General features: G+C 36.7%; 3 protein-coding genes across 3 annotated transcripts; 2 read left to right on the forward strand and 1 right to left on the reverse strand.

The window, feature by feature from the left end:
- The first annotated feature begins 19,946 nt into the window (after positions 1-19,946).
- Positions 19,947-21,844, forward strand: LOC130934631 (uncharacterized). The gene is made up of 3 exons (XM_057864182.1): positions 19,947-20,453; positions 20,502-20,606; positions 20,786-21,844. The coding sequence occupies exons 1-3, from the start codon at positions 19,947-19,949 to the stop codon at positions 21,842-21,844; spliced, it is 1,671 nt and encodes a 556-aa protein (XP_057720165.1).
- A 2,249-nt stretch (positions 21,845-24,093) lies between these two features.
- Positions 24,094-25,238, reverse strand: LOC130934632 (protein MAIN-LIKE 1-like). The gene is made up of 3 exons (XM_057864183.1): positions 24,517-25,238; positions 24,312-24,399; positions 24,094-24,219 (listed from the first exon to the last, which is right to left on the reverse strand). Exons 1-3 carry the CDS (start codon positions 25,236-25,238, stop codon positions 24,094-24,096), a joined length of 936 nt encoding a protein of 311 aa, XP_057720166.1.
- Positions 25,239-38,322: 13,084 nt separating this feature from the next.
- LOC130932828 (probable glutathione S-transferase) lies at positions 38,323-41,093 on the forward strand. The gene is made up of 2 exons (XM_057862258.1): positions 38,323-38,743; positions 40,393-41,093. Exons 1-2 carry the CDS (start codon positions 38,375-38,377, stop codon positions 40,741-40,743), a joined length of 720 nt encoding a protein of 239 aa, XP_057718241.1. The 5' UTR covers positions 38,323-38,374; the 3' UTR covers positions 40,744-41,093.
- The last annotated feature ends 30,996 nt before the right edge of the window (positions 41,094-72,089 follow it).

A 72,089-nucleotide genomic window follows, 5' to 3' on the forward strand; every position in this document is an offset into this window, starting at 1 on the left:
ATTTTTCTCTTATTTGACAGTGATTACAACCAATTTTGAGATTTTTATGAAAATTACTGTTGAATAGATATATACTTATCTATATATGGACTTTGAAGATTTCTTATACAGTTTAACAACTATTTACTCCTAATACCTCGACTGTACTTTTACTGGTTTGCGGAACTGCACTTTCTTTAAATACAAATTGACTTTCTAGTAATTTTACTACGGTTCCAATGCACATCTTCATTTGATTATGTATTTGGGTATTTTTCAAAACTCCAAAAAGAAAGAATTTTTTGCTTTCAATCAGGTTGAGTTTCGTTTGGTAAACTTCACTTAATTTATTTTGATTTGAGTTTGGTTTAGCCTACTACATTGTTTATGTCATTGTGGTTCTTTTGAAAATGATGGACTCACAGCTTTCTTCCTATGAACGGACTCATTCTCTCTTAAGCTTTCCATCTCCATGAATGTCATGCTTGACCTTATTTTTAAATGATCTCTTACATCTTGTGAGCATTACTATTGATCTTGGTTTTTCCAATCTTGTGAATCTTATTCTTATGTGAGTTAGTCTGATTCGTTTCAAAATAGTGCATCGTTTATCCTCTCATTGTCTTTACAAGAGTTTTTAGTCAAAGATTTATCCTTGAGAAATTACTAATGATTGAGTTGTCTTTTCCTATGACTTTTGTATTCTTTTGGATCAATTGAAAGCTTGTTTGATGACTCGTGCCTAGTGGATCTTGTTTTAACTATCTTGATTTATGATCCTTTCTCGTATGACTTGACTCCTTTTCAAGTACGTCCTAATCTTCTTGAATATTATTGTGAGATGGTGATTTCAAGTATACATTTGGAGTGTTATTTTGAATTCTATAAAGCAGATTGAATTCTCTGTGAAGAAGTTCCAATTCGAACTTATTTTTCAGTTGTTTGCTTATAATTGAAACCATTGTTTAATTTTTGACAAAATTGTTTTGAAGTTGACATGCGCTATTTTAAATGAGGGTTTGAAAAGTTTCCTTGTTTAATGGAAACCTGTTCGTTTGTGACGCACCACTTGTTTCCTTACCAGATTGTAAGAAAATTTTCACCTCGGAATTTCTTTTCTAAAGAGAATTTAACTTCCTCTTTCTTCCTTGCTATAAATGTTGTACACGCTTGTTTGAATATGGGCTTTGGGAACTTTTGAACAAGCAATTGATTTTTCTCCGAGTTTTATGAATTACTTTTGGTTAGGTTTGTGCATCTAACTATCTTTCTAAAATATTTGAGGAAATGTTTGAGCTTTTGGCCAAACCTGTGTACAGTTTGTTTTTAACATTCTACATGATCTGTTTCAACATGAAGTTGTAATACAACAAAGCCACGTTTATGCTTTTGTTATTCTCTTGAAGAATGTTTATTACTTGACTTTCTTTTAGGCTGCGAAATGATTTTTTTGCAAGTTTTCGATTCTTTTATGAACAATGTATTCGGAAGTATTTCAATTATGCTCTTGAGTTCTGTGAGCTTTGCCTTGGGTTTGAGATATTCTCTCCTGTAAACCTCATACTTCTTCGACTCAGCTTGAATTTGTTTCAAACCAATGCGATGATTTTCTTCCTATGGATCCTATTGAATTTCTTTGATCAAAGGGTTATCTTTGAAGTTGTCAATTGAATTATATCTAGCAAACTTCAGTGCTTGAGCATCCTTGTTTATCTGAAATTGGATACATTCTCTCAGATCTATGAGTACTATCCTTGACATTTGACTCTCCTTTCTAAATCTTGTATCCGTCTGAGTAGACTCGAGAATTGTTTTGATATCACATGTGACTTGTAGACATAATAACGCGATGCGTTAGTTCTTTAAAACGTGATATGTGTATATGGGAGGTGAAGCGGTAGGTGTAAAACGTTATGAGTTACGGGTGTTTTGTTTCTTGCGAACGGGTTTGCGGTTGTTAGGCTTATGATTAGCTATGAGGTTGTAAAATGATTGGTGGAGTTGGGAAATTGAAGTTCTGAAGTGGGAACGAGAATTGTCAGCGAATGTTATGCCGCTGTTTAAGTACCAACATGCTTTGCGGCCTTTTTTCCACCTTGCTTTGTGAACGCCTATCTTGATTTGCACCTTATTTTGGCACCTCAAGTCTTTGTAAAGCCTTGAGATCATATGACCTTGTGCATTGAGCCTATCTTGTAACGTTTGCCTTGCAATCTCACTCCTACCTTTGTATCTTTATGTATACGACCACCCAAGTATTTGAAAACCGTATATATGTTTATATTTTGAGATATTTTTGCTTCTTCCTTAAATGTGTTCAAGGGTGAACTGTTATGAAATTTCTTTCATTTTGTATCAATTTTCGAGGACGAAAATTTTTATAAGGTGGGTAGAATGTAAGACCCAAAACCTTTAAAAAGTCTTTTTATGAGCAAGTCTCAAATCATATAGTTATTTATAGCCTTAATTTCAGAAATTATTTTATTAAAGATAATTAAGGCAAGTTTTGATTTATTGAATTTGAGATGAGTTATGATTATTATCCAATTTTATAATTTTTGGATTATTTTCTATATTTAAATCACAGAGTTGGTGGTTGTGAAATAATAAAGATTTTTATATGATTTTGGACTAAATAAATAATATTTTAGAATATTAATACTACTGTTTTGAGAAAATAAAGGATTTAATTATATTATTTCTAATTATTTGATTTGGACATTTTATTGAAAATAATTTATAAAAATGAGGAGCAAATAGTATTTTCTATATACAATTAGTGTTGGATTTAATTTGAGTTTCAATTACTATATTATCCCTATTTTTAAGTGAAATTACTAAAATGCCCCCAACCTTAATTTTTGAAAATGAAACCCTAACCCTGAAAACCCTAACCCGACCCGTTTCGCCCACAACCCAGCAGCTGCACAGCCCAACCCCTTTCCTCACTGCCTTCACTACGCAGCCACAACACACACACGGTTTCCTTCCTCTCTTTCCATGAAAAGAGGATAAACAGAAGCAGAAAAAAAATAAGATTGAGGGAGAGGGAAGAAGGGTTCGCCGGCGGGGAGGGGGAAGGGTGTTCACCGCACCGCCAATCATCCTCACCACACTTCACCACGAGCTGCGTTCCATAGCCGCCCGTCGAATCCTCCTTGTGCCATGCTCCACGCCATCCGTCGCACTACCGACGCGTCGAGGAGGAAGGCCAAGACAGAGCGCACGCGCGGTGTAGATGAAGGTGCTACTATCGCCGCCGTTGTTCGCACCTCCTGCCACTGCCGCCAGCTGTGCCTCACGTAGTCACCCATGGAGCCACAAGCTACGCCGGTACCTTCGTGCCTCGCCGCCCTTGCCGTCACGGAGGAGAGAGCACAGAGGAGAGAGATTGCGCGATTGTGAGAGAGGGAGATCGACGGAGGGAAGGTTCTGTTTGTGCGGCCGAGCCTCCCTGCCTCAGATCACCGTCTAGCCGTCACACCAACGCCTCCGTCAGAATGGCTGTCACAACTACCACCATCTGAGCTCGCCGTTGCTGGTGATGGTAAGCTAAACCGCAGTCGAAAGAGGGGTCAGACCGACGCAGGTGCCGCTGCTGGAGAAGGGAGTTGTGCCTCTGTGTTTCTCGCCGCCGGAAATGGTTTTGTGGCTTCCGGGATCACCGTCGGAGCTCCGGGCTGAGCTTCTGCCACTTGAGACCCTGCTGCCGTCGCCGAAAAAGTTTGCCGGTAAGGGTTTTAATTGTGGTTTCTGTCCTTTTTGAATTTCGAGAATACTACAGTCACTGCATGTTGGTTTCAGTTGTCATGATCGGAATTTGTCGCTGCTGCCGCTTGAGGTGGCTGCCGGGTTGCCGCCGAACCAGCCCAGAGACCACCGCTGTTTCGGTTCAGCCGTCCTTTCTTAGTTTCGGTAAGTAGTTATGTTTCGAAAGGCCTCGCGTTAGTATTCGATTGTGTTGGTTAATGAATATGAGTTTTGATAACATGAGGTCGAGCCTTGATTATTATATGTTGCGATTAGTGTTGCTATGGTGATTGCGAAAGTGGCTGGGAGCTGAGGTCTTGGTTGCCGTCAGTTCGGTTTGAGGCGAAAAGGACTTGATGAGGCATTTGGGTTATGGATTTGCTTTTTAAGGTAGGGGCGCTTTCTGAAAAACTATATTTGGTATATTGGAATTATTACATATGGATACTAATGTGAGAAAATATGTATTTGGTGATTGTATCGGCCTTATGTATGGTTTGATTTATTGGTGCACGAAATTGCAATAACACTTTTGCAATCCCGCACAACTAACCAGCAAGTGCACTGGGTCGTCCAAGTAATACCTTGCGTGAGCAAGGGTCGATCCCACGGAGATTGTCGGCTTGAAGCAAGCTATGGTTATCTTGTAAATCTTAGTCAGGATATCAGAAATTATCAGGATTGATTGTAAAAAGCAAAAGAACATGAATTGGTTACTTGTTTTTCAGTAATGGAGAATAGGTTGAGGCTTTGGAGATGCTCCATCTTCTGAATCTCTGCTTTCCTACTGTCTTCTTCATCAAACACGCAAGGCTCCTTCCATGGCAAGCTGTATGTAGGGTTTCACCGTTGTCAGTGGCTACCTCCCATCCTCTCAGTGAAAATGTTCCTATGCTCTGTCACAGCATGGCTAATCATCTGTCGGTTCTCGGTCAGGCCGGAATAGAATCCATTGATTCTTTTGCGTCTGTCACTAACGCCCCGCCTGCTAGGAGTTTGAAGCACGTCACAGTCATTCAGTCATTGAATCCTACTCAGAATACCACAGACAAGGTTTAGACCTTCCGGATTCTCTTGAATGTCGCCATCAGTTCTAGCTTATACCACGAAGATTCTGGTTAAGGAATCCAAGAGATATCTACTCAATCTAAAGTAGAACAGAGGTGGTTGTCAGGCACATATTCATAGTTGAGAATGATGATGAGTGTCACGGATCATCACATTCATCCGGGTTAAGAGCAAGTGATATCTTAGAATGGAAGCAAGCATGATTGAATAAGAAACAGTAGTAATTGCATTAATCCATCAAGATACAGCAGAGCTCCTCACCCCCAACCATGGGGTTTAGAGACTCATGCCGTGGAAAGTATACAATGAAAACGTGTAAAGTGTCATGAGGTACAGATACAATGTCAAAAGATCCTATTAATAGTAAACTAGTATCCTAAGGTTTACAGAAATGAGTAAATGACAGAAAAATCCACTTCCGGGCCCACTTGGTGTGTGCTTGGGCTGAGCAATGAAGCATTTTCGTGTAGAGACCTTTTCTGGAGTTAAACACCAGCTTTCATGCCAGTTTGGGCGTTTAACTCCAAGTTTTATGCCAGTTCCAGCGTTAAACGCTGGAATTTCTGAGGCTGATTTGCCACGCCGGTTTGGGCCATCAAATCTTGGGCAAAGTATGGACTATCATATATTGCTGGAAAGCCCAGAATGTCTACTTTCCAATGCCGTTGAGAGCGCGCCAATTGGGCTTCTGTAGCTCCGGAAAATCCACTTCGAGTGCAGGGAGGTCAGAATCCAACAGCATCTGCAGTCCTTTTCAGTCTCTGAATCAGATTTTTGCTCAGAACCTTCAATTTCAGTCAGAAAATACCTGAAATCACAGAAAAACACACAAACTCATAGTAAAGTCCAGAAAAGTGAATTTTAACTAAAAACTACTAAAACTATACTAAAAACTAACTAAAAGATACTAAAAACATACTAAAAACAATGCCAAAAAGCGTACAAATTATCCGCTCATCACAACACCAAACTTAAATTGTTGCTTGTCCCCAAGCAACTGAAAATCAAAATAGGGTAAAAAGAAGAGAATATACTATAGACTCCAAAATATCAAAGAAACATAGCTCCAATTAGATGAGCGGGACTAGTAGCTTTTTGCCTCCGAACAGTTTTGGCATCTCACTCTATCCTTTGAAGTTCAGAATGATTGGCATCTATGAGAACTCAGAACTCAGATAGTGTTATTGATTCTCCTTAGTTAAGTATAATGATTCTTGAACATAGCTAGTGTATGAGTCTTGGCTGTGGCCCAAAGCACTCTGTCTTCCAGTATTACTACCGGATACATACATGCCACAGACACATAATTGGGTGAACCTTTTTAGATTGTGACTCAGCTTTGCTAGAGTCCCCAATTAGAGGTGTCCAAGGTTCTTAAGCACACTCTTTTTTACCTTGGTTCACAACTTTATTTCTTTCTCTTTTTTTTCTTTTTCTTCTCTTTTTTTTTCGGAATTTTTTTTTTTTGCTTTTTTTGCTTTTTCTTGCTTCAAGAATCAATTTGATGATTTTTCAGATCCTCAATAACAGTTCTCTTTCTCCTCATTCTTTCAAGAGCCAACAATTTTAACATTCTCACAACAACAAATTCAAAAGACATATGCACTGTTCAAGCATTCATTCAGAAAACAAAAAGTATTGTCACCACATCAAACTAATTCAACTAGTTTCAGAGATAAATTCGAAATCCTGTACTTCTTGTTCTTTTGTGATTAAAGCATTTTTCATCTAAGAAAGGTGATGGATTCATAGGACATTCATAACTTTAAGGCAGAATCTTTAAATTTTATTAATTATGAATTAAGACAAAGACTCAAAAATAAATATAAGATTAGACTAGAAAATAAAAAAAACAAAAAAAAATAGGCTCCTAATGATAGAGGTTTTCACAGAGTTAGGACTCAACAACCTTGATTTTGAGAAGTGGATGCTCCCTCAGCTTGAGAGGAGAGCTTTTGGCGTTTCATCTCTTGGAGTTCACGCCCCTGCTTCTCTTGTTCCTTCAGCAATTTGCAGAGCATGCAGTTCTGATTCTGCTGTTCTTCCTTAAGTTGCTCCATAGTCTCTTGCAACTTGGTGATAGATGCTTCTAGGCTAGCCCAGTAGCCAATTTCAGGAAATTCAGGGAGGAACTCCTGCGCCCTCCTTTTGATAGAGTTGTCTTACACTTGTCCTTCCATTGACTTCTTGGTGATTGGATGTTCAATGGGTATGAATTCATCTACTCCCATCTTCACCCCAGCCTCTTTACAGAGCAAGGAGATCAAGCTTGGGTAAGCCAGTTTGGCTTCAGTGGAATTTTTATTTGCAATTGTGTAGATCTCACAAGCAATCACATGATGAACCTCCACTTCTTTTCCAAGCATAATGCAATGAATCATCACTGCTCTCTTGATGGTGACTTCAGAACGGTTGCTAGTGGGCAATATGGAACGCCCAATAAAGTCTAGCCAACCTCTTGCAATTGGTTTGAGGTCTCCCCTCTTGAGTTGGTTTGGGACACCCTTTGAATTGGTTATCCACTTAGTTCCAGGGAGGCATATGTCCTCTAGAACTTGATCCAACCCTTTGTCTGCTCTCACCATTCTCCTATTAAAGGAGTCAGGATCATCTTGCAGTTGAGGCAACTTGAAGATTTCTCTTATTTTGTCCAGATGGAAGTACATAACTTTCCCTCTGACCATGGTTCTGTAGGTATGGTAAGCGGTTCCAGTCATTCTCTGCTTATCTGTCAGCCACAGATTTGAGTAGAATTCCTGAACCATGTTCCTTCCAACCTTTGTCTCAGGATTGGTTAGAACTTCCCATCCTCTGTTTCGAATTTGCTCTTGGATCCCCGGATATTCATCTTCTTTCAGATCAAATTTTACTTCCGGGATCACTGACCTCAGACCCATTATTTTGTGATAATGGTCTTCATGTTCTTTGGTTAAGAACTTCTCTTGATTCCAAAGATTCTTTGGATTATTCTCTTTCTTTCCTCTTAAATTGGTTTGTTTTCCCTTAGGAGCCATGATCTTGATGAATCTTGGCTTAGTGATCATGGAAAAGCACACCAAACTTAGAGGTTTGCTTGTCCTCAAGCAAAAGAAAGGAAAGAAGAGAGGGGGAGGAAGAGGAAATTCGAATGGTGTGGTGGAAAGAGGGAGCCAAACGTGTATTTATAAGGTGGGGAGGGGAGTTTTCGAAAAAAGAGAGAAATTTGAAAGGAGATTTGAGAAGATATGGAAAGAAGTTGAGAAAAGGGTGAAAATTTTTTTGAACAAAATTTGGGAATGATTTGAGAGATTTGAAGAGTGATCTTAGATTTTTGAAAATTTGAAAGTGAATGATGAGAGTTTGAAATGTATTTTTGTAGAAAAATATGGGTAAGAAAAGGAAAGTTTGAAAAAATCTGATTTGAAAACAAAATTGTGGTCCCCCCACCTTTCTGGCGTTAAACGCCCAGAATGGCACCCATTCTGGCGTTTAACGCCCAATTGATGCCCCTTTTGGGGGTTTAACGCCCAGCCAGGTGCCCTGGCTGGCGTTAAACGCCAGAAATCCTTTATCACTGGGCGTTTTTCTGAACGCCCAGGATGCTGCACACCTGGCGTTAAACGCCCAGAATGGTGCCCATTCTGGCGTTTAACGCCCAAAATGGCACCATTCCTGGCGTTAAACGCCCAGAATGATACCCATTCTGGCGTTTAACGCCCAAAATGCCCCTTACTGGCGTTTTTTTGCCAGTAAGCTCTTTTTCTCTGCTTTTTGAGCTGAATCCTTCTGTAACTCTGTGAATTCCTTCATTTTTGATACTTGCCTCTGTAAGAACTAATCATATAACCTCCTAATGACTGGGTTGCCTCCCAGCAAGCGCTTCTTTACTGTCTTTAGCTGGACTTTTACTGAGAATCACTCAAGTCTCAGTTTTGAGCATTCCTGCTCAAAATTGCTTTCAAGATAATGCTTGATTCTCTGTCCATTAACAATGAACTTTTTGTCAGAATCAATATCCCGAAGCTCAACATATCCATATGGTGACACTCCTGTGATCACATACGGACCCCTCCACCGGGATTTGAGTTTTCCTGGAAACAATTTGAGCCTAGAGTTGAAGAGCAGAACTTTTTGTCCTGGCTCAAAGACTCTGGTTGACATCTTCTTGTCATGCCACTTCTTTGCCTTTTCCTTATAAATTTTTGCATTTTCAAAGGCATTGAGTCGGAACTCCTCTAGCTCATTTAACTGGAGCAATCTTTTTTCACCAGCTAACTGAGCATCCATGTTTAGGAATCTGGTTGCCCAGTAGGCTTTATGTTCCAGTTCCACAGGCAAATGACAGGCATTCCCATACACCAGTTGGTATGGAGAGGTTCCTATAGGAGTCTTGAATGCTGTTCTGTATGCCCACAGAGCATCATCCAAGCTCTTTGCCCAATCCTTTCTTCGGGCTATCACAGTCCGTTCTAGGATTCTTTTTAGCTCTCTGTTAGAGACTTCAGCTTGCCCATTTGTCTGTGGATGATACGGAGTCGCCACTTTATGGCTAATTCCATATCTAACCATAGCAGAGTATAGCTGTCTGTTGCAGAAATGAGAGCCCCCATCACTGATTAGTACTCTGGGAACACCAAATCTGCTGAAGATGTGTTTCTGGAGGAATTTTAGCACGGTCTTGGTATCATTAGTGGGTGTAGCGATTGCTTATACCCACTTAGATACATAGTCCACCGCCACCAGAATGTAAGTGTTTGAGTATGATGGTGGGAATGGCCCCATGAAGTCAATTCCCCATACATCAAACAATTCTATCTCTAATATCCCTTGTTGAGGCATGGCATATCCGTGAGGCAGGTTACCAGCTCTTTGGCAACTGTCACAGTTACGCACAAACTCTCGGGAATCTTTATAGAGAGTAGGCCAGTAGAAGCCACACTGGAGGACTTTAGTGGCTGTTCGCTCACTTCCAAAATGTCCTCCATACTGTGATCCATGGCAATGCCATAGGATCCTTTGTGCTTCTTCTCTGGGTATACATCTGCGGATCACTCCGTCAGCACATCTCTTAAAGAGATATGGTTCATCCCAGAGGTAATACTTGGCATCTGAAATTAATTTCTTTCTTTGCACACTGCTGTACTCCTTGGGTATGAACCTCACAGCTTTATAATTTGCAATATCTGCAAACCATGGAGCTTCCTGAATGGCAAAGAGTTGCTCATCTGGGAAAGTCTCAGAGATCTCAGTAGAAGGGAGGGACGCCCCAACTACTGGTTCTATTCGGGATAGATGATCAGCTACTTGGTTCTCTGTCCCTTTTCTGTCTCTTATTTCTATATCAAACTCTTGCAGAAGCAACACCCATCTGATAAGCCTGGGTTTTGAATCCTGCTTTGTGAGTAAGTATTTAAGAGCAGCATGGTCAGTGTACACAATCACTTTGGATCCCACTAGGTAAGATCTAAACTTGTCAATGGCATAAACCACTGCAAGTAATTCTTTTTCTGTGGTTGTGTAATTCTTCTGTGCATCATTTAGAACACGGCTAGCATAATAAATGACGTGCAGAAGTTTATTATGCCTCTGTCCCAACACTGCACCAATGGCATGATCACTGGCATCACACATTAATTCAAATGGTAATGCCCAATCTGGTGCAGAGATGACTGGTGCTGTGACCAGTTTAGCTTTCAGGGTCTCAAATGCCTGCAGACACTGTGTGTCAAACATAAATGGTGTGTCAGCAGCTAGCAGGTTACTCAGAGGTTTTGCAATTTTCGAAAAATCCTTGATAAACCTTCTGTAAAATCCTGCATGCCCCAGAAAGCTTCTGATTGCCTTAACATTGGCAGGTGGTGGTAATTTTTCAATTACTTCTACCTTTGCCTTATCCACCTCTATTCCCCTGCTTGAAATTTTATGCCCAAGGACAATTCCCTCAGTCACCATAAAGTGACATTTCTCCCAGTTTAAAACTAGGTTAGTCTCTTGGCATCTTTTCAGGACAAGTGCTAGGTGGTTAAGACAGGAGCTGAATGAGTCTCCATATACTGAGAAGTCATCCATGAAGACTTCCAGAAATTTCTCTACCATATCTGAGAAGATAGAGAGCATGCACCTCTGAAAGGTTGCAGGTGCATTGCACAGACCAAAAGGCATCCTTCTGTAGGCAAACACGCCAGAAGGGCAAGTAAATGCTGTTTTCTCTTGGTCCTGAGGATCTACTGCAATTTGGTTGTAGCCTGAATAGCCATCCAAAAAGTAGTAGTAATCATGACCAGCTAGTCTTTCTAGCATTTGGTCTATGAATGGTAAAGGAAAATGATCCTTTCTGGTGGCTGTATTGAGCCTTCTGTAGTCAATACACATGCGCCACCCTGTGACTGTTCTTGTAGGAACCAGTTCATTTTTTTCATTATGAATCACTGTCATGCCTCCCTTTTTGGGGATAACTTGGACAGGGCTCACCCAGGGGCTATCAGAAATAGGATAAATAATCCCAGCCTCTAGTAATTTAGTGACCTCTTTCTGCACTACCTCCTTCATGGCTGGATTTAGCCTCCTTTGTGGTTGGACCACTGGTTTGGCATTATCCTCCAACAGGATCTTGTGCATGCATCTAGCTGGGCTAATGCCCTTGAGATCACTTATGGACCACCCAAGAGCTGTCTTGTGTGTCCTTAGCACTTGAATCAGTGCTTCCTCTTCCTGTGGATTCAAAGCAGAGCTTATAATCACTGGAAAAGTGTCACCCTCTCCCAGAAATGTGTACTTCAGGGATGGTGGTAGAGGTTTGAGTTCAGATTTGGGAGGTTTATCCTCCTCCTGAGGAATTTTCGAAAATTCCTTTGCTTCCTCTAGTTCTTCTTGATCAGGTTGAGCATCTTTGAAGATGTCCTCAAGCTCTGATTCTAGGCTTTCAGCCATATTGATCTCTTCTACCAGAGAGTCAATAATGTCAAAGCCCATGCAGTCATTTGGTGTGTCTGGATGCTGCATAGCTTTTACAGCATTCAACTTGAACTCATCCTCATTGACTCTCAGGGTTACTTCTCCTCTTTGTACATCAATGAGAGTTCGTCCAGTTGCTAGGAAAGGTCTTCCTAGAATGAGAGTTGCATTTTTGTGCTCCTCCATTTCCAGCACCACAAAGTCAGTTGGAAAGGCAAATGGCCCAACCTTGACAATCATGTCCTCTATTATGCCTGATGGGTGTTTAATGGAGCCATCAGCAAGTTAGAGGCATATCCTGGTTGGTTTGACTTCTCCAGCCAACCCAAGCTTTCTGATAGTAGATGCAGGTATTAGATTGATGCTTGCTCCAAGATCACATAGGGCTGTCTTGGTGCAAGCGCCCTCTAATGTGCATGGTATCATAAAGCTTCCAGGATCTTGAAGCTTTTCTGGTAAGCTTTTCAGAATGACTGCACTGCATTCTTCAGTGAGAAGCACTTTTTCAGTTTCTCTCCAATCCTTCTTATGACTTAAGATCTCTTTCATGAACTTAGCATAAGAAGGTATTTGCTCAAGTGCCTCTGCAAACGGAATCTTTATTTCAAGAGTCCTTAGATAGTCTGCAAAGTGGGCAAATTGCTTATCCTGTTCCACTTTACGGAGTTTCTGAGGATAAGGCATCTTGGCTTGATATTCTTCAACCTTAGATGCTGCAGGTTTATTCCTTACAGAAGTGGTTGAAGAAACCTTGTTAGAGGGATTACTGTCAGCACTCTCAGGTGTCTGATCCTCCCTTGGCGTCTGAACGCCAGGATTGGGTGGAAAATGGGCGTTTAACGCCAACTTTTCCCCCTTTTCTGGCGTTTGAACGCCAGAACTGGGCAAGGAATGGGCGTTTAACGCCAGATTTCCTTCCCTTTCTGGCGTTTGAACGCCAATAACCTTCCTCTCTGGGCTCTTACTGTCCTCAAAGGGATTTTGAACAGTGGTTTGGTTATCCTCTGTCAATTGTTCCTTGTTTGGCTTTCTGCTCTTTTGAACAGAGGTATTCAGTGTCTTCCAACTCCTCAGTTGAACTGCTTGACATTACTCTGTTATCTGTTTAGATATTTGCTGTTTTGCTTGATTTAACTGTAATTCTATGTTCTTGTTAGCAACCTTAGTATCATGGAGCATTTCTTTAAATTCTGCTAACTGTTCTGTCATCAGGAGCAATTGTTGATTAAGCTCATTCATCTGTTCTTGAGGATTATGATCAGTGACTACTGTCATAACTTCCTCTTTTGGAGAGAACTCATTGCTAGAGTACAAATATTGGTTTCTAGCAACAGTGTCTATAAGCTCTTGAGCTTCTTCAATTGTCTTCCTCATGTGTATAGATCCACCAGCTGAGTGGTCTAAAGACATCTGAGCTTTTTCTGTAAGCCCATAGTAGAAGATGTCTAACTGTACCCACTCTGAAAACATTTCAGAGGGGCATTTTCTAAGCATACCTCTATACCTCTCCCAGGCATTGTAAAGGGATTCATTATCCTCTTGTTTAAAGCCTTGGATGTCCAGCCTTAGCTGTGTCATCCTCTTTGGAGGGTAAAAATGATTCAGGAATTTGTCTGACAACTATTTCCATGTCTTTATGCTTGCTGTAGGTTGGTTATTCAACCACCTTTTAGCTTGATCTTTTACAGCAAATGGAAACAGTAATAGTCTGTAGACATCCTGATCTACCTCTTTATCATGTACTGTGTCAGCAATTTGTAAGAACTGTGCCAGAAACTCAGTAGGTTCTTCCTGTGGAAGACCGGAATACTGGCAATTTTGCTGTACTATGATAATGAGTTGAGGATTTAGCTCAAAGCTGCTTGCTTTGATGGGAGGTGTACAGATGCTACTCCCATATGCAGCTGTAATGGGGTTAGCATATGACCCCAGAGTCCTTTTGGACTGATCAATCCCTCTTAGGTCCATAATGGACAAAAGGGAAATGATAATGATTGCAAATAGATAAATTTTGTTTTTTTTTTTTTGAGTTAAACGAAAATAATAAAATAAAACAAAAGAAAATTAAAATAAAAATTCGAAAATCAAAAAGAAAATAAGATCAAAGCAAATTGAGAACTGAATCAAATAGTTAATTAAAAAGATTTTGAAAATAGCAATTAGAAAGATGTGATTGAAAAAATTTTATGAAAAAGATTTGATTTTTGAAAAGAGGAAAGAGAAAAACACAAAAAGACACCAAACTTAAAATTTTTAGAAAATCAAACACTAATTTTCGAAAATTTTAAAGGAAAAACACAAAGAGGACACCAAACTTAGAATTTTTATGAATCAAAAAGGGACTAAGAACATGCAAAATCGAAAATTAAAAGAAAAACAAAGGCATGCAATTGACACCAAACTTAAAATATGAAACTAGACTCAACTAAAAGACTCTAAACCAATAAAAAAAAAAACAAAACGGTCCTAATCTAAGCAACAAGATAAGCCGTCAGTTGTCCAAACTCGAACAATCCCCGGCAACGGCGCCAAAAACTTGGTGCACGAAATTGCAATAACACTTTTGCAATCCCGCACAACTAACCAGCAAGTGCACTGGGTCGTCCAAGTAATACCTTGCGTGAGCAAGGGTCGATCCCACGGAGATTGTCGGCTTGAAGCAAGCTATGGTTATCTTGTAAATCTTAGTCAGGATATCAGAAATTATCAGGATTGATTGTAAAAAGCAAAAGAACATGAATTGGTTACTTGTTTTTCAGTAATGGAGAATAGGTTGAGGCTTTGGAGATGCTCCATCTTCTAAATCTCTGCTTTCCTACTGTCTTCTTCATCAAACACGCAAGGCTCCTTCCATGGCAAGCTGTATGTAGGGTTTCACCGTTGTCAGTGGCTACCTCCCATCCTCTCAGTGAAAATGTTCCTATGCTCTGTCACAGCATGGCTAATCATCTGTCGGTTCTCGGTCAGGCCAGAATAGAATCCATTGATTCTTTTGCATCTGTCACTAACGCCCCGCCTGCTAGGAGTTTGAAGCACGTCACAGTCATTCAGTCATTGAATCCTACTCAGAATACCACAGACAAAGTTTAGACCTTCCGGATTCTCTTGAATGCCGCCATCAGTTCTAGCTTATACCACGAAGATTCTGGTTAAGGAATCCAAGAGATATCTACTCAATCTAAAGTAGAACAGAGGTGGTTGTCAGGCACATATTCATAGTTGAGAATGATGATGAGTGTCACGGATCATCACATTCATCCGGGTTAAGAGCAAGTGATATCTTAGAATGGAAGCAAGCATGATTGAATAAGAAACAGTAGTAATTGCATTAATCCATCAAGATACAGCAGAGCTCCTCACCCCCAACCATGGGGTTTAGAGACTCATGCCATGGAAAGTATACAATGAAAACGTGTAAAGTGTCATGAGGTACAGATACAATGTCAAAAGATCCTATTAATAGTAAACTAGTATCCTAAGGTTTACAGAAATGAGTAAATGACAGAAAAATCCACTTCCGGGCCCACTTGGTGTGTGCTTGGGCTGAGCAATGAAGCATTTTCATGTAGAGACCTTTTCTGGAGTTAAACACCAGCTTTCATGCCAGTTTGGGCGTTTAACTCCAAGTTTTATGCCAGTTCCAGCGTTAAACGCTGGAATTTCTGAGGCTGATTTGCCACGCCGGTTTGGGCCGTCAAATCTTGGGCAAAGTATGGACTATCATATATTGCTGGAAAGCCCAGAATGTCTACTTTCCAATGCCGTTGAGAGCACGCCAATTGGGCTTCTGTAGCTCCGGAAAATCCACTTCGAGTGCAGGGAGGTCAGAATCCAACAGCATCTGCAGTCCTTTTCAGTCTCTGAATCAGATTTTTGCTCAGAACCTTCAATTTCAGTCAGAAAATACCTGAAATCACAGAAAAACACACAAACTCATAGTAAAGTCCAGAAAAGTGAATTTTAACTAAAAACTACTAAAACTATACTAAAAACTAACTAAAAGATACTAAAAACATACTAAAAACAATGCCAAAAAGCGTACAAATTATCCGCTCATCATTTATCTCGATTGATTATGAACATTTGTTGGTTGGTTTGCTGTGTGGTTTGTGAAATGAAATGCTTTTGAAGTTGATTCTTTTAAAGCTTTGATATCGAGTTTAATCCGTTGGGAATTGATTTGAGTTGAGTTAATTTTCTTGAGAATATGAAAAATAGAATACACTCTTGAATTCAGCCTGGTTTGCTTTAAATTATCTGGTTTGATGAATGATTGTTGCTGAACCGTTTCTTTAAAGCTTTAGAAATCAGTTTATTCGACTGATAATGATTTGATTTTGAAACGGTTTTCTTGAAATATGGAATTGAGATGATTGTTGGATTTTGGCTTGCCTTGAACTGATTTTGGATTTTGAGCTGTTGAAAAGGATTGTGGAAGGGTTTTGTTGGGACCCGAACCGGGTGGAAAAGTCCAAGTTTTAGAGGAGATGCTGCCGAAATTTCTATAAAATCCGAGTCTTTATCGAAATGTTGTTTGGAAAAATGATGAGTTAAAGACTTCTACTCTTTTATTTGAATTATCAAGAAAAGGATGAATCATGCTTTTGAAATGAATTCTTAAAGAGAAAATTGTGATTTAGTCTTGCTTCTTAAGAAAGGCATTGTATCTCTTTCAAGAGAAAGTTATTTAGATGAAACTTATGTTTTAAGGCTGTTTTAAATGTGACAAGGGCAATGCCTTCAAATTTGACTTAAGGGTTTTAATTAGAGGAGTTTCAATGATTTTGAAAGAACTTGAATGTCTCTTGACATGTTTCATTTTGAAATGTTTTGAGAAAAGTTTTAAGTACTCTTTGAATTCTTAATTCTTGCAAGACTAAAACAATTTTGAACAATTGAAACGTTCTAGAATTTATCATGGGGGTTGAAGTTGGTTTTGCCTAAGTAAAGGAAACGGATTTGAAAGAAGTGAATGATTACGTGACTCGGTTTGGCTTAGATCCTATTTTATTACTCAAATCGAAAAGCCAAGGTTTTAATGATTTTAAATGAATTTGGCGAAATTAGTTATGTTATTCTCCCCTAAAGACTTGGGACTCTGTCGAGAAACTTTGTTATAAAAATCCCAATTGTGGGATGGATGATTTTGAATGTTCCCAAAATGAATCTTTAATTTTCCATGGTTTTGGAAGTTTTGAAAAGAGGATGTCGAGAGCGGCTTTGTTTTAAAAAGGAAACTCACTTTGAGTAAATTTGGCTTATGAGCCTGAGATGATTTGAGTAATGAGATTTCTAAAGCCAAGGCTGAAAAGAGTTAAAACTTGATTTCAAAGTGAAATGATTTGAGAAAAAGTGATTTATGGCTTAAATGCCGATTTTATGAATTTGATGATGTTGGATGGTGGAAGTGTTGTTTTGTTATGGGCCTAAATGGCTGTGTATGATTATGAATATTGTCTAGTTCTGGATTGAACCGTGAGCCGGAATGGCTGTGTATGATTATGAATATTGGCTAGTTCTGGATTGAACCGTGAGCCGGAATGGTTGTGTATGATATGAATATTGGCTGGTTCTGGACTGAACCGTGAGCCGGATGGCTGAGATGGATGTTGATCCATGAATGAGAATGAATGCATGTATATGCTGAATTATTGATAATTGTGTTTTGCACTTCCACTATCAAAGGCACGAGTTCCCTGGGAGAAAGCAGTGGCTAGCCACCGCGTGCTCCAGGTGGAGACTCGAGACTCTGCTGACCCTATGTCGTAAGTGTGGCCGGGCACTGTGAAAGTCCCGGATGAGCTCGCCCCCGTAAATATTCCCCAGTGAAGGTGATGGATATGGATCATGATTATGATCAAGTTTATGATGAGTATAACTCGAGTTGGGGATGCACGACAGAGGGACAGTCCAATGGTTAGCTACCAGGACTTGTCGGGTTGGCTCTATAACCGACAGATGATATCATCAGCCACTAGGACAGGCATGCATCATATGCATCTATGTGACATTGTTTGGGTGTGCATATTGTACGTGGTTTGCCTTTGTGATTAACTGCTAATTGTTCTACTTGCTGTAACTGTTTGTTTGTGCTTGAACTTCCTATCTGTGTTTGCATCTGGGACTCTGTTGGATTGTGGTGATTAGTTGATGGTTGGATTGTTTGGACCTAGGGCCATGGTTGAAATGAGATGGACCGATGATTGGTTTCGGTTTTGTGTTTTTGGTTTGGAAAAGTATGAAATGCTAATTTGGTTCAGCATGGTTAAACCTTTTTAAATGGCTTTGAGTTTTTGAGAATTGAACGGTTCCTCTTTCAGAAAATATTTCCGACATTACTTTTATTGTAAACTGTTGTTTTTGAAAAGAGGCATAAGACGGTTATTTATCACTGGTACGGTTCATCTTCATGTATCCTATTACAGTAATTTCCAAAAACCCTCTACTGAGAACCCTTTCGAGGATGATGTTCTCATCCTCCCTACATCTTTCCCCTTTCAGGATATGGGCACAGAAGTCACGAAGAGTTTATTTAATTATTGTTGTGATGCTCTGTATTGTTTTGGTTATATTTTATTGTACCCTCGCCTTTATTTTGATATATTCTGTAAGAGGGATAGGAATTGTATTGGTTAATGCTTGTAATATTATATATGTATATATGGATGTACTCTTTATGAATTTTTTTTAAGTTGTATGGTATCTATGGATGTACGTTATCAAACAAAAGTAATTTTGGGAGCGGTATTACGGTTTAAAGTTTTTAAACAGGCTCATATTTTAGTAATAAATAGTATAAGTGTCGTCGTAATGTCCGAGCTATCAGAGTCGCGCAGCCGGAAGCGTGAGCTTTGGTAGTTAGGGTGTTACATAGTGTCTATCATGAATAAACTCACCTGTTATGTACTTGGGAGGAACAATTGCTCTTGACTCGAATTTCTCCACATAGTTGTTCAATGCTCTCGGAGACGGCAGCCACCTTGCCATGTAATGGAATGAAGCAATTAGTTTGGCGGATGCAGAACTTTCACCCTCAACCCTAGCACTTTTGGCGTTTTTAGTTCTGGCCATTTTGGGGATATTGGTTCGGTAGGTTTTGTAGGAATTTGGATGAGGATTAATAATATGTATGTAGTTTGGAGTGGATGTTGGTGAGATTAGAGAAGAAGAAGAGAGAAGTTTTTTGGATTTAGAAAGAGAAGAGAGGTTAGCAGAGATGGTGTTATTATGTTTAAAAAGGGGAGGGAGGCTGAATACGCATGATTACCAGGATTAATATATAGCGTATTTCAAATTTCAATCGATTGGATTATTATACCAATCGATTGGATGCAGATAAAAACTTATTTACGTCACATTTCAATCGATTGAATTCTCATGCCAATCGATTGAATTGGAATATGCCATTAATCACGTACAAACTTCAAAACATAACCAATCGATTGAATTCTCATAACCAATCGATTGAATTAATTAAACGCAGATTGTTTTGATGAGTTCAATCGATTGAGTAATATGACCAATCGATTGATTTTTGGGCAAACCATACTGCCTTGCAACTTTCAATCAATTGTTTTGTGATAACCTGAAGTCCAATCGATTAATTTATGGAAAACTTGAAATTCAATCGATTGTTTTGTTAATCCAATCGATTGATTTTCTAAGAAACACGATTTCACAACCCTCGACGGATGTAACGGATCAAAGATAAACTTTTAATCGATTAGGATTGCCAAAAAATTATTACGATCAATAGAAGATCTAATTCGTTATTGTTTTTGTTTTTGATTGTTAATAAACATAATAGATGAATGATAAAATAAAAAGGGCAAAAAACCATAATAAGCCAAGCCTCACTCGAAATTACGGATATCAGCCAAACTCAAAGTGGTTTCAGGAATGTGCCAAAGCCTATATTAATATAAATCGAAGCAGAGTGGTTCAAACTGCATAAGCAAGTAATTCGAACCAAGGCAGTTCGAATTACTAGTAGAGAGAAGTTAATAAATTGAACCAATATGGCTCGAACTTGAAAAGCAAGTAAATCGAACCGAGGCAGTTCGAATTATAGAGAGAGACGTTGATTAAAGTAATTCGAACCAGGCTGGTTCGAATTACACAAAGCCTAGTTCGAACTAGGATGGTTCGAATTAGTGGGAGACGGAGCTGTATATATATGGTTGTAAACGTGAGTTGCTCTCATTAGAGGGTGTAAGATGGCTAGTGAGGAGAGTTTTATTGTTTTGGTTCACCACAGAGGATCCATTAAGAGAAAAACTCGTTCCGGCGTGAAGTTCACAAATAAGGATCCTCTCTGTATTGTCATGACTCCTACGACGAGCTATGATGACCTTGTTAGATCTATACTGATGAAACTTAGTCTGGAAGGTGCGAAGCGAGTTAAGAAGTTTTTCTATCGCATTCCAATCACGGTCCTCCAGGATACCGTGAAGTATGATTGTTTCACGATTGGTAGTGACGAGGACTTGCAAATCATGTTTCTTTGTCGGCGGCAGTTTCTCGAGGTGAGGACACCAGAATTGTTGGCAAAGCTGGTTGATGTGGTATCCAGCTCAGGGGGTTCGAACCGGAATACCACCACTTTAGCCACGGCAGCCGGTTCTAGTTCCAGGCCTGCCGTTGCTTCTTCCTCCGTCCCTATGTACGAGCCAGTGGTCCAAGCTGTCGCCTCCCCGTCTTTTGCTGTTGATCGCAATGCTTGCGTAGGCGACGAGGTAGGATCCAGAAAATTTATGCCAAACCCCTTATAGGGCGCTGCACCGGTTGGGGTTGGAGACGGATTGTTGGGTGATGCAGAGGACGATGACGTCGAGCCGGATATGATTGATGCGACAGCGGCGATGATGTTGGAGCGAGTGAGCCTGCATTGGCGGTAGGTGGTTCTAGCTCTGGCACACAGCAGTATCCACCACATTTTTCCGCTTTGGACTTGGATGCCATGGGGCAAGAGGGGGTTTCTGGGCACTCTGTTGGTTTCGGAGCTAGAGATGCAGAAGGTGGTGCCAGTCTGACAGAGTTCTAGATTGGTCAGCAGTTTCGGGATAAAGATGAGGCCCTGTTAAGTGTGAAGACTTACAGCATCCGGCGAGGGGTACAGTACAAGGTAGTGGAGTCTGATTATCGCCGGTATGTGGGCAAGTGTTCTGAGTTTAGGAATGGGTGCACATGGTTGATTCGATTAAGTCTCCGGCAGCGCAAAGGGATTTGGGAGGTCAAATGGTACAATGGACCTCACACTTGTCTTGCCACCTCCATCTCGAGTGACCACAGGAGTTTGGATTATCACGTGATATCGGCGTTCATTATGCCAATGGTTAGGGCTGATGCATCCGTTAGCATCAAGGTGCTCCTGAATGCCACGGTAGCACACTTTGGGTTTAGGCCGACGTACAGGAGGGTCTGGTTGGCGAAGCAGAAGGCTATTGGCCTCATATACGGTGACTGGGATGAGTCATACAACAAGCTGCCCAGATGGGTGTTGGGAGTTCAGTTGACGATGCCTGGTACGGTTGCAGTCCTAAGGATGAGCCCCGTTCGAGTTGGAGGACAGGTAGACGAGTCTCAAGCTTATTTTCATAGACTTTTCTGGACGTTTCCACCGTGCATCGAGGCATTCCGTCATTGCAAGCCGCTAGTCAGCACTGATGGCACCCATCTGTATGGCAAGTACGGGGGAACGTTGCTCATCGCAGTTGCACAGGACGGGAACTCGAACATTCTACCTGTTGCATTCGCACTAGTAGAGGGTGAGAATGCTGAGTCTTGGACATTCTTTCTCTCCCACCTTCGTCAGCACGTGACACCACAGCCGGGTCTGCTGGTTATATCGGACAGGCATAACAGCATCAAGGCTGCGCTTGAGGCTCCTGACGGAGGTTGGTTACCTCCATCTGCATACCGTGCATTTTGCATTCGACACGTAGCTGCTAATTTTGCCCTTACCTTCAAGGGCAAAGACGCACGGAGGCTTCTTGTGAATACTGGTTTGAAATTCTGCGGTCTGAAGACCCGGCGATGTGTGAGTGGGCGAACCGGATTGATTAATCCTTGTGGACTCAACATCGTGATGAGGGGCGGAGATTCGGTCACATGACGATGAATATCTCCGAGTGTGTCAACTCAATCCTCAAGGGTGTCAGAAACCTACATGTATCCTCCCTGGTCAAGGCAACATATGGAAGGCTTGCAGAACTGTTTGTTCGCAAGGGGAGAGAGGCTGAGGCCCAGATGGGAACCGGTCAACAATTCAGCCAGCACTTGATGAAGTGTATTGAGGCCAACTTGAAGACGGCCAGGTGCTTCACAGTGACTTTGTATAACAGGGATAACTCCGAGTTCACCGTAGCAGAGACCACTCCGACTGGTTCTTTCTCATTGGGTAGCTACAGAGTATCGCTTGCCTCTCGGACATGTGACTGTGGGTACTTCCAGGAGCTTCATTTCCCGTGCTAGCACGCACTTGCATGTTGTGCCTACTCACGGGTAAACTGGACCGCTTATGTTCACAACGTGTATCGGTTTAGTTCGGTGTTCAGTGTGTATCGGATGGGATTCACCCCTTCGATTCCAAAGGGTTTCTGGCCACCATACGACGGGCCCACTATGATACAGGACCTTGACAAGAGGCGTGCGAGAGAGGGTCGTCCGAGGTCCACTAGGATACGAACAAATATGGACGACGCAGATCCAAACCGTCCAAAGAGATGTGGCCTATGTCGCCAACCCGGACACACACGTCGGAGTTGCCCACAGTTGGGTGGATCGTCTCACACTAGGGGCCATTAGTAGCCATGTTCTTAGCGTTAGTACTTATTTTATTTAAGTTTCCCTGTTCGATGTTTCGGTTGACCACTTATGTAGGTTGTTGATTTTTTTTACTTTCATGTATTGTGAATACTGCGTTAATTAATGAATATGTTACGTTTCACTTTGATTCTTACTACAAGTCCCCTAAATGCAAAATTTAATAAATACATGTACATAATAAACTGTTATACGGTGCAATGATTATAAATAGTCACTAGTAATTCCAGTAAACACACGTTTTCAAAGTACAATACGATGAACAAGCAACAAAGGAAAATAGCTAATAAATAACAACAAAAGTACACATGGATATCATACATGAATGAACCCTAAGGAACAAAATACATAAAACGTGAATCATCTAAACAGATGCGAGCCCGTAAAGCAACGACGGGGTACCCGTGCCCTCTGCCCTCTGCGGATAAACGGCTCCTCATCCTCGATCCCATCCACATCGTCATCCGGGACAGGCTATGCAGGTGGCGTAAAATGGACGGGTGTCGTAGACGGCCTGGCAACAGACTCTGATGCAGCGGTGTAGGCAGATGGTGGGGTACCTCCCAAACCGAAATGATCACCAACAGATGCCGTAGGTGGCTCGTTCAGATCAACATCTAAAGGTGCCTGCGTGCCGGAGGTCTGACCATGCCTCCGGGCCGACACGTCCTCCTGCATGATGGCGATAATCTCCTCAAGAAAATGTGGACCCCCGAAGTCCGCATCAAGCATATCTGAGGCAAGGAAGTCTGACCACTGTGATCCCGGAATAACCCATGGGGCACCCTCCTGCTGAGGCTGGTCATCGGCGGGTACACCAACGAAGTAATGTCCAAGAGGTCCCGATCCAAGTCCATCGTCACCGGGGTTAGCCCTGTCACCCATACCTGACCCATACCAGTCACCTCCACGACCGCCATCGTGTGTACTAACACCAGCAACTGCAACAGCCCCTGCACCATCCCCGCCCACGGGCCCATGCTGATCATCGTCATCGTTATCAGGATCATGACCAGGGTGGTCCGCCGCAGGACGCCCTCTCTGTCTCCCTCCCTGGCCTCGTCGTCCGCCCCTAGCGGGGCCGGCATCGCCATCATCGTCCATAGCATGATCAAGCCACCTCCACTCACGCTGGCTCCGTCGTGTCCCCACACGAGCTTTCCTCTCAACCCGCCGCCTGTCCGGCACGTCCTCAGGACGATCCATGTCAGGAACTCGCCCAGCACCCTGCTGTGAGGCCTCAACAGGAATAGGAACGGCTCTCGGATCCCCCAAGTACATCTCCGGAGACAAGAACCTCTTCCCATGCTGACTCCACCACTCCAAAAACTCATGCGACGGTCCAGGGTCGGCAACAACATCGAACCTAAGCACGCTCTCCACACGGGAGTCCCAATGGAGATGCCAACTCTGCAAATGGTACAAGAACCATCGATCGCCGCCTCTGCCATCCTTCGACATCAGAAAGTCGATGTTCAGGGCGGGATGCGGACGTGGCTGCACCCCACCGAACTGCGGAAGAACCCTATCTATCTGATGTCACTCTATGACGGCAAAGTAGATCAGCGACGTCACAGACCGCCACAACGTCATATACCGAGGCTCCAAAACCTTTGGATGCACAATCTGAAGTACGTCGGGGCTGCTGTACGGCATCCAGATAAACTGCACGGAGAACTCTCCCTTGTCAGGGCAACTCATAGTCCCAACTCATAAAGTGTGGTTAAATAAAGAAACTTATTAAGTGGCATACACACCTCCCTGTCCTGTAACTGGTCTAGCCTCAGCCTCCACATCTGCACTCTAGGACCCTTCTCGCTATCGGAAGGGTTGTAACTTGACCACCTGCACCATACACATGTCTTATGGCTACTTAAATGTGTGTTTAGGGTCACTAATACATTATTAACGAACATGGAGTTATGAATATTAAATTGAAATAGAAAAGGCTGAGTAGAGTACCTCGAAGCCAATGGCCAGCTGAACGTCTCATACCTTGTAGGCCTAAACCGAGGAAATCGCCAGAAGATCCAGGACTGAAGTAGCTGTAGTGGGCCCGCTAACTTGACAACATGTCTGTTCGCAATTCGGCACATGCACCGGTACAACCATGCCAGTGCTACAGAACCCCAGCTGTAGGTACCCATCTCCTCGAGCCTAGCTACGTAGGGAAGCCACCGGATGTGAATGCGGTTGCCGGACTTGTCGGCAAACAGTTGCGTACCCAACAACATCATGATGTACGCACGGGCATATCGCCGCACAGTCTCGTCATCGGCTCCCTCAGGGCACTCTCCAAAAGTCTCCTGGAACCAGTTGCAGTTTACTGCGTACTTCTGAATCTGACTGGGAGAAGGAATCACTCCAAGCAACTCTTGGAACCACACCCAAGCTGGACGGCCACCCTGGATGTATATCTGGAACTCTGAAAGGCAGCCGCTCACGTAATGCCCGTCCACTGGCAAACCCAACTGGTATGCCACGTCCTGGAGTGTGATCGTGCACTCTCCGAACGGCATATCAAACGTGTGCGTTTCCGGACGCCATCGCTCGACGAATGCACTGACAAGGGCCTCATCTAACCGGAACCATCTATCGTTCAGCCTTGCAAGATGGTATAGACCGGCCATCTGCAAGTATAGAACGTATCTATCATCGAGTCGCATGCCCTGCTGCCGCCGCATGCTCCTGATGCATTGCTGAGGCTGCGCATGAAATGCACCGCATTGTTAGAACCAGCTTAATAACCAATGACAAACATAACCAACACGATAAAGCATCAACAAAACATTATACTAAATAAAACCACATAAAAATACATGAACGAGAACCACATGCAAAACAAACCCATAGACCACACAACTAAACCGCTAACATAAAACAGCTTAAGTAGAACCATGGTGCACGAAATTGCAATAACACTTTTGCAATCCCGCACAACTAACCAGCAAGTGCACTGGGTCGTCCAAGTAATACCTTGCGTGAGCAAGGGTCGATCCCACGGAGATTGTCGGCTTGAATCAAGCTATGGTTATCTTGTAAATCTTAGTCAGGATATCAGAAATTATCAGGATTGATTGTAAAAAGTAAAAGAACATGAAATGGTTACTTGTTTTGCAGTAATGGAGAATAGGTTGGGGTTTTGGAGATGCTCCATCTTCTGAATCTCTGCTTTCCTACTGTCTTCTTCATCAAACACGCAAGTCTCCTTCCATGGCAAGCTGTGTGTAGGGTTTCACCGTTGTCAGTGGCTACCTCCCATCCTCTCATTGGAACGATTCCTAATGCCCTGTCACGGCACGGCATTCTATATGTCGGTTCTCAATCAGACCGGAGTAGAATCCAGTGATTCTTTTGGCGTCTGTCACTAACGCCCCGCCTTCAGGAGATTGAAGCACGTCACAGTCATTCAGTCATTGAATCCTACTCAGAATACCACAGACAAGGTTTAGACCTTCCGGATTCTCTTGAATACCGCCATCAGTCTAGCTTATACCACGAAGATTCCGATAAAAGAATCCAAGAGATAACTACTTAATCTAAGGTAGAACAGAGGTGGTTGTCAGGCACATGTTCATAGTTGAGAATGATGATGATTGTCACTGATCATCACATTCATCCGGATTAAGAACAAGTATTATCTTAGAATGGAAGCAAGCATGATTGAATGAGAAACAGTAGTAATTGCATTAATCCATCAAGACACAGCAGAGCTCCTCACCCCCAACCATGGGGTTTAGAGACTCATGCTGTGGAAGAAAAGGTGTACAATGTCATAAGGTCGCATTCCGTCCTGATTACAAAGTCAAAAGGTCCTATATGTAGTAAACTAGTATCCTAAGGTTTACAGAAATGAGTAAATGACAGAAAAATCCACTTCCGGGCCCATTTGGTGTGTGCTTGGGCTGAGCATTGAAGCTTTTATGTGTAGAGACGTTTTCTGGAGTTAAACGCCAGTTCTCATGCCAGTTTGGGCGTTTAACTCCAAGTTTTATGCCAGTTCCGGCGTTTAACGCTGGAATTTCTGAGGCCGGTTTGCTACGCAGATTTGGGCCATCAAATCTTGGGCAAAGTATGAACTATTATATATTGCTGGAAAGTCCTGGATGTCTACTTTCCAACGCCGTTGAGAGCGCGCCAATTGGACTTCTGTAGCTCCAGAAAATCCGCTTCGAGTGCAGGGAGGTCAGAATCCAACAGCATCTGCAGTCCTTTTCAGTCTCTGGATCAGATTTTTGCTCAGAACCTTCAATTTCAGTCAGAAAATACCTGAAATCACAGAAAAACACACAAACTCATAGTAAAGTCCAGAAAAGTGAATTTTAATTAAAAACTAATAAAAATATACTAAAAACTAACTAAAAGATACTAAAAACATACTAAAAACAATGCCAAAAAGTGTACAAATTATCCGCTCATCACAACACCAAACTTAAATTGTTGCTTGTCCCCAAGCAACTGAAAATCAAAATAGGATAAAAAGAAGAGAATATACTATAGATTCCAAAATATCAAAGAAAAATAGTTCCAATTAGATGAGCGGGACTAGTAGCTTTTTGCCTCCGAACAGTTTTGGCATCTCACTCTATCCTTTGAAGTTCAGAATGATTGGCATCTATGAGAACTCAGAACTCAGATAGTGTTATTGATTCTCCTAGTTAAGTATAATGATTCTTGAACATAGCTAATATATGAGTCTTGGCTGTGGCCCAAAGCACTCTGTCTTCCAGTATTACCACCGGATACACACATGCCACAGACACATAATTGGGTGAACCTTTTCAGATTGTGACTCAGCTTTGCTAAAGTCCCCAATTAAAGGTGTCCAGGGTTCTTAAGCACACTCTTGTTGCCTTGGATCACAACTCTATTTCTTTTCTTTTTCTTTTTCTTTTCTCTTTTTTTTTTTCGAAAATTTTTTTTTTTTTGTATTCACTGCTTTTTTCTTGCTTCAAGAATCAATTTGATGATTTTTCAGATCCTCAATAACAGTTCTCTTTCTCCTCATTCTTTCAAGAGCCAACAAATTTAACATTCTTAAAAACAACAAATTCAAGAGACATATGCACTATTCAAGCATTCATTCAGAAAACAAAAAGTATTGTCACCACATCAAACTAATTCAACTAGTTTCAGAGATAAATTTTGAAACCCTGTACTTCTTGTTCTTTTGTGATTAAAGCATTTTTCTTTTAAGAGAGGTGATGGATTCATAGGACATTCATAACTTTAAGGCATAACTTTAATTTTATTAATTATGAATTAAAAACAAGACTCAAAAATAGATATAGAATGAGACTAGAAAAAACGAAAAATGAGAACAAAATAAAGGAAAATAAAAAAAAACGAAAAACAGAGGCTCCTAATGATAGAGGTTTTCACAGAGTTAGGACTCAACAACCTTGATTTTGAAAAGTGGATGCTCCCTCAGCTTGAGAGGAGAGCTTTTGGCGTTTCAACTCTTGGAGCTCACGCCCCTGCTTCTCTTGTTCCTTCAGCAATTTGCAGAGCATGCAATTCTGATTCTGCTGTTCTTCCTTCAGTTGCTCCATAGTCTCTTGCAGCTTGTTAATAGATGCTTCTAGGCTGGACCAGTAGTCAATTCTTGGGAATTCATGGAGGAATTCCTGCGCCCTCCTCTTGATGGAGTTGTCTTGCACTTGTCCTTCCATTGACTTCTTGGTGATTGGGTGTTCAATGGGTATGAACTCATCTACTCCCATCTTCACCCCAGCCTCTTTACAGAGCAAGGAAATCAAGCTTGGGTAAGCCAGTTTGGCCTCAGTGGAATTCTTATTTGCAATGGTGTAGATCTCACAAGCAATCACATGATGAACCTCCACTTCTTTTCCAAGCATAATGCAGTGAATCATCACTGCTCTCTTGATGGTGACCTCAGAACGGTTGCTAGTGGGCAATATGGAACGCCCAATAAAGTCTAGCCAACCTCTTGCAATTGGCTTGAGGTCTCCCCTCTTGAGTTGGTTTGGGACACCCTTTGAATTGGTTATCCACTTAGTCCCAGGGAGGCAGATGTCCTCTAGAACTTGATCCAAACCTTTATCTACTCTCACCATCCTCCTATTGAAGGAATCAGGATCATCTTGTAGTTGAGGTAGTTTGAAGATTTCTCTTATTTTGTCCAGATGGAAGTACATGACTTTCCCTCTGACCATGGTTCTGTGGGTATGGTAAGCGGTTCCAGTCATTCTTTGCTTATCTGTTAGCCACAGATTTGAGTAGAATTCCTGAACCATGTTCCTTCCAACCTTTGTCTCAGGATTGGTCAGAACTTTCCAACCTCTGTTTCGAATTTGCTCTTGGATCTCCGGATATTCATCTTCTTTCAGATCAAATTTAACTTCCGGGATCACTGACCTTAGACCCATTATTTTGTGATAATGGTCTTCATGTTCTTTGGTTAAGAACTTCTCTTCATTCCAAAGATTCTTTGGATTAGTCTCTTTCTTTCCTCTTGAGTTGGTTTGTTTTCCCTTGGGAGCCATGATCTTGATAGATCTTAGCTTAGTGATCACGGAAAAGCACACCAAACTTAGAGGTTTTGCTTGTCCTCAAGCAAAAAGAAAAGAAAGAAGAGAAGAGAGAGAGAGAGAGAGAGAGAGAGGAAATTAGAATGGTGTGAGGAAGGAAGGGTGAGGAACGTTCATTTATAGAGTGGGGGGAGGAGAATTTCGAAAACAAAAGAGAGATTTGAAAGGAAATTTGAAAAGATTTTGAAAAAATTTGAGAAAAGGGTGAGTTTTTGAAGAAGATTTGAGATTATTTTGAAATAGATTTGAAGAATGGTTTTGATTTGTGAAGATTTGAAAGTGAATGATGAAAGGTTGAAGTGCATTTATGTAGAAGATTATGGGTAAAAAGAGGAAAGTTTGAAAAAATTTGAGTTGAAAACAAAAATGTGGTCCCCCCACCTTTCTGGCGTTAAACGCCCAGAATGGCACCCATTCTGGCGTTTAACGCCCACTTGGCACCCCTTTTGGGCGTTTAACGCCCAGCCAGGTACCCTGGCTGGCGTTAAACGCCAGAAAACCTTCCTCACTGGGCGTTTTTCTGAACGCCCAGTGACGCTGCACACCTGGCGTTAAACGCCCAGAATGGTGCCCATTCTGGCGTTTAACGCCCAAAATGCACCTTACTGGCGTTTTTTCGCCAGTAAGCTCATTTTCTCTGCTTTTTGAGCTGAATCCTTCTGTAACTCTGTGAATTCCTTCATTTTCTGATATTTGCCTCTGTAAGAACAATTCATACAACCTACTAATGACTGGGTTGCCTCCCAGTAAGCGCTTCTTTACTGTCTTTAGCTGGACTTTCACTGAGAATCACTCAAGTCTCAGTTTTGAGCACTCCTGCTCAAAGTTTCCTTCAAGATAATGTTTGATTCTCTGTCCATTAACAATGAACTTCTTATCAGAATCAATATCCTGAAGCTCAACATATCCGTATGGTGATACTCCTGTAATCACATACGGACCCCTCCACCGGGATTTGAGTTTTCCTGGAAACAGTTTGAGCCTGGAGTTGAAGAGTAGAACTTTTTGTCTTGGCTCAAAGACTCTGGTTGACAATTTCCTGTCATGCCATTTCTTTGCCTTTTCCTTATAAATTTTTGCATTTTCAAAGGCATTGAGTCTGAACTCCTCTAGCTCATTCAGCTGTAGCAGTCTTTTTTCACCAGCTAACTGTGCATCCATGTTTAGGAATCTGGTTGCCCAGTAGGCTTTATGTTCCAGTTCCACAGGCAAATGGCAGGCCTTCCCATACACCAATTGGTATGGAGAGGTGCCTATAGGAGTCTTGAATGCTGTTCTGTATGCCCACAGAGCATCATCCAAGCTCTTTGCCCAATCCTTTCTTCGGGCCATTACAGTCCATTCTAGGATTCTTTTTAGTTCTCTGTTAGAGACCTCTGCTTGCCCATTTGTCTGTGGATGATACGGAGTTGCCACTTTGTGGCTAATTCCATATCTGACCATAGCAGAGTATAGTTGTTTATTGCAGAAATGAGTGCCCCCATCACTGATTAGCACTCTGGGAACGCCGAATCTGCTGAAAATGTTCTTCTGGAGGAATTTCAGTACGGTCTTAGTATCATTAGTGGGTGTAGCAATTGCTTTTACCCACTTAGATACATAGTCCACTGCCACCAGAATGTAAGTGTTTGAGTATGATGGTGGGAATGGCCCCATGAAGTCAATTCCCCATACATCAAACAGCTCTATCTCTAATATCCCTTGTTGAGGCATGGCATATCCCTGAGGCAGGTTACCAGCTCTTTGGCAACTGTCACAGTTACGCACAAACTCTCGGGAATCTTTATAGAGAGTGGGCCAGTAGAAGCCACATTGGAGGACTTTAGTGGCTGTTCGCTCACTTCCAAAATGTCCTCCATACTGTGATCCATGGCAGTGCCATAGGATCCTCTGTGCTTCTTCTCTGGGTACACACCTGCGGATCACTCCGTCAGCACATCTCTTAAAGAGATATGGTTCATCCCAAAGGTAGTACTTGGCATCTGAAATTAATTTCTTTTTCTGCATGTAACTGTACTCTTTGGGTATGAACCTCACAGCTTTATAGTTTGCAATGTCTGCAAACCATGGAGCTTCCTGAATGGCAAATAATTGCTCATCTGGGAAAGTCTCAGAAATCTCAGTAGAAGGGAGGGACGCCCCAACTACTGGCTCTATTCTGGACAGATGATCAGCTACCTGATTCTCTGTCCCTTTTCTGTCTCTTATTTCTATATCAAACTCTTGCAGAAGCAACACCCATCTGATAAGCCTGGGTTTTGAATCCTGCTTTGTGAGTAAGTATTTAAGAGCAGCATGGTCAGTGTACACAATCACTTTGGATCCTACTAGGTAGGATCTAAACTTGTCAATGGCATAAACCACTGCAAGTAATTCTTTTTCTGTGGTTGTGTAATTCTTCTGTGCATCATTTAGAACACGGCTGGCATAATAAATGACATGCAGAAGTTTATTATGCCTCTGTCCCAACACTGCACCAATGGCATGATCACTGGCATCACACATTAATTCAAATGGTAATGCCCAATCTGGTGCAGAGATAACTGGTGCTGTGACCAGCTTAGCTTTCAGGGTCTCAAATGCCTGCAAACACTGTGTGTCAAACACAAATGGTGTGTCAGCAGCTAACAGGTTACTCAGAGGTTTAGCAATTTTTGAAAAGTCCTCAATAAACCTTCTGTAGAATCCTGCATGCCCCAGAAAGCTTCTGATTGCCTTAACATTGGCAGGTGGTGGTAATTTTTCAATTACCTCTACCTTTGCCTTATCCACCTCTATTCCCCTGCTTGAAATTTTGTGCCCAAGGACAATTCCTTCAGTCACCATAAAGTGACATTTCTCCCAGTTTAAAACCAGGTTAGTCTCTTGGCATCTTTTCAGGACAAGTGATAGGTGGTTAAGACAGGAGCTGAATGAGTCTCCATATACTGAAAAGTCATCCATGAAGACTTCCAGAAATTTCTCTACCATATCTGAGAAGATAGAGAGCATGCACCTTTGAAAGGTTGCAGGTGCATTGCACAGACCAAAAGGCATTCTCCTATAGGCAAACACGCCAGAAGGGCATGTGAATGCTGTTTTCTCTTGGTCTTGAGGATCTACTGCAATTTGGTTGTAGCCTGAGTAGCCATCCAAAAAGCAGTAGTAATCATGACCAGCTAGTCTTTCTAGCATTTGGTCTATGAATGGTAAAGGAAAATGATCCTTTCTGGTGGCTGTATTGAGCCTTCTGTAGTCAATACACATGCGCCACCCTGTGACTGTCCTTGTAGGAACCAGTTCATTTTTTTCATTATGAACCACTGTCATGCCTCCCTTTTTGGGAACAACTTGGACAGGGCTCACCCAGGGGCTATCAGAAATAGGATAAATGATCCCAGCCTCCAGTAATTTAGTGACCTCTTTCTGCACCACCTCCTTCATGGCTGGATTTAGCCTCCTCTGTGGTTGAACCACTGGTTTGGCATTATCCTCCAACAGGATCTTGTGCATGCATCTAGCTGGGCTAATGCCCTTGAGATCACTTATGGACCACCCAAGAGCTGTCTTGTGTGTCCTTAGCACTTTAATCAGTGCTTCCTCTTCCTGTGAATTTAAAGCAGAGCTTATAATTACTGGAAAAGTGTCACCCTCTCCCAGAAATGCATATTTCAGGGATGATGGTAGTGGTTTGAGTTCAGGCTTAGGAGGCTTATCCTCCTCCTGAGGAATTTTCGAAAATTCCTTTGCCTCCTCTGGCTCTTCCTGATCAGTTTGAGCATCTTTGAAGATGTCCTCAAGCTCTGATTCTAGGCTTTCAGCCATATTGATCTCTTCTACCAGAGAGTCAATAATGTCAGCGTCCATGCAGTCCTCTGGTGTGTTTGGATGCTGCATAGCTTTCACAGCATTCAACTTGAACTCATCCTCATTGACTCTCAGGGTTACTTCCCCTTTATGTACATCAATGAGAGTTCGTCCAGTTGCTAGGAAAGGTCTTCCTAGAATGAGAGTTGCACTTTTGTGCTCCTCCATTTCCAGCACCACAAAGTCAGTTGGAAAGGCAAATGGCCCAACCTTGACAATCATGTCCTCTATTATGCCTGATGGGTGTTTAATGGAACCATCAGCAAGTTGGAGGCATATCCTGGTTGGTTTGACTTCTCCAGTCAACCCAAGCTTTCTGATAGTGGATGCAGGTATTAGATTGATGCTTGCTCCAAGATCACATAGGGCTATCTTGGTGCAGGCGCCTTCTAATGTGCAGGGTATCATAAAGCTTCCAGGATCTTGAAGCTTTTCTGGTAAGCTTTTCAAAATGACTGCACTGCATTCTTCAGTGAGAAACACTTTTTCAGTTTCTCTCCAATTCTTCTTATGGCTTAAGATCTCTTTCATGAACTTAGCATAAGAGGGTATTTGCTCAAGTGCCTCTGCAAACGGAATCTTTATTTCAAGAGTCCTTAGATAGTCTGCAAAGCGGGCAAATTGCTTATCCTGTTCCGCTTTGCGGAGTTTCTGAGGATAAGGCATCTTGGCTTGATATTCTTCAACCTTAGATGCTGCAGGTTTATTCCTTACAGAAATGGTTGAAGAGGCCTTGTTAGGGGGATAATCATCAGAACTCTCAGGTGCCTGATTCTCCTTGGGCGTTTGAACGCCAGGAGTGGATGAAGTTTGGGCGTTAAACGCCAACTTCTCCCCCTTTTCTGGCGTTTGAACGCCAGAACTGGGCAAGGAATGGGCGTTTAACGCCAGCTTTCCTCCCTGTTCTGGCGTTTGAACGCCAATAATATTCCTCTCTGGGCTCTTACTGTCCTCAGAGGGATTTTGAACAGTGGCTTGGTCATCCTCTGTCAACTGTTCCTTAATTGACTTCTTGCTCTTTTGAGCAGTGGCATTCAGTGTTTTCCCACTCCTCAGTTGAACTGCTTGACATTCTTCTGTTATTTGTTTAGATATTTGCTGTTTTGCTTGATTCAACTGCAGTTCTATGCTCTTGTTAGCAACCTTAGTATCATGGAGCATTTCTTTAAATTCTGCTAACTGTTCTGTCATCAGGAGCAATTGTTGATTAAGCTCATTCATCTGTTCTTGAGGATCAGGATCATTGACTACTGCCATGACCTCTTCTTGTGGAACGAATTCCTTGCTAGAATATAAGTATTGGTTTCTAGCAACAATGTCTATAAGCTCTTGAGCTTCTTCAATTGTCTTTCTCATGTGTATAGATCCACCAGCTGAGTGGTCTAAAGACATCTGAGCTTTTTCTGTAAGCCCATAGTAGAAGATGTCTAACTGTACCCACTCTGAAAATATTTCAGAGGGGCATTTTCTGAGCATACCTCTATACCTCTCCCAGGCATCATAAAGGGATTCATTATCCTCTTGTTTAAAGCCTTGGATGTCCAGCCTTAGCTGTGTCATCCTTTTTGGAGGGTAAAAATGATTCAGGAATTTTTCTGATAACTGTTTCCATGTCTTTATGCTTGCTGTAGGTTGGTTATTCAACCACCTTTTTGCTTGATCTTTTACAGCAAATGGAAACAGTAACAGTCTGTAGACATCCTGATCTACCTCTTTATCATGTATTGTGTCAGCAATTTGTAAGAACTGTGCCAGAAACTCAGTAGGTTCTTCCTCTGGAAGACCGGAATACTGGCAATTTTGCTGCACTATGATAATGAGTTGAGGATTTAGCTCAAAGCTGCTTGCTTTGATGGGAGGTATACAGATGCTACTCCCATATGCAGCTGTAATGGGGTTGGCATATGACCCCAGAGTCCTTTTGGACTGATTAATTCCACTTAAGTCCATGATGGACAAAAGGGAAATGATAATAATTGCAGAGAGATAAATTTTGCTTATTTTTTTTTTAATTTTTGAAATAACCGAAAAAAAATTAAAATAAAATAAAACAAAATAAAAGGAAAATAAAATAGAAATTTCGAAAATCAAAAGGAAAATGAGATCAAGGCAAATTGAGAACTGGATCAATTAGTAAAAAAAAGATTTTGAAAACAGCAATTTAAAAAGATATGATTGAAAAAATTTTATGAAAAAGATTTGATTCTTAAAAAGAGGAAAGAGAAAAACACAAAAAGACACCAAACTTAAAATTTTAGAAAATCAAACACTATTTTTTTTCCGAAAATTTTAAAGGAAAAACACAAAGGGGACACCAAACTTAGAACTTTTATGAATCAAAAAGGGACTAAGAGCATGTAAAAATCGAAAATCAAAAAGAAAAACAAAAGCATGCAAATGACACCAAACTTAAAATATGAAACTAGACTCAACTAAAAGACTCTAAACCAACAAAAATAAAACAGTCCTAATCTAAGCAACAAGACAAGCCGTCAGTTGTCCAAACTCGAACAATCCCCGGCAACGGCGCCAAAAACTTGGTGCACGAAATTGCAATAACACTTTTGCAATCCCGCACAACTAACCAGCAAGTGCACTGGGTCGTCCAAGTAATACCTTGCGTGAGCAAGGGTCGATCCCACGGAGATTGTCGGCTTGAATCAAGCTATGGTTATCTTGTAAATCTTAGTCAGGATATCAGAAATTATCAGGATTGATTGTAAAAATAAAGTAAAAGAACATGAAATGGTTACTTGTTTTGCAGTAATGGAGAATAGGTTGGGGTTTTGGAGATGCTCCATCTTCTGAATCTCTGCTTTCCTACTGTCTTCTTCATCAAACACGCAAGTCTCCTTCCATGGCAAGCTGTGTGTAGGGTTTCACCGTTGTCAGTGGCTACCTCCCATCCTCTCATTGGAACGATTCCTAATGCCCTGTCACGGCACGGCATTCCATATGTCGGTTCTCAATCAGACCGGAGTAGAATCCAGTGATTCTTTTGGCGTCTGTCACTAACGCCCCGCCTTCAGGAGATTGAAGCACGTCACAGTCATTCAGTCATTGAATCCTACTCAGAATACCACAGACAAGGTTTAGACCTTCCGGATTCTCTTGAATACCGCCATCAGTCTAGCTTATACCACGAAGATTCCGATAAAAGAATCCAAGAGATAACTACTTAATCTAAGGTAGAACAGAGGTGGTTGTCAGGCACATGTTCATAGTTGAGAATGATGATGATTGTCACTGATCATCACATTCATCCGGATTAAGAACAAGTATTATCTTAGAATGGAAGCAAGCATGATTGAATGAGAAACAGTAGTAATTGCATTAATCCATCAAGACACAGCAGAGCTCCTCACCCCCAACCATGGGGTTTAGAGACTCATGCTGTGGAAGAAAAGGTGTACAATGTCATAAGGTCGCATTCCGTCCTGATTACAAAGTCAAAAGGTCCTATATGTAGTAAACTAGTATCCTAAGGTTTACAGAAATGAGTAAATGACAGAAAAATCCACTTCCGGGCCCATTTGGTGTGTGCTTGGGCTGAGCATTGAAGCTTTTATGTGTAGAGACGTTTTCTGGAGTTAAACGCCAGTTCTCATGCCAGTTTGGGCGTTTAACTCCAAGTTTTATGCCAGTTCCGGCGTTTAACGCTGGAATTTCTGAGGCCGGTTTGCTACGCAGGTTTGGGCCATCAAATCTTGGGCAAAGTATGGACTATTATATATTGCTGGAAAGCCCTGGATGTATACTTTCCAACGCCGTTGAGAGCGCGCCAATTGGGCTTCTGTAGCTCCAGAAAATCCGCTTCGAGTGCAGGGAGGTCAGAATCCAACAGCATCTGCAGTCCTTTTCAGTCTCTGGATCAGATTTTTGCTCAGAACCTTCAATTTCAGTCAGAAAATACCTGAAATCACAGAAAAACACACAAACTCATAGTAAAGTCCAGAAAAGTGAATTTTAATTAAAAACTAATAAAAATATACTAAAAACTAACTAAAAGATACTAAAAACATACTAAAAACAATGCCAAAAAGTGTACAAATTATCCGCTCATCAAACCACTAACATAAAACAGCTTAACTAAAACCATTAACATAAAACAGCTAGCATAAAACAACTAACACAAACCACTAACATAAAACAACTAACAGAAATCACTTACATAAAACAACTAACATAAACCACCAACATAAAAAACCAACATAAAGCACTAACATAAAAGAGCTAACATAAAACAACTAAAACAAACCGCTAACATAAACCACTAACATAAACCACAAACATAAACAACTAACATAAACCACTAACATAAACTACTAACATAAACCACCAACAGAAACTACCTAGATAAACCACCAACTAAACCACCATCTAACCCGCATGCAAAACCACTAAGTCACATATACCGCTAGCACGAAATTATTTCTGTACTAACCTCGTCGTTGATGACCCCGGCTATATGAGCAACTCCGTCCAAGCGATATAACCGTGCCGGATTGTCCCCATCAGCAGAGTATTCCGTTCAGGTCTTCGTCGGAGAGAATCTGGCTCGTTTTCTCTGGGATTTGGTGGGGTAGGGGAAAGGAAGAATGGTTCGAATGAGGCTGATTCAAACTCCTTATATAGCTGAATCACTACTAATTCGAACCAGGTAGGTTCGAATTATTAAGGAGCCACGAGAAGGGTAATTCGAACCAGGTTGGTTCGAATTACATAGGTTGCAATCTTAGGTATAATTCAAACTGGTCTTGTTCGAATTATGTGGAATCGAAGTTCGAACCTCCTTAGTTCGAATTACATGCAACGTTTCCTCAACCTAATTCGAACTATAGCGGTTCGATTTATTAAGGATTCTAATTCGAACCATGCTGGTTCGAATTACATAAAGATAGGCCTTGGCTCATTGCTGGAACGATTTTCACTTTGGCTTATTTACGTAATTTGCAACTTGTCTTGACTTATTATGATTTTTTGTCCAAATAAAAATTTATAAAATAAAAAATAATTTTTATAATTAAATAAAATATATAAATTAATTTATAAATAAAATTAAAAAATAATTATTTATTAAAAAACTTAAAAAATATATTTTATTATAAAATCATTTAATAGTCTAAATGTTTTAAAACTATCGAATGCGGTACATATATAAACTCTACTAACAAAATTTTACAACGAATCTAACCTTTGGTGTGAATTTTACACTAGTATTACCTTTGAAGGCGGCGAGATAGATGATAGTGAGAAGATGGACACGTGGCTGATTATTGAGGCAAGGTGACGAGTAACTGCTAACGACTATCCAAATAATGAAATAAAAATGGCTTTTGGTCAAATTTGGCGTCCAAAATGACACTGAAAATTTGCACAAATTACGTGTTGAACCAATCATCAATGAATCATAAGTTTCTTCCATGGCTGAAAAGGTACACTATAGAAGGAACAAAATAAAGTGTAAAACAAAGATAATGGGAAGCAAAGATGTGAAGGTGTTGAGCTGTTGGGCGAGTCCTTTCGGTAAGAGAGTTGAGTGGGCGTTGAAACTGAAGGGTGTGGAATATGAGTACATAGAAGAAGATCTATACAACAAGAGTAACCTCCTTCTTGAACTGAACCCTGTTCACAAGAAGGTTCCAGTTCTTGTTCATGGCAGCAAGGCAATCGCCGAGTCCCTCATCATCCTCGAATACATTGATGAAACATGGAAACAGTATCCGTTGATGCCTCACGATCCTTATCAAAGAGCTCATGCTCGCTTTTGGGCTGCTTCTGCTGAACAAAAGGTGACTTGTAAAATTTTATCACTTTATTTTTCTCACTACCGGCACTGGCCACTGTGTTTAAGACGAGGTATTTGGTGGGTTTATTGTCATTTTAACGGGTTATTATTTTTGTTTCGAATTTGGATTATACTTCAGGTTTATTCAATTCAGCTTATAGTACTTTTTAAAATATATATTGAAATTAATAAAAAATATTATTATTTTATATTTTAATTAATGTTTATATATTATATAATGCTATTTTTTAAATAATTTATTTTCATATAATATTTATTAATTTTGTTCATTTATTACATATAATTTTTAAAATTGCATATGAAAATTTAACATTTAATGGATTCAATCTTTTCGATTTAATTTAAAATTGAATTTGAGTTTTAAAAAATAATTTTGTAAAATATTACGAATCGGCTCAACCTTAGACATTTTTTATAAGTAAATAATATTGCATTATTTGTTAACTAAATAAATTTTAAAATTTTTTATTATATTTTATATCAATAATTAAGATTTATGATTAAAAAATTATTGTTTAAAATTTAAATTTTAAGTTTTAAATATTTCTTATTTTTAATAATAAATTAATTTAAAAAAATGTTAGTTCGCTCTTTACTTTCGTTTTTCGAAACATATTAATATTTGTTAATATAATGTGATACTAATCTAAACAAACTGGTCGGCCCAGCCATCTTCACCATACTTAGATGGGCTTTTGAAATCAAATTACTAATGATAAATTTTTTAATATAATATATAATGAGCAATGTTAGGGAATAATTTCTTTTAGCAAACATGACTCAATTTATTAAAAGTTCTTTTATTTATTTTCAATTCTAAATTTTAAATTATAAATTTTTAAATTTAGATTTTAAATTATAAACCTTAAAATAAAATTATTTAATATTAATTAAGAATAAATTATTAAAATAATATTAAAAAATTTACATCACTAATAAAACGAACTCTAAAAGCTACTAACAATAAACAAATTTTTAAAAGATTAAAAAATATGAAAAAAAATTAAATATTAAATATATATTCAAAAAAATAATTTTATAGATTAAATTTTGATGTAAATTTTTATAATTATAATTAGAAAATAAAATATTTTTATTCTTAAAATTTAATAATTTTTTGTCTAGTGAAATTAAAAAAAAATATTATGAATGACGATATTTTTTTGTAAAACAAAAAAAGTTTAGAGATAAAATTTTGCTTTGGTTTTTTTTGTGCATTATCTAAATATTTATTCAAATGTTGACACAAATTTAAATTTAAATGATAAGTTATTTGTTGAATATAAAAACCTTTTGTTACTTATAAAAAATATAATATTTTTTATGTCGTATTTTTAAATTATGCAAAGTTGTTTTGTCAATAACAATTTTTAAAAATATTTTTGTTAACAGTTAAATCTTTCGAATATCAAATTAATAGTTAACCGTATTAATTAATTAAAACTTACTTTCCTATAGTTTCTCATATAGTATAGCATTACTTCCAAACAATCGTGGTTGGCTGATAACCCATAGGTACTAAACATTGAAACTGCTTAGTTAGTTTAACGGTGTTTTAATTCTTAGGATAAATACTACAAAGTACACTTTATGTAATTAACACATTTTTGTTTTGTACACATGTATACACAGCTTGGGGAAGCCTCATGGATTGCGCTCGTTTACAACGGAGATGAAAAGGAAAAAGCTCTAAATACAACCTCAGAGATAGTTGAGAAGATAGAGCAAGAGATTAAGGGTAAGAATTTTTTTGGAGGGAACAAAATTGGATATCTGGACATTGCACTTGGATGGATCCCTTGTATGATTCCCTTTTTTGAGGAAGTTGGGTCAATGCAGATAATTGACTCTCTGAAGTTCCCAGCCATCAATGAATGGATGACCGATTTCCTCAGCCACCCAGTGATCAAGGACTCCTTACCCCCAAGAGACAAGTCCCTTGAATACTTTCACTTTCTCAAAAACAAAGATGCTGCTAATTAATTATATACATATGTATGTTAAGTGTGTATGTGAGTATTATCATCTATTGTTATCTACTCCTCAACAGGGGGAAGGCGGCAGGGCAAACATAACCCATTTTTCCTTTTATACTCAATGGGACTAACAGTTAAAAAAAAAAATATAAAAAGATAATTCTAGGATGAGTTGTTCCAACAGAATCAACAAAAAAGCATAAGCACATACGAGAAGATAAACTAAACTAAAATTGACAACTAAATTATAAACTATGACCAAAAGAGATTAATTTATCAGGTTAAGAATTTGCTTCTCTAAATTGATGTAAAAAAATACGGTTGGTGAGTCTAGTGCAATATTTTTTAAGAGTTGAAATTAACATAGAGATGACAATAGTACCTAAATTCACGGATAAGTAATTATCTAACTTAGTGCAGAACTGGAATAGGGTGAGTTTAGGATGTATATACGAGCGTCTTGGTATATATATATATATATATATAGGTGAGTATTTTTATGGCACTAAGTATTAATGGCTAAGCATGGTTATAATTTGGCTGGCTAATAACATCTTTACATGTGGTGTATGAGATAATCACTAAAAGTGTTAATCATTTGGTTGAGTGAGTGTGTGTTTAATGTTATTGTAATAATAAAATAAAATTGCCTACCAAAAAATAATGTTTGTGATGTGGGTCATTGGGCATTTGGCTTGCTTACCAAAAGAGAACTTTGTATTATTATTATTATTATTAATCAAAATAAATAATTATTAGCTAATAATTTATAACTCAAATGATATAGTCTTTCCATACTTATTTAAGATGTTATGGGTTCGAACCTCCATATTTTGATAAAAAAATAATTATTATTTTTTTTAAATAATTCAAATCTTTTGCATTAAACTAAATATGTTTTCAGAATTATTTATTTGATTTTAAATTTTATAAATTTAATTTAATATTTTATTAATTAAATTATCACTAATTCCTTCGTATGCTAAAACTATGAGATTAAAACGGATGAATTTGTCGTATATATGAAAAACAAAATTAGCTCTTAACTGTATATTATTATATTAAATTTTTTTTGTGAGGTATTTTAATTGCTTAATTCTTGCTATAATATGTCATATCATATAAGAATATGATATACATCATAGTACTCAATTAATAATAATTCATTTAAATTATAAAATCTAAAAAACATAAGTATGATATAAAATTGGTGAATTTATGTATGTTAACTTTAATATAAAAATAAATTTGTCTAATAAAATAAAGCATTAAAATTTAAATTAATAATTAAATTAATTTAAAGATCAAAGTGTTTAAAAAATAAAGACGAAAAGCATAATATACATAGAAAAATTAAAAAAATAGACAAAAGTATAAGTTGTGCATATTTCAAACTAAAATGAATAAAAGTCAAAAGATATGAAAATTTAGAATAATAATTAATATTATTTTTTATTATAATAATATAAGTCGATTATAATTAGTATCTGATAAATTATTAGAAGTGGATATCAACTATAATCCGCTTAAACTACGCTAAATATGGATAAATTAATTTGACATTCATTAAAAATTAAAGTTAAGAAATAAAATTATTAAATGATTTAAGAAGTAATTTTAATTAGCATTTTGTATAATTTTAATAAATTAATGTGAGGACATTATGTTTTGCTCGAAAAATTATGGAATGGATAAATTTATATTTATATTGTATTATTAATTTTATAACAAAAATAATTTATATGACATTTTGACATTGTAATTAAAATAAATTTTTTTCTCAAAAAAATTAAGCAGTAATCTCATTTTAGATATTTTTTATTTATGTTTATGTTTATGTTTATCTTAAATACAAGATCTTACATTTTTTATTTTTTAGATACTGTCCTTATAAGATTGAGCACTTTGACCTGACTAGAAAATAGTGGGTGTATTAATATTTTTTATAACTTTTATTTTCTTGTTATGTGCTTTAATTATCCTCTGAGTTTTTTTATATTATTTTTAGGATATTTCGTAATTCAGCGAATAAAAAATTAATCCGTCATAAATTTTAATTATATTTTTAATATGTTACAACCCAACACAATCCAACCGTAACCAGTGATTGAGAAAAAAACTGTAATTAATAAGCCTATTGAATAATTTCACAAAAAAAATTTTTGCTTCGAATCTCCTCTATGTTTAGACTTTTTTACAAAGTCAAATATCTTTTCCTATTACAACATCTATCTATCTAAACTATTAGTTGTTTTTCAAGAAATCACATTATATATATAGATACTTAAACAAACTTTTCAGCATAACTAAGTTTACATCACTCCCAAATACTTAATACTTCAATAATATAATTACTAACACAATATTTTACTCGAACTGTAATATTATACTAGCATGTATCTTTATACTTGAAATGTTTTCTTAATGATATATTTTAATGTTAATTTGCAATTTTTCTCAGGATCCTATTTGTGGTATTACACATTATGCCCAAGCATCATATTGGGCAAGAAATTAAGAAAGTGTGATTTAAATGCTTATCAGCAGGTATTAATTTGTAATTGAAAAAGTATAGGTAAACAATATAAATATTAAACAACGTAAATAATGGTTTTAAAAAATGTTAAATTAATTACTATAATCAAATTCTCAATTTATTAGAATAATCAACTTTTGAATTTAAATTATTAGGATTAGGCAATGTAACCTCCTCTCAATATACCGTCAAATTACGTTTTCGTTCCATCTCAACCCTCTTCCTCCTCCTCCACTCACACCATCATTCATCCCCGTCCTCCCCTTTGCCGCTCAGCCCGACACGTCTCCACCACCACTGGTCAGCCCGATGTGCCTCCCACCCATCCACTGCTGCCACTATTTTTGCGCCACTCTTTCCTAGCAGCGTTGCTGCGGTGTTGCGCCACCTTCTTGAATGTTCATTTTACTAGGTATGTGGATGGTTATTTTCATTCTAAACTGATATTCTTGATGTAGAAAAAACTCAACAGCGTTGAGGCTGGCTACTGAGGGAGGGACCAACGGTGCAATGAAAATTTGGGGAGGAGATATGGTGCGGATTTTACAACCACACTACTAACCAGCAAGTGCACCAGATCGTACAAAAGTAATACCTTACGTGAGTAAGGGTCGATCCCACAAGGATTGATGGACTAAGCAACAATAGCGTTTGATAGGATTAGTTAGACAAATAGAAAATAGTGTTGGAAGTTCAAAAGTATTAACAGTGAATTTGGAGTATTAAAGACAGGCAGATAAATAAGTTGGGAATGAAATATGAAGAATATAGTTAAGGTTTCAGAGTTATCTATTTTTCCGGATTTATTTTTCTTACTAACTATTTTAATCATGCAAGATTTAATTTCATGGCAAACTATATGTGACTAGACCCTAATTCCTTAGACCTTCCTAGTCTCCTCTAAAATTCATTAACTGCCAATTTCTTGGTCAATTAATTCCAATTAGAGGGTGATGATCAATTTCTAGTTTATATGACAAAAGAATCCTAATTATCTAAAAATAAGGGGATTATATGTCACGTATCCCATTAAATACAAACAATTAGAAATTCAGTATAATATGTTTTTAAGCTATTATTCAAGTAAAGAGCTTTTCCAAGTTTTACAAGAACTCAATTAGAACATGGGTCATACTTCCGTTCCACCCATATTCATAAAATAAAGAGCGAAAACAATTATTGAAATATAAATCTAAACATGGATTAAATTAGAAAGATCAAACGAATAAATCCATACAAATAGACAAAGCTCCTAACCTTAACAATGGAGGATTAGTTGCTCATGGAATGTGGAATGTAAATTTGTATAGAATTCCCTAATGGAATCCCCCTAATGAAATGTCTACAATAGAAGAGAAGTCTCCCCTTTTTATAAATAATCCTAATTAATTTAAAATCTAATATCTAAAATTAAGATAACTAGTGTATGTTCCCGTACCTTGTATGGGATAATACATAAAATTATATTAAAAATTTTATTAAAAAATTAAATAATATATATAGTAATTATTATTATAAGTATTTTATAAAATTATAATTAAAATCAAACTCTCAAAATTTTTAATATTAAAATGTTAAAATAATTAGTATTTGTCTTAATCAATTTGACTTTGTTAAGTGATCATCTCACTCGTCCGCTTAAACAACTATTAGGAATTAGAATCTCGCCTTGTGTATATAGCAATGCATCGGCTAGCGTTAAACTCTTAATAAATGGAGTATCAATATGTGGTTAGACTTGGCAGGAGTTTCCGAATACGCGGGTACCCAACCCGTTCATACCCGGATGGAAAGAGTAATAACTTGACCTAAGTCGGGACAGATTTTGCTCAAGACAGGGTATATGGTCGGGTTTAGGGTGTACTCGCCCCGAATATATACATATAAATACTTTTTAGGAATTAGGATTTGTCTCACATCACAGATGATTCATAGCTTTAGTTTATACTCTATAGCCATGCAAGATAAACTCAGTCATCCTCACCCAAAATTTTCTTCTTTTCGACTTCTTCACAAAAAAATCGCATAGCTCGATTGCGTCATGTTGTTGCTGAGTCCATCGCCGCCTACCTATTCACAACTCCCATCTTCCTTCACAGCCAGGGACGGACCCACGTTTAATATAGAGGGAGCATTTGCCCCACAATTTTTTTTAAAAAAATTAATACTTATATACATATATACCACTTATTATATTATATTTATCTCAAAATAAAATATAAATAGTTCTTTTGTATTTTATGTTAAAAAATATTTTGTTAACTTAACACATAATAATTATATTGTTAAATTTGATTTAGTATGAAAAATAAATAAATACACTAAAAAAAGTGATAATTAATTATATTATATTAGTTAATTAATTAATAATTAAATTAAAACTTAGTTTTCTAATTAAATACAACTTTAATTATTAGTGATTTTTTAAAAATTGTTTAAGATAAAAAATATATTATCTATGTATTAATATACTGTAATTATTTTGGTTAAAAAATTTATTTATACTATAAAAATAATAATAAGTAGATTTGACAATTAAATATGAGATAATAAAAAGTAAAATAATTGTTTAAAAATATATAAAAAATAATATTTAGTCATGTTAAAAATAAAAAAAGTCCTTATAAATATTTTTTTGTTATTTTAAATATTATACTATGTATATGAAATTATATTTTTATTATTTTAAATATTATAATAATGATTGTGTGTATATTTCTAGTTCTTATCAATATGTATTATTAGATAGTTCTAATTTTAAATTTTGAATATATCTAAACCAATTTAGATTGGTCAAGTGATCAACTTAGTCATCCGCTTAAGTAAGTATTGAGGGTTCGAATTCTGTCTCGTATGTATAGCAAATCGTTGTCAGCCAATTGTAGATTTTTAAATGAAATTCAAATTCATGACGGATTTGTCCTTAACTTGTTGAGTATTATGGGAAGCAAAAAAAAATATCTATACCTAAATTTTATTATATTTTTGTCCCCATTACTAAATTTTTCTGGGTCCGTCACTGTTCACAGCTTATGTCATCATCGCTGCTAATCCCGTTACCGTCGCTGTTGAGCCCGGGGCCACCTTTCTCCTGCCGAGTCCCTTTTCTTTAGGTAAATTTTCCCCCTCTCTCTCTCTCTCTCTCTCTCTCTCTCTCTCTATCTATCTATCTTTCTCTCTCTCATTGTGAGTCTGTTAAATTCTTCTCTTCTTCTTCCACAGACTCATCACTTAGTCGCCTTCGCTATGAGTCCGGACGTTGCCGTTGCAATTTCATCTGAGTCTGTCACCGAATAAAATAGAATTTTCATTCAAGTTAAAAATAGACATGCATGAGATCATTTTTGCATGTAATCTCTAAATTTTCTCATCCAAATTTGATCTATGTGGTTGAGTATTTTAGTATGGGATCATCGTAGTTTTGTTGTGACACTAATGTGATAAAAATTTCGGTAATTTCATGACTAATATATGAGATAGACCAGATTATGAAAGTAATAAGAGAAATAACATTCAGATTTGTACGTAAAATTTATAAGAGGTTATCTTAGGAAAATATATATTTATAACCCAAGTACGTAGAAGATTGTTAGAAAATTATTATTTCTTAATATATTTATGGATAATACATATATTAATTATAATTGTAAATTAAGTAATTTCACATTAAATGACTTATACAACGGTGATCTCATTTATTGTCATAAATGTTGAATTAAATAAGTCATTATTACTTTTGATTTAGATAAATGAGATTAAAATCATAGATACTATTTTATTTGAGTTTTAGGGTTTATTGAGTGTCACACTTAAATATAAATAATGACTTTAGAATTTCGGTCTCCAACACATCAAACTCGCCTTCGTAGCTCTTTTCCCACAGTAAAATTAAGATTCAGCCCTATCAAAAATATAGAAGGTTTTAGTTGACGAAGATCAAAAAACCACAAGAGCCAAACTCTCTGATCTCAATCATACTCTCAAATAAAGAGACGCTTTCACGCTCTTAGTTATATTTTTTAATGAGTTAACATGAATAATCTTGAGGTTGAGAAATCCTAAAATTTTCAGCTAAAATAAAAATTTTATTCAATCAAATGATAATAAATAATTTTATTGAATTAATTATATTAATGTTATAATACCCCGAATTTTAAAAAAAATTAAATAATTAGTTATTCATAATTTATTGTTGTATTTAAAGAAAATTATTTTTCTAAAGTAATTAATATAAATTTTATAATATTTTAAGTTTAAAATCTATTAAAAGTTTTAAATTATTTTTATTATTATAATAAGATATTTCAAAAATATATATATAAGAATTATTATTATTATTATTATTATTATTATTATTATTATTAAAAAAGGCCGAAGCCATCTAGCTAAGGAAGCAAAAGGTAAAAAATGAAACGTGGCTTTTTCATGCATGAATATATATATATATAACTATGACACATGCCATTTCTTATTTAATCACCCAATGATTCTTGATTAATCATCATCATACACGCATGGCTTTCATTCTTTGAAGAAAAGAGAAAGCAAAGTGCCGAGGAAGAGAGAAGAGTGACCGAGAGAGAGAAAGCCATAACCCACCAAACTTCCAAGCTTCCAGTTTTAATTTCTTGAGATCCGTAACTCCAATGAAAAATCTAATCCGGTAAAAGTGTTCGTATCTTCCTCCTCTACGTATTGGCTTCACTTTTGATCAGTGGAAGTTGACGGTGACGTAGCTCCTCTTCTCTTTGAGTTCGGTTAACTGGAGTTCTAGGAAGCACAAACGATTTCTGACGCTTTTTTCTTCAGCAGCTCAGTCAGAAAGTTTTTCCAGAGCTTTCGAGGATTTTGGTTCCGTATGAAGGTAGGTAATTTTGTTTTGAAATTAACTGTTTTTAAACTATGAATGCCATGAAAATCTAGTGGATATTTGTAAATAATTTATGATTATTTGAAATGACTGAATGATGAGTTTGAGTTGTGTTTGTGACTGAATTTGATGAATATGTATTTGATTTCTCGATTGAAAAGAGGTTGAAAATGGTTCAGTTGGAATCCGAAAAAGGGTGGCTAACCCCGAGTTTTAGGGGAAGTGCTACCGAAATTTTATAAAAATCTGAGGTTTTATTTGAAAAGTTATTTTAAAAGATTTGGTTTTGGAAAATTAAATTATTTGAGATTTATTTAGTTGAGAAAATGTGTATTCTATTTTTAAACTAGATTTATTAAGAAAAACATAATGTTTTAAATCCAATTTTGTAAGGAGAGATTTTGTTCTAAGTGTTGTTTTGAGTTTGTTTTTTTTTTAAGAAAAGGAATCTCTGCCACAGGAGAGCAGAGAACAAAGATTAAAGGAATATATTAATTAATGAAGCGTCTGCCACGGGAGAGCAGATGTGACATTGTTTGGGCCTTAGTGCCAAATGTAAAGTGGGGACGCCCACACACTGAGAACTGTTTTCCAGATGTACGCTTATTGATTTGGAAAGTCACACTAATGCGGCCTAGCCGTACGACTTATAAGCACATTGATGCATCTAGAAAGCCATATCTGGGACTTGTGCCCGGCTAATGTCGGGAGCGGGTAGGCAACCGATACATGAGCTCATGGTCTGCATTAGGGATAGACATGCATCATGTTGTTTGCACATTTGCATTTGATTGCGCTTGCTTGTTTTATTACTTTGTGATTGTATTGTTTGTCTTGTTGTGACTTGCTTGTACATTGAATTGAATCTCTTGCTTGCACTATTTGTTTGTGAGTGTATTAAAGTGATTACGAGTTGACATTTGACTGAGGATTAACTATGTGGCTGAAAGACAGAAAATGTGACTAGTTTTATATTTAAAATTTGTTTTGAGTTTAGAAATTTAAAGAAAAGTAATTATTTATCTAAAGTAGAAATAAAAGTATTTCCAAAGGGTTAACAAAATAGTTTTACTAAGTAAGTTAATTATTTGCATTAAATTCATTACTTTTACGACATTCTCATTCTCTACTGAGAACGTGTGGTTTGTTCTCACTCCAAAATCTTTCACCCTTTCAGTGATACAGGTTCGAAGATTCAGTTAGAAGATGCAGATGACTAGTAGATTTACTTGTGATTCCTGTTATTTTTATAGAGTTTCCTCGCCTTTGTTGCTTTAAGTTTTATTTTATCCAAAGGGATAGGTATTGTATTTGAGTTTTATATTGAATTCATTTGTATAGCATTTATTATTATTAATAATTGTGTGATTTGAATTACTACAAATAATTTTCTGGTATTTTCTTATAAACTAAAACGCGATATCGACCTAAAGGCTCAATATTAAATAGTAAATAAGGAGAACAGGTTAGTAACTCCTTACTTTTGGTACGATCATGACGTGCTAAAGGTTAGGGTGTTACAAATGTGATCATTGGATGATAAAGAATGCTAGAAAAATAAATAAATAATATTTTAAGAGTATAGAAATATTAAATTATCATTTCAATTTACTTTTTTAATCAACGATAATAAATATCTAAAATTAATTAATTTTTTTAAAAAATTATACACCTAAAACTATTTCATTTTTTCAAAAATCTTTTGATAATACAATGGTTCAATGAGAGGTTGACTATTGAGAATTGAGTATAATATTTTTAAATTCGTATTTTCAATAAAAAAAATATACTTAGTTTTATCAATTCTAAATAATTCTATATTCACTATTATTTATCCATCTAAATAATTCTAACATTGATAGAATATTATTTTTAGATGCAAAAAATTTAAAATATATTTATTCTATTTCAAAAATTAATATTCATATTTAACTTAGAATTCTAACAAATATGACAAAAAAATTATATTTTTTAGTTAAAAAATTAAAGTAAAATATCTATAAATATATTTTTGTACTTTAACTTTAGATTTTTCAAAAAAATTTGGCAAGTTAATGGAATCAAATCATATTTCTATAACATATATAAGAATGTATATTACACATAAATAAAAAAATTAGGTATAGTAAGAACAAATACATAAATTAAAATAAAATTTAGAAAAATAAGAACCAATAAAATATTGAAGGAAAGAAATATAAATAGAAGAGAAATAAAATTATTAGATGGAAGAGAAATAATTTAATAAATTTTATGTGTATATAAAAGAAGAATAAAAAGAAGATATACAGTGCTTTATTTAATTTAGCAAAATTTATGGGAATAAACACATAGAGTAAGAGAATAAAAAATGATAATAAAAAGAAGCTAAACATCTGAATTAATATCAAAAAATAAAAAATAATAAAATAATGATAATCTATCATAATCTTAATCTTTTAATATAATTAATTAATAATAATATAATTAGTCTACCATAATCAACTTTGTTACTCACTTTAACCTTATTATTCATTTATTGTATCTAAAAAAGTATATAATGTCACACTTATTTTTAAAAAGATGAAACTCTTCAAATACACGGTATAATATATAATTTAAGAACAATAAAATAAAAATATCTAGAATTTTATAATAGTATTTAAAATTTTCAATGACGATAATACAAAGTGTTTAAATCGACCAAATGAATTCAATATTTATCCTTTGCACATCTTATTTAAATTTGAATCTTAAAATTTACTTTTATCTTTTTTTTTTCTAATATCAATTATTTTTGATAAAAATAGAGAAAAAAATTTATTAGACCAAAAAAATATCCGATCAAAAAATTATTATAAAGAGATTTATAATTAGAGAAGAAAAGAATAAAAGTATTAATAATAATTAAGAAAAAGAAACGAAGCTTTTATTAAAGAATGTTAGAAAAGAAATAATAAAGTTCATATTAATAATAATAATGCTGAGGAATGATGTTGCTGCTTTAGACTTTTAACCTTCGTCTTTGGCCATCTTTTTTTCTGTTCTTTGCTTTTTTTTAAATTATCAAGTCATAAAAAAATAAAGAACAATTCAAGAAAATGAAAACAACAAGATCGAAAACAGTAAGATCAATAGTAACTATGCAAATCAAAATACATAGGAGAAAAATAAACTATTATATGATAGAATTAACATGAGTATATTTTATCATTAAATAAACAAAGTTAATGCACAACAAAATTACATGTAAAGAGAAAAAAAAAAAGAAAAAAGAGTTAAAATATCCAAAGTGATAAAAAGATTATTTTATAGAAGACTATAAAATAATGAACTTCTAACTAAATTAAACTGTACTTATTATTATTAGAAAGGGTAAGAGAGAGCAGTAGAGAAAAGGTTTGTGTGTATTCAAGTTGTGTAAAATAATACAATATAGAAGGGTATTTATAGGTGCTAAGAGAATCAAAATAATAAAGACGTAATATCCTATAATAAATATTTACATATGTTAAATAATGCTAATTGATCTATACTATATGATATTAAAACAAAAAAGAATCACCGTGCTAATATAATATTATCAATATTATATAAATTATCTTCGTATTTATTTTTCTGTGCGTATATAATATTTAATTAACACATTAAGATATATATAATATTTTGTTAATACATATATAATATAAAGTGATTTATAAATTATTTTATTGAATATTATAAATTAGAGTAATCTATAAATTACTATTAATTCGTATATAATGTATAATTAATTAAATTTAATGAATTCAATTAGAATAAACAATAAATCTATTCTTTTTTATTCTTTTTATTTCAGACTTTATAAATAAATTAATTAATTAACTAATATAACAAATTATAATTAATATAGTAAAATTAATTAAGTAATATATATTATAATAAATTATATTAATATTTAAATATCTAATCAAATTAATTAGCTGATATAATTAAGTCATGGTAATAAATTATATTGAATGAGTTAAAATAATTAAATCGAGAAACACTCTCTAGAGCATGCCACGTCAGCTCCATCATTAAGTGCAGACATCCGATTTTTATATAATAGAATAGATATCTTTTCCTAAAGATAAGATTTAAAATCAAATTTGAATTTAAATCAAAATTAACTAACTACTCCGCGTCTTGTAGCGTGGGGACCACTTGGCTTCACTGGATCCGTGCCTAACTTGGGTGCTAAAATGGGGCCCAGAAATCACCCCTAGTGGTTTCTGCGTTTTCTGCATGTGGCGCATGTCACGCGTACGCGTCGATGGTCTTTTCTGCATATCACGCGGATGCGTCGGTCACGCACACGCATCGCTGAGCAAATCTTCAATTCACGTGTACGCGTCAGTCACGCGCACGCATCGTCATGGATATCTCCAAATCACACGCACGCATCAGTCACGCGTACGCGTCGCTCCTCGCTGCTATCTCCTTTAATTCTTGAGCTGTAGAAACTCCATCAAATCTAGTCGAATGCTACCTAAAATAAACAAAATTGCAACAGACTCAAAGTAGCATCCATATTGGCTAAAAGATAATTAATTATTTATTAAACTCAACAAATTAGATGCAAATTCACTAGGAAAAGATAGGAAAGATGCTCACGCATCACAATACCAAACATAAACTGTTGCTTGTCCTCAAGCAACCAAAACTAATATAAGCTTAGGATGTGAATTTGCATGAGAATGAGAGTTCGATTAAGCCCATGTCTCTTCTTATAGTGGGGTTTACAACTGCAATCCTAAATAGTTTTGGCATTTCACTTTATCCTTTGAAGTTCAGAAGGATTGGCATCCATAGGAACTCAGAATTCTGATAGTGTTATTGATTCTCCTAGTTCAGTATATTGATTCTTGAACACAGCTACTTCATGAGTCTTGGCCGTGACCCTAAGCATTTTATTTTCCAGTATTACCACCGGATACATAAATGCCACAGACACATAACTAGGTGAACCTTTTCAGATTGTGACTCAGCTTTGCTAGAGTCCCCAGTTAGAGGTGCCCAGAGTTCTTAAGCACACTCTTTTTGCTTTGAATCACGACTTTAACCGCTCAGTGTCAAGCTTTTCACTTAACACCTTCACGCCACAAGCACATGGTTAGGGACAACTTGACTTAGCCGCTTAGGCCAGGATTTTATTCCTTTGGACCCTCCTATCCATTAATACTCAAAGCCTTGGATTACCCTTTGCCTTTTGGTTTTAAGAGCTATTGGCTTTTTCTGCTTGCTTTTTTCTTTTTTTTTCTTTTTTTCTTTAATTTTTTTCACAAACTTTGTGTTTTTCACTGCTTTTTCTTGCTTCAAAAATCAATTTTATGATTTTTCAGATTATCAATAACATTTCTCTTTTTTTCATCATTCTTGTAAGAGCCAACAATTTTAACATTCATAAACTTCACTATAAAAAATATGCACTGTTCATGTCATGCATTCAGAAATACAGAAAATACCACCACATTTAAGTAAATAAGACTACTTTTAAAATTAACTCAATTTCTCATGCAATACATTACTTCTGTAATTTTTTTTGAATTCAAGCTCAGTGAGTAATACATGAGACATCTTTTCAGAATTAAAGCAATAGGGAGAAAACTAAACTAGTCATAGGATTCTAACTAATAAAGGATCATGCAGCAAACAAAGCAAAATAGCAGAAAACCGAAACATAACACAGAAAAAGAGGGGAGGAATAAAAAATATGAAAGGAACTCAACCACTTTAGTTATCCTAGTGGTCGCTTTATTCTTCAGGTTGTGCTCCTTCGTGAAGATGATTCACCTCCCTTTTGGTGCCATAGGAATAAACAGAAAAGATTTAAGCGAAGCGTTAATACCAAACTTAATTGTTTGCTTGTCCTCAAGCAAAGAAAATATGAAAACAAAAAAAAGAAATAATAAGATGAAAGAAGAATAAAAGGATAAAGGAACAAGAGAGAATTAGGATTGGGAGAGAGAGAAAGAAAATTAAAACTTGGGTGGCAAACTAGTGGAGTTGTGCGGCCCAGGCGACGCGTACGCGTGCTGGGTCGCGGAATTTTCTTAATGACGCGTAAGCGTCAGGCATGCATCCGCGTGCCCTGGGTTTTGTGTGATTCGTGCGAAGCCAGCCGCGCGCACGCACAACTCTCTGTTCGCGTGGCTTGGGAACCAATAATTTCATACGACGCGTGCGCGTCATGCACGCGCACGCGTGGATGGCCATCTATGCAAATAACGCGTACGCGTGGTGCACGAAATTGCAATCACACTTTCGCAATCCCGCACAACTAACCAGCAAGTGCACTGGGTCGTCCAAGTAATATCTTACGTGAGTAAGGGTCGATCCCACGGAGATTGTCGGCTTGAAGCAAGCTATGGTTATCTTGTAACTCTTAGTCAGGATATCAATAATTATCAGGGTTGATTGTAAAAAGCAAAAGAACATGAAATAAGTACTTGTTTTGCAATAATGGGGAACAGGTTGAGGTTTTGGAGATGCTCTATCTTCTGAACCTCTGCTTTCCTACTGTCTTCTTCTTCAAACACGCAAGGCTCCTTCCATGGCAAGCTGTATGTAGGGTTTCACCGTTGTCAATGGCTACCTCCCATCCTCTCAATGAAAATGTTCAACGCGCTCTGTCACAGCACGGCTAATCATCTGTCGGTTCTCAATCGGGTTGGAATAGAATCCAGTGATTCTTTTGCGTCTGTCACTAACGCCCAGCCCTCAGGAGTTTGAAGCTCGTCACAGTCATTCAATCCTTGAATCCTACTCAGAATACCACAGACAAGGTTTAGACCTTCCGGATTCTCTTGAATGCCGCCATCAATTCTAGCTTATACCACGAAGATTCTGATTAAGGAATCCAAGAAATATCTACTCAATCTAAGGTAGAACGGAGGTGGTTGTCAGGCACACGTTCATAGTTGAGAATGATGATGAGTGTCATGGATCATCTCATTCATCAGGTTTAGGAACAAGTGATATCTTAGAATGGAAGCAAGCATGATTGAATGAAAAACAGTAGTAATTGCATTAATCCATCAAGATACAGCAGAGCTCCTCACCCCCAACCATGGGGTTTAGAGACTCATGCCGTAGAAGATACAATAAGAAACGTGTAAAGTGTCATGAGGTGTAGATACAATGTCAAAAGATCCTATTAATAGTGAACTAGTAACCTAAGGTATACATAAATAAGTAAATGACGTAAAAATCCACTTCCGGGGTCCACTTAGTGTGTGCTTGGGCTGAGCATTGAAGCTTTCATGTGTAGAGACTTTTTCTGGAGTTAAACGCCAGCTTTTATGCCAGTTTGGGCGTTTAACTCCAATTTTTATGCCAGTTCCGGCGTTAAACGCTGGGAATTCTGAAGCTGATTTGCAACGCCGGTTTGGACCATCAAATCTCGGGCAAAGTATGGACTATTATACATTGCTGGAAAGCCCAGGATGTCTACTTTCCAACGCCATTGAGAGCGCGCCAATTGGGCTTCTGTAGCTCCAGAAAATCCACTTCGAGTGCAGGGAGGTCAGAATCCAACAGCATCTGCAGTCCTTTTCAGCCTCTGAATCAGATTTTTGCTCAGGACCCTCAATTTCAGCCAGAAAATACCTGAAATCATAGAAAAACACACAAACTCATAGTAAAGTCCAGAAAAGTGAATTTTAACTAAAAACTAATAAAAATATACTAAAAACTAACTAAAACATACTAAAAACATACTAAAAACAATGCCAAAAAGCGTATAAATTATCCGCTCATCAACGCGTGAACAAGTTTTGTGCTTCTAGCACACTTCCAGCCCCAAGCTAGCACAACTCTCTGCCCAATACATATTTACATCGAAATTCAAGGTCATGCATACGCGTCAGTGATGCATACGCATGGAGTGCCAAAATCACCAATGACGCGCACATGTGGAGTACGCGTATGCGTGGGCTTGTTTGTACGAAAGGCATCATTCTGGCGCCACTTCCGCGTAACTCTCTGTTCATTTTTACTTTTCACGCACACCCATCTGACGCATACGCGTCAGCGACGCTTGCGCATCGGGTGCTCTTCTTTTTTTTTCCAGTTCCTGTTCTAAAATAGCTGCATGATCAGAAAATTAGTAAGAACTCAATAAAAATCAAATAAGTAAGAAAACTACTACTACGAAAAATAACTAAGAATGAAAAGAAATGATCATACCATGGTGGGTTGTCTCCCACCAAGCACTTTTAGTTAAAGTCCTTAAGTTGGACATGTGGTGAGCTCCTTGTCATGGTGGCTTGTGCTTGTACTGCTCCAGGAATCTCCACCAATGTTTGTAATTCCAATGGCTACCAGGATCCCAAACCAGGCGCATAACACCTTTGAGCAAGCTGAAGCAAGTGACAAAGTCCCAAGAGTGTTGATTGTGGGAATGAATTCCAGGATCCCAAACCTTGCTTTTACACCCGTCTTCTTGTGTATCACCGTTGTTCCCACCGGATGGCAAGCAATCTAAATTCTCACAAAGACATCCAAACAACCTTCTAGACCCATTCAAATTTGCTCTACACCAATCCTTAAACATCAATTTGGAGCATGCAACCATATTGAACCTTGCTTGACAACTCTTACCACTAACCATCTTCCTTTTACTCTTGATGCCACAAAGAGCTCTAAGTTGACCATCCGTCTCTAGTAGCCCATATTAAAGTGGGAAAGCAAAGGTTAAGGATAGGAATTTCTCCCACTTGAATGTTCTATTGGATGGTGATGGCTTTGGAAGAGGTCTTGCAAGCTCAACTCCTTTGTGCTCTTCTTTGAATTCTTCTAACTCTTTGGAAGCTTCCTCAATTTTAACCTCTTCCTCTTGGTAGCTGTCTTCTAATTCAATCTCTTCTTCATTGCTTCCCAAGGGTATGGGAGGTTGTGCATCTTCCTCTTCTTCCATATGTGAGGGTGGAAAGTTCTCTAATTCACTGGAGTATAAACTCTTTTTATTGATTTCCTCACTTTCTTCTATAGGATCTTGCATTGTATCTCTTGGGAAGGAATTTGCTTGTTCCTCTTCCTAGTTCTTGATTATTGCCTGCACATATTTCTCTATATTTTTAACACTTGTCTTTATATCATGTAGGCATTCTTTCATGAGGAGCTCAAGATCTGATCGTATTTGAGATGAATAGGAAGATGGTGGCTCTTGATTTGGGTAGAAGGATGCTTGATATGGGTAGAAAGGTGGTGGTTCTTGGTACGAATATGGAGATGGTAGTTCGTGGTATGAATATGGAGGTGGTGGCTCTTGATAGTTGGAACATGGAGCATTGAATTTTCTTTGGTTTTGACTTTGCCAACCAAAATTTGGATAGTTCCTCCATCCACCATAATATGAATCACTACTTGGGTGTGAGTAGTAATCCATGTGATCTCTCTCCATTATTTTTCCTTAGCACAAAACACCAAAAAGAATTAAACGCACCATATGGTAAACAGGAAAGTAAAGAAGACAGAACATAATTTTTTTTAGAGAAAAATTACTATGGGGACACCAAACTTAATTTCAAAAATTAAGAGGAAAATTTTTTTTAAAAAAAATAAAATAAATCAAAATAAATATTTTTTTCGAAAATTTTTTTAAAAATAGATTTTAATAAAATTAAAAATAAAACGCCTAATCTAAGCAACCAAACAACTAATAGTTGTTAATCACAGTCAATCCCCGGTAACGGCGCCAAAATCTTGGTGCGGTATTTTACAACCACACTACTAACCGGCAAGTGCACCGGGTCGTACCAAGTAATTCCTTACGTGAGTAAGGGTCGATCCCACAAGGATTGATGGACTAAGCAACAATAGCATTTGATAGGATTAGTTAGACAAATAGAAAATAGTGTTGGAAGTTCAAAAGCATTAACAGTGAATTTGGAGTATTAAAGACAGGCAGATAAATAAGTTGGGAATGAAATATGAAGAATATAGTTAAGGTTTCAGAGTTATCTATTTTTCTGGATTTATTTTTCTTACTAACTATTTTAATCATGCAAGATTTAATTTCATGGCAAACTATATGTGACTAGACCCTAATTCCTTAAACCTTCCTAGTCTCCTCTAAAATTCATTAACTGCCAATTCCTTAGTCAATTAATTCCAATTAGAGGGTGATGATCAATTTCTAGTTTATATGCCAAAAGAATCCTAATTATTCAAAAATAAGGGGATTATATGTCACGTATCCCATTAAATACAAACAATTAGAAATTCAGTATAATATATTTTCAAGCTGTTGTTCAAGTAAAGAGCTTTTCCAAGTTTTACAAGAACTCAATTAGAACATGGGTCATACTTCCGTTCCACCCATATTCATAAAATAAAGAGCGAAAACAATTATTGAAATATAAATCTAAATATGGATTAAATTAGAAAGATCAAACGAATAAATCCATACAAATAGACAGAGCTCCTAACCTTAACAATGGAGGATTAGTTGCTCATGAAATGTGGAATGTAAATTTGTATAGAATTCCCTAATGGAATCCCCCTAATGGAATGTCTACAATAGAAGAGAAGTCTCCCATTTTTATAACTAATCCTAATTAATTTAAAATCTAATATCTAAAATTAAGATAATATCTTTTCCTAAAGATAAGATTTAAAATCAAAATTGAATTTAAATCAGAATTAACTAACTACTCCGCGTCTTGTAGCGTGGGGACCACTTGGCTTCACTGGATCCGCGCCTAACTTGGGTGCTAAAATGGGGCCCAAAAATCACCCCCTAGCAGTTTCTGCGTTTTCTGCACGTGGCGCATGTCACGCGTATGTGTAAGTCACGCGTACGCGTCGATGGTCTTTTCTGCATATCACGTGGACGCGTCGGTCACGCGCACGCGTCGTTGAGCAAATCTTCAATTCACGCGTACGCGCCAGTCACGCGCATGCGTCGCCATGGATATCTCCAAATCACGCGCACGCGTCAGTCACGCGTACGCGTCGCTCCTCACTGCTATCTCCTTTAATTCTTGAGCTGCAGAAACTCCATCAAATCCAGTCGAATGCTACCTAAAATAAACAAAATTGCAACAGACTCAAAGTAGCATCTATATTGGCTAAAAGATAATTAATTATTTATTAAACTCAACAAATTAGATGCAAATTCACTAGAAAAAGATAGGAAAGATGCTCACGCATCACAATACCAAACTTAAACTGTTGCTTGTCCTCAAGCAACCAAAACTAAGTAAAGAGCATTTAGAAAGATGTTCTTCTCTGGCGGGGCGTTCTCCTCCAGCTACAATCTTGGCAGTGTTCTCCTCCTTCATTGAGCTGCAAAGCTCTAGGTTTTTTCTCATTTTTGTCAATAACAAAGTCTCTCTTAATTTTTTTATTCTTTTAGGTCTATATTCTACATTTACCCCGATTTAATTTGTTTATTGACTTCTGTAGCTACTATATGTGAATTTAGATTAAGATCTGTTCATTTTGCAGTTACACATTATTGATTGAGGAAGTAACATAGAAAGCAGAGAAGGTATATAAGATAATAAATTAAGATAATCTTGTTTATTGTTGATTCATTTGATTGAGGAAAATCTTGTGATTCTTGTTAGGATTAAGATAATGAATTACTAAACTGTCAATTTTGTTGTGAAATCAAAATAATCAATTTTGCTACAATTATAACAAGATATAAGATACAAATACTTATATATGATTTTTTTGTTCTTATTTTGTAGAATTGCTTCTGATTTTTTTTCTTTTTTCTTTGTTTAAAGATACTCAAAGCTCTATGGAGATATTTTTTTAAAATATACTTAATGCGCTGTAGAAATACAAATATATCCTCATCAAATTGAAGTTAAAACATTAAAATAGAATGTTAACATAAGAGACAATGTGTTAGGAATAATATTAGGAGAATATACTAGTTGGTTTCTTAAAAGACCAACTACCTCTGTCTATAATAATGTATATATTCTTGTATGCGAATGAAATAAATAAGAGAAGATAGTTGATAATAATATATGATTGAAGAAAAAAAGCGCATGGATCTACAATTCTACACCCTAAAGCAACTTAACTGCCATTGTATGAGGTCCTTTATATGAAATTTCTTTTCTCTTCATCATTGTTGTCCATTTCCCATTCTAACAATTTAATCGGTTCTAATTGTAGCATTAAAGAATGTAAGCTGGAGTGTTTACCTGAACAGGGTTTCAAAAGCTTATCTTCACTTTAAAATTTGTCAATTAATTACTGTAAGCATTTGGGATCCTTGCTTGATGGTGTTTGGCACTTAACTTCACTTCAATTTTTGTCTATTAAATACTGTCCATCGATGAGAAAGCGGTGTGAGAGAAGAACAAGGGAGGATTGGCACAAGATAGCACACGTTCCCCATGTATATTGTGGTAATCATTGTATCTGTTTATTGTATTCTTAGTTTATATGTTGCCTATTCATTATTTTCTTTCCTTTTAATTTTGTTGTGTGTTTGCATAACCATGGTTTCAATATCTTGTATTGAATTTTATATTCATTTGTAGTGCTCTTTCAAATTACAAAATCCAAAAAAAATCTTGTATTTGTTTTTTTTTCAGGACATGAAAAGGATATAAAACTCACTACAAGTTCTCTGTTGGAATTTTTAAGTCATTAGTTTAAAATATGCACGATATGAAATTCTTTTGCTTCTCCCTCATCTTTTTATGTGCCAACAAGGACAAAATGTAGTTCATTCTTTTGTTGGAGTCTCTATTGCATCTGTGCTATTTTGTTCTAATCCAGTTCTATTATATGAAGAAAAAGCTTCTAGGATTATTGGGGTATCAATATCATCTAAGTGCTATTATTGTGTTTTAAGACTTCTTTGATCTATGAATGAAAGCGACTTGGATGAGATTTTGTCTGACTTATACAAACATTAAATATTTAAATAAGATTTTGGTACTTATAAAATCGTTGATTAAGTTTGATTTTATAATTTGATAGAAGCATAATTGTATAGATTGAATTTCAGCACTATAGATGATTTTCAGGGTGTATCTTCTGGATATTGTTCCTCATCCACATTGTATTTAGGGAGAAACGAGATTCTATTTCAGTATTTGGTCACTTACAGCAAACTTTAGAGCCTCAAGTATGAAACTTTTATATTGTGAAGATTTTGCTGAGATCGTTGTCAAGTTATTTCATTAGACCTAGTTTCTTTTGAAAATGATTTTCTAACTCTAATGCCTTTGTACTTATTTTTAGATTATGGCCCCTTCCAAAAAATTCAAAAGTGTAAATTAGAGGTTTCCTAACTCATAAGGTGAATGTTTCATAACTTTGGAAATAACTTCTTTTCTTACACATGTATGGAATTAAAATAAGGGAAAGAATTTCTCCCATTATTACTTATTGTTCATTTTGTCTAATCCCTTGGACCAAAATTAAAAAAGTTTGGTACAATTGGTTGGGCAATATAAATTTTATTTTCATCTTTATAATTGTTTCAAATTTTGATGAGATGCAGAAGAGAAAATTGGCTAACATGTTAGGGCTACAATGGAGCAAGGAGGAACTTGAGCATTTCTATAAAGATTACCGTAAATATGGAAAAGACTGGAAGAAGGTTAGTTATAGTTTTTAGCCTTACATTATGGCTAAAAGTTGACTCTCATCATCAGGTTTTTTATCTACTATGAATGTCCATGTATTTAGAAAACACTATTGCTTAAACCTCGTTGCCATGGATGACAAAAAATATACTACTTATAATGTTATTTTTGTATCATTTAGTATACACCATGATTGTTGTCATTTGGTTAAGGGTTATATTTCTAATAGAATGGATATTAGTAAGAGTTACCTATTGTTCGTAAAATATGTTATTCTTTATGTTTATTTTTAGGCATACTTATCTCTTCTAGAGGGCACTGCTTCTGTTATTAGACTTATAGCAATTATGACAGATCATTATAGTGTACTGGTAAGAATAAATTTAAACTTTCGGCACATTTAAAATTTACATTTACATTGAAATTTCTATTTTTTCTACATTACTGTCTAATTGCAAGTTATTTTTCCATCCATCTGTGATATTAAAGATTCCCCTCCTGATTAAGAACGCTACATTCTTTTGGTTTGAATTAATATTACAATTTGTAATAGAACCAATTTATGGAAATTTGGTTATAAGAAATAAAAATATGTGTTATTTCATTGTCAGGGAGGAAGTGACAGTGAAAAGAAGAGCAATGAAGATGCAAAAGTATCTAAAAGGTCTCAAAAACATTTGCGAAGAAAACAAATGAATGACCATGAAACATTAGAGGGACCCTTTTTAGATCATTCTCAATCACAATCTGTTGCATCAGGTGATGGTTCCTTGTTGCTATTGAAGACTAGAAATTTTGGTGGGTTAATTTGTCAAACACATGCCAATGTTATTTTCTCTTTGTTGTATTTTAATTTACATATGCTTCCTTTTTTAAAATAAAAGACATTAATTGTTGTATTAAGGGATTATTATTACTCTTTTTTGGAGGGTTTTTTTCTATTTTTTTAAATATATCTAGATGTCTCTTGAATAAAATCTATGATAATCTTACCATTTTATTTTCTGTGAGATTGTTTCAGGGCTTACTTCTCATACTGTCAAAAAATGAACTCCTCGAGTACCTCTTTCACATTCCATTGGTAAAGATAATGCAGAGAAGTTATTTTCATCTGCTAGACAGGGGCACAAACAAATGGTTGTTACTAATGATGTTACACATAAGATTACATTAGCATTGGCCGAGGCTTCACAAAGAGGTGGCTCCTCAAAAATTCCTGTATCTCCAAACAAGAGAGCAGCGCCATTGCCTAGTAAGATTCTTGAACAATAACTATTTGCTCCTTCACTAATCCATAAAAACAAACTTTAATTTGGACCTGGTAGTAGTGCAGAGGACCTTTAAAGTTATCCTCTAGCCTAACATACCTAAATTCAACACAAATACAAACAAATAGAAATAGTGTTCTTTACATGTACTAAAAATAAATACTTTTTGGAAAATTAGGAATGTTTTAATTGCTAGCATAATTAATATATAGTATTGTAGCACTATTATTTGGTCTTCAAAAGTGGAAAGAGGCAATTTCAATACTTTTGTGGCTATTTTCTTCATCTTTTTTTATACTTTTGAACTTTTTTCATCTTGTTTTTATCTTCGTTAAATTGAAAGCACTATTGATTTGTTGTTTATTTATAAATTTGTATGAATAAGTAAAATTTATATTTTTTATTGTGCTCATAAATTATACTTTTATTGTAGGGATTGGATCAAGAGAGTGAGATTTTATCGCTAAAGAAATTGGGAAGTAGGTCTTCTAGAGCGAGCAACAAGAAAGTATGATCTTGCATGAAAAGATTTAATGTATTAAGGACCATATGTTAAGACGTGTTATTGAAAAATGTTATCTTTGATACTTTATTTTTGAATTTTTACTTTAAATAATTTTTATGGTCATGTATGAATTAAAAATCATGTTATGATGTTTGATTTAAGGTTATGTCTTTTGGTTATTACGAGATTTTAAAGTTTGAGTTCTAAAAATGCCACTTCAAATAGAAAAAAAATATTTTAATGCGGTCAAAATGACAGTTTCAGCAGCCATTTTAAGAGAGTAAAAAACTAACATTTTAAGTGGTAAAAAAGGTGGTTTTAATCCCACACTACAAGAAATTACCAGAATAACGAAGCCTTAGTGACTGATTTGGGTGGTCGCTAAAACCTTGGTTGCTAATCAGAAAATAGCGACCGACTTCGGTCGCTAACATTAGCGACCGATTTCTGAACATGGCCACCCAACCTCACCAAAAATTATCGGTCACTAAAAGAATCGGTCGCTAATTGGTAACCGAAGTTTTCATCACTAAATTGGTCTCTAAGTAAATCGGTCGCTAAATGGTAACCAACTTTTCAGTCGCTAAATCGGTCGCTAATTTGTGACCGATATTTCAGTCCCAAAATCGGTCGCTAGGCAGGGACCTGTATTTTAGCAACCAACATTTCAGTCGCTAAATCGGTCGCTAATTAGCAACCAAGAATTTTAGTGACCAAATTTTTATGGTTGATCCTAATTTTTAATTATCAATTTTTTACTAAATTTTTACAACTAGGCTATTAAATATTGAAAAACCATCAACACAAAACCTACACCTTAACACATAAAAAGCCAACCCATAACAAATATATCTCAAGTAACATAACATACTCAAATAATCACCAAAATAACTCATCAATTCAAGATCATAAACAATAACAATGCAATAATAAGTATGTTCACCATTTAAAATCTATTAACTAACTAGCATTTAAAATCTATTAACTAACTAGCATCACAATTATATCATTTAAAATCTATTAACTAACTAGCATCACAACTACAATGAAATAATCACTCTTTAGACGTACGTTCACCATCTTCATCCTCTCTTATATTTGTTTCTCCACCTTCTAGTTGAGGAATCGAAATTTTAAAATTAAGCTTGTTCATCATTTGTTAAAGCATACTGTTATTGAGTTCAAGTCTTTTTTTTTCTAATTTTTTCAACCTAGTTTTCAAGTCATCGTCCTCTTCTTGCATTTTCTTTATTATTTCTTCATGTTCTGACTTTCGAAACCAATCGGATGACTGAGAACTGGAGCCACAATTACTAGGTCTTTTCTCAACTGCAATATATTCTATCTGAAGTCCATAAATTCTTTCCTTTTTAACTCCGGCTATCTCACACCACACATCTAGATATAATTAGCACAAAGGATGTATTCAGTTACATACATGTAAATGAAGGAGCTAAAACGTTGCACACTTGACAGATATAGTATTACATGTGTATCTACCTTAATCGTTAAAATCAACCTATCTCTAACATCTACACACGGGAGTAAAACAAAATAAAATAAGAAAATGCAGAAATCATTGGTAGTATATATTCATATCCATAACTTAGACTGATAGAAGTACTAGTACAAAGCAATAAGCATGACAGTTTTACGACAAAGAAATATCCATTACCGGGTCCAACCTTCAAGAAAGTCAACAAATTTATAGGTCCATGAAGAACATTACTAATTAACTCTTATTTAAATAATTATAATGGATGGCATCAGCAGCTATAAAGGAAAAATAAAACAAGGGCTGGTTCTTACCGGGATCCTGTCTGGGTATTTCTCCCTAATCCTTGCGGCCTCTGCTCTTCTCTTCTCTGCAAGTAAAAATGGATCATTCATTTGTATATTACTACCAACAATCAAGCTTTACACAGAGGATCAAAAAGAAATTATATAGATAATAAGAGTATATACCAAGATCATGCTCTTGTTTGAAGTTGCTCTTTGCCATTCCTCCTGAAATTAACATTAGCTAAATTCAAATAAAAGACTAAGATTGCCCAAAAGGAACATAGCAAATCATTACAAATAAGAATAAGACAACTCCTCCAGTTTCAACAAAAAGAAGCGGTGTTTTCGTTTGAAAAGGATGATACTGGCTATTTAATTGAGGCCAGGCATTTGTATTTAGAATAATAAAGTCAACTATAGTATTAGTAGATAAATATTCATTATTGTAATAACTAATAAGCATCTAAGCATATGTATACATATAAAATTTTGAATAAATAAGAGTTGCAAAAAATAGAGAATCAAATGCACTTAAAAAATAGTTGCAACAGTTTCAATTTCAACTTTCAATTACTTAGGCAATTTATAAAAATAGTATAAATTTAAGGCAATTTAATTAACTTTGCGTGTAGAAGATATCAAGCAATTATTACACGAAGCTTATAAATAACACATGCAATGTACTAACAATTTTATATTTAATGTCTAGACTCTAGAGGCAAGATCATTTATGTTAATAGCAGCAAAATATTAAAGAGAAGGCAGAAAAATAAAGAAGGTAAAAAACCTCATTATTATCCAAATCAAAGGAACAAAATAAATTATTCTCAAAACTTGCAAGAACTTACCACAAATGCACACTATTCTACGGAAGAAAACGGTCATCCAAAAAATTAAATTAATGAAACTTTTTGGCAGTTTTACTACAGAGCTCAAACAACAAATCATACATACACAATTTGTCCACAACAATTCACTCTCTGATTAAAAAAATTGCAGAAACAGAATGATAAATAAAGTGGCACAAGTGAGAAGAAGAAAAACTTTGCATTTGTATCAAGAGAAGACTAAAGGATCAAGAACTTGACTTCTTGACAAAAATGTCATTTGCAACTTTGGAAAGACCATAGGCTGAATGATGAATACAAAAAGGATTTATATGAGAAATTTAATAAATGGAATAAGAACCTGCTCTACAATGTTAGCTTCCACTTTAGCTCACTTTTAAAGTGTTATTCTAGTTGAATATATGGAATAGACTTGAAATTTAAGAACTCGCATGATTTTCAAAAAACCTGAGCTAATAAGCTTGATATTGCTAGCAGGATCCATAAACATCAAGCATTAGCAAAGGAAGGACAACCATTTTTTTTCTAATACACATTACTTTCTTTCTTCTACATATCAAGTTATCATTTAAAACTTTCTGATCTAGCAGGTAAAATGGAACTCCAGAGAAAAGGATAAAATAATTACCAACCTGAAGCTAATATCAGAAAACACTTCTTCTGGTTCCAACATATAAATCCGGTTTGCCAAGTCGAATGAACCTTGCCACTGCATAAGAATATTCACAAGTACAATGAAATCTCAACCATCTCCATATATTCATTAAGTTTAAATATAATATCTTTATTTTTGAAGTTTCACTAAAAATGGCTTTTGTGAAATTACTTCTTTTGATACTTAAGTAACCAAATTTGGGCTAAAATAGTATTTATCCAAGCTTGTGTGAGTTTGCTAAATTTATCAAAATTTACTATCAGATTTCTTAATAGCAACAAACTTTCACAACTTACAAAACCATAAATTTCTTCTCTACAAATCCCTAATAGAACTCAGTCATAAATCGCTGCAAGCCATCAAAATGTGTAAAACTCTCAATATAAAGAAATAAACGAGAAAGGAATAAAAGGCATAACCTACTAACATAGAAGACAGAGGCACAACGATGGCAGAGGAGAGACAGAGATCAGCCACAGATTCGAAATGGAGAACAATGCAGATCCTCAAAACATTTTCTAGTAGGCAAATCAGATCAAATAACAAAAAAATAAAAAATAGAGAACAAAAAAAAACCTAAAAACATATCTGATTTGAGAGAATGGCGTTTTTATTTTACTCTTTAAAAGAGCCTGAGCTTCTTCCTCTGTGAGCTGGCCTCCATGCAAACGACGAAAAGTGATAATTAGAAAAAGAATTCGAAAAGTCAGAGAGAGAGAGTAGTGGATGAATGTGTGAACCTGGGCGGAGCGGGTGGAGGAAGCGGGAGGTGAGGCGGTGGTACGGAATTTACAACCACAAACTAACCGGCAAGTGTACCGGGTCGTACCAAGTAGTACCTCAAGTGAATGAGGATCGATCCACAAGGATTGATGGACTAAGCAACAATAGTTAAGTGATTTACTTAGTTAGACAAACAGAAAATGGTGTTTGAGAGTTCAAAAAGCATTAAACAGGAAACTTAGAATATCAGAAGACAGGCAGTAAATAAGTTGGGAATAATATATGAAGAAAAGTTAAGGCGTCAGAGTTATCTATTTTTCTTATTGAATTTTCTTACTAACTATTTTAATCATGCAAGATTTAACTCATGGCAAACTATATGTGACTAAACCCTAATTTCTTAGACCTTTTTAGTCTCCTCTAACTCTCATCAATCGCCAATTTCTTGGTCAATTAATTCCAATTAGAGGGTGAAGTTTAATTCTAGTTATATGCCACAGAAATCTTAATTACCCAAATATAAGAGGATTATATGTCACGTATCCCGTTAAATCCAGATAATTAGAAATTTAGGAGAATATGTTTTCAAGCTGTTATTCAAGTAAAGAGCTTTTCCAAGTTATACAAGAACTCAATTAGAAAGAGGGTCATACTTCTGTTCCACCCAAATTCATAAGATAAAGAACGAAAATAATTCTTGAAATATAAATCAGTATATGAATTAATAGAAAAACAATAGAATCAATCCATACAATAGACAGAGCTCTTAACCTTAACAATGGAGGTTTAGTTGCTCATGGTTTAGAAAGAAAAACTAAGATTCAGGTAAACTGTAATTTACAGAATGAGGTGGAATCTTCTAAGAAGAGAAGTTTCTTTTCTCTTTTATATCTAATCCTAATTAATTTAAATTATAATTTTTAAAACTAAATAATATCTTTTCCTATTTTTAAAATAAAAATTAGAGTTTAAATTAGAATTAATTAAATCTTCAAACAACCTCAACTTGGACGCTGGGACCACTTGAATTGGAAGATCATGCGCCTAACTTGAGTTATCATGCGCCTTACTTGATCATGGCCGCATAGATTGGAGTTTGAGTGAGTGAGGTTGCACCTAACTCAAGGGTTCTTGCGCCTTACTTGGAGTCTTGCTAATTGATGCGTGTTGGTGAGGTGTCTTGCGCCTAACTTGAGAAATCTCTAGTTAGGCGCAGCCTTGGCCGAATTGGTGGGAAAGAAGTGTAGACTATTATATATCGTTGGAAAACTCTGGAAGTTAGCTTTCCAACGCCACTAGAATCACGTCCATTGGACCTCTGTAGATCAAGTTATTTAGGTTTGAGTGCAGAGAGGTCAGGATTGACAGCATCATTCGCTTTCTTCTCTTTTTTCTGCGGAACTCCATCAAATCCAGCTAAATACTACCTAAAATAAAAACAATTGCACACGACTCAAAGTAATATCCATAGTGGCTAAAAGATAATTAATTCTTGATTAAACTCACCAAATTAAATGTAAATTCACTAGGAAAAGATAGGAATTATGCTCACGCATCACAACACCAAACTTGAATTGTTGCTTGTCCTCAAGCAACAAACTAATATAGGCTTAGGATGTGAATTTGCATGAGAATGAGAGTTCGATTAAGCTCAAGTCTCTTCTTATAATGGGGTTTACAACTGCAATCCTGAATAGTTTTGGCATCTCACTCTCCTTTGAATCAGAAGGATGTCACTGTCATTCGGAATTAAAATCCGGAGAATATTATGAATTTTTTAATCTTTTGTACTTCAATTTAATCCTTGAACATAGCAAATTTCCTTTCATTCTCTTTTCTTTGGTGCTTTGCACCTTGAGCCTAGCCGACTTTAAATGTTTTGTCTCAAGCTTCACTTGACACAAAAACACTACAAGCACTTAACTGGGAAACTCTCTTTAAGTTCTAATTTTTCTTTCAGTGATTCTCAGACAGTGGTGCTCAAAGCCTTTGGCATATTCTGTTAAATGCATTTGATCTCGACACTTAGTGTTCTGTCTCAAGAATTACTTGACACAATCACACCATAAGCATATGAACAGGGAAATAACTCTTTGAGCTTTTAATCATATCTGACCTCTCTAGCCATTGATGCTCAGAGTCTTGGACCTTGTTTTTATTTTTCTTTTGTTGTTTCTTTTGCCTCAAGGATTATGCTTTCACTAACTTCAGAGAATTCATAATAGTTCTCTAAATTCATGTTCCTTATATATCAACATCTTTTGATTCAAATTCAGATATGCACTGTTCATATCATTCATTCAGAATCACAGAAAATACCACCACATTTAAGCAAATAAGACTATTCTTTGTTATAAACTCTATTTCTCATGCAATACATCTTTTTCTTTTTCTTTTTTGAATTCAAGCTCAGTAAGCGATACATGAGACACTTTTCAAAATTAAAGTGAATAACAGAAAATTTCAAATAGTTTACCTAAACTAGACCTAGGAACTTAAATAATAAAGGATCATGCAAAAACCAAGTAAAATAACAGAAAACAGGAATATAACATAGGGGCTTAGCTCTTCACCCCTTACTGTGAATCTTCTCTCAGTGTCCCCATAACGTAGCTCAATATGCTCTAGAGAGAGAATTCTGTTTACGGTATAAGTCCACACTGGATTGCTAGTCAACACCACCTTCATTCATGGGGAGAAATCTTCAGTGGGGATCTTTTTGTTTCTCCATCCTCTGGGTACTTTCTTTTTAGGACCCTCTCCCTTGGTGGATGATGCATTTTCGACACCAAACTTAAGTTTGGTGTCAGTAGAAATTTTATTGATTGTTACCAAGGGAGGTTTGAGCTGCAAATTCTGCTGTGCATCATCAGGGGGTTCTTGAAGGTTTGGATTAATAAGCTCAGTCTGCATGCACCTCTCTTCTTCACCTGCTGAATGTATATCTTTGAAGACATGAAAGACTAGTTGCTCATTATGTACTATAAGCACTAATTAACCTTCTTCCACATCAATCAGAGCTCTTTCGGTGGCTAAGAATGGTCTTCCTAGAATTATAGAGGCATTCTCATCCTCCCCTGTGTCAAGAATCACAAAATCTGCTGTGAGGAAGAACTTACCCACTTTGACCAAGACATTCTCCACTAATCCGTATGCAGGCTTTATAGATTTATCTGCCATCTGTAATGCTATCCTTGTGGGTTGTGACTCTTGGATTTGTAACTTCTTCATCACAGACAAGGGCATTAAATTGATACTTGCTCCCAAATCACATAATGCTTTCTCAAAGGTTGTGCTCCCAATGGTGCATGGAATTTGAAAACTCCCTGGATTTGGCATCTTCCTTGGCAAGTTATTCTGAATGATGGCACTACATTCCTTAGTCAGGACCACTGTCTCATCTCCCTTTAAAGGCTTCTTCTTTGACAACAGCTCCTTCATGAACTTGACATAGAGAGGCATTTGCTCCAAAACCTCAGTAAAAGGAATATTGATTTGCAACTTTCTGAAGACTTCCAAGAATTTTGAAAACTGCTTGTCCTTGGTCTCCTTTTGAAGTCTCTGAGGATATGACATTTTAGGCTTGTTCTCAGGAGCCTTTGGCAATGTAGGATAAGTGTCAAGAGAATCTGGGAATAGGTTGTCCGCACGCTTTGGAGGGACGTGCTCTACTTCTTCCTTCTTCTCCTCTGGAGCTTCTTTTTCAACTGGCTCCTCATTAACTTGTGCTTCCGTACTTGCCACTTGTCCACTTATCAAGGTGATAGCCTTGCATTCCTTTCTTGGATTTGGAATTGTGTTACCAGGAAGGCTATTAATGGTCCTCTGATCAATTTCATTAACTTTTGTGGCTAATTGACCCATCTGAATCTCCAAGTTCTTGATTGATGCTCTGGTTTTCTGTCTAAAACTTGTCAATATTTCTTCCAAATCATTGTTCTGTTGAGACTGAGAAGTTGCTTGTTGAGATGACTAAAACTAGTGGTTATTAAAATTATTCTGTTGAAAACCACCCTGAGAATTATTATTAAAATTTTGTGGCCTCTGAGGTTGCTCTCTCCACCCAAAATTTGGGTGATTTCTCCACCCTTGATTGTAAGTCTTAGAATAGGGATCATTATTGCAATTTCTAGGAGCACTCCCCAAGTAATTGACCTGTTCAGAAGAAAATTGAGCATAATCATAATTTTCATTTTGCATAAAATTACCTGTCATGTCATAAGGGGCCTCTTGTGCATGTTGAGTGTTGATAGCTGAAACTTGCATTCCACTCAATTGTTGAGTAATCAGATTGATCTACTGAGTCAAAATTTTGTTCTGAGCAATAAGAGCATCAAAAACTTCTACTTCCAAGACGTCTTTCTTCTGAGGGGTCTCAAAGTTCACAGGATTCCTGTTAGATGAGTACAGATATTGGTTGCTAGCAACCAACTCGATAAGCTTAGTAGTCTCCTCCAGTGTCTTCTTCATGTGCAATGAACTACCTGCAGAATTATCTAAGCACATCTTGGACATTTCACCCAAGCCTTCATAAAAGATATCTAGCTGAGTCCATTTAGAAAACATATCTGAAGGGCATTGCCTAGTCAGTAGCTTGTATC

The sequence above is a fragment of the Arachis stenosperma genome, chromosome 6 (genome assembly GCF_014773155.1).
Source record: "Arachis stenosperma cultivar V10309 chromosome 6, arast.V10309.gnm1.PFL2, whole genome shotgun sequence".
Taxonomy (NCBI): Eukaryota; Viridiplantae; Streptophyta; class Magnoliopsida; order Fabales; family Fabaceae; genus Arachis; species Arachis stenosperma.

Coding starts and splice junctions, on each gene's coding strand:
- LOC130934631 (XM_057864182.1), top strand. CDS start 19,947: ATGGCTAGTGAGGAGAGTTTTATTGTTTTGGTTCACCACAGAGGATCC. Junction 20,454..20,501: donor CTGTTGATCGCAATGCTTGC/GTAGGCGACGAG, acceptor AACCCCTTATAG/GGCGCTGCACCGGTTGGGGT. Junction 20,607..20,785: donor CGGCGATGATGTTGGAGCGA/GTGAGCCTGCAT, acceptor ATTGGTCAGCAG/TTTCGGGATAAAGATGAGGC.
- LOC130934632 (XM_057864183.1), bottom strand. CDS start 25,238: ATGCGGCGGCAGCAGGGCATGCGACTCGATGATAGATACGTTCTATAC. Junction 24,400..24,516: donor AGCTGGCCATTGGCTTCGAG/GTACTCTACTCA, acceptor TGTATGGTGCAG/GTGGTCAAGTTACAACCCTT. Junction 24,220..24,311: donor ACCAGTTACAGGACAGGGAG/GTGTGTATGCCA, acceptor TTCTCCGTGCAG/TTTATCTGGATGCCGTACAG.
- LOC130932828 (XM_057862258.1), top strand. CDS start 38,375: ATGGCTGAAAAGGTACACTATAGAAGGAACAAAATAAAGTGTAAAACA. Junction 38,744..40,392: donor CTGCTTCTGCTGAACAAAAG/GTGACTTGTAAA, acceptor ATGTATACACAG/CTTGGGGAAGCCTCATGGAT.